The sequence below is a fragment of the Lactuca virosa genome, chromosome 3, assembly GCF_052849685.1.
Source record: "Lactuca virosa cultivar CGN04683 chromosome 3, Lactuca_virosa_CGN04683_v6, whole genome shotgun sequence".
Classification (NCBI taxonomy): Eukaryota; Viridiplantae; Streptophyta; class Magnoliopsida; order Asterales; family Asteraceae; genus Lactuca; species Lactuca virosa.
The window spans coordinates 112,687,229-112,759,317 of NC_136428.1; the positions used below are offsets into that span (position 1 = coordinate 112,687,229).

Here is a 72,089-nt window from a genome sequence, read left to right on the forward strand (position 1 = left end):
TTATGACCAATCGAAGATCCGCGATAAAACCGGCACGGTGCCGAATGACGTAAAAAGTGAGTTTTTGATAAACCACTTTTTAGCCTTAGTGGTCTAAATGAAAGTCGTAGTATTCGTTAAACCAAGAATTTTGATAAAAAGAACGCCAAAATCTGACTTCGTATCAGGAGCTGATGAAATCTCTCTCAGGAACATAGGGGCAATCGTTTCATTGGCTGCTGGCATCAAATTCAACTTCTCGAAGTTCATTCTGGATGAATTCCTGGTAAATATCAATGCTATCAGCCGTCAGACCAGAGATGCATTCTTTCTATATCCGAGATTTATTCAGGTGTTCATCGACAACCAATTCTCGGAGATGATCAAAGATGGTGACAAGCTGGATATAAAGTCACTAGGCCCACACACTATTGGTCTAATCAAGCAGAATCGAAAGGGCAAAGTCGTCTTCCAGGGCTTACATCCTCTCGTGAAATTCGGAAAATTTGCTGAAATCAATGAATCTTCCGAATCTCATGGGACGTCAGACAAGATGTCATCTGATCCCACTTCCTCCGAGAGAGTTGTTTCTGAAGATGTCATCACAGTTTCAGCTCATGATGAAGAAGAAACTCCAGCTGCTAATGCTCAAGTAGTTGAGGAACACGAATTGACATATGTTCAGGTCCAAGGCGATTATAATGAGGGGTCTGGAACGGAGACTGATTTGTACGAAGACCTCAACCTCATAGGATTCGATAACGATGAAATTCCTCTAAACTTTGGTAGTAATGAAGATTTCATGTCCGGCGTAAACCTCAACACATTGCTTGACAATGTCGATGAAGTTGCTCATCCAGCAACAGAGACAAGGGAAAAAGAAGACGTTCTCGAAGCTACTCCTCCTCTCACCAATCCATCGGCGGAAATAGCAACTCCTATGGTGACAGTATCAGGGATTCCTCCCCTTGATGTTGTTTTACCTTCTTCTGAGCCTTTGGAAAGTGATCACCCAGCCACACAAGTCTCTCCTCCTCCAATTAAAAGACGAAGACTCGACCTTAGACAGGGAATTCCTGATTCTAGTGTACTTTAAAGTTTTACAGCTCAACCAACAACTCCAGTTATTGTCTCATCTGAACCTATCAGTGAAGGTCCTAGTACCTTCTTTGAAACTAGTGGCTCTTCCTTCCCAACGGATTTCTCTCCTCCCAGGCCAGACCATGATGCTGCCTCGGTTAAGCTAGCCAGGCTTTTGGCCGTAGAACAATTTTCAACGCCTCCCCCACGTGGCAAAGGAATTTCTATTGGGGGTGGCAGCTCAGGAGAAGAGAATCCTTCGCTTCTTGGACTTCAGAAACAGATCGATGCTCTAAATCAGAAAAATGTTGATTTAGATCAGAGAAATATTGAGCTTGATATCAAGGTCGCAGACCTTCAGACTGAAAATACAAAGCTCAATATTCAAGTGGCCGAACTCATCGAAGACAAAGCTCTGAAGTCGAAACAGATTACGGATCTTCAGACACATTTTGGCTTACTGACCGCCAGCAACTACGATTTAAAGAAGAAGCTGGAAGATAAATTTGGAGATGAATTCAAGTCATCCGTTGACGAGCCAAAGATCTATCTTCCCGACCAAGATGCTCCCATAGCTCCACAATCTACCAGAACCACCACCGTTGTTAACCGTTTTGAAAAAGAACCGGCTCAAGCTCCGAGTATAATGAAATTGAAACGCGCTAAGTTGGCCCAGTCAGCTGAAAAGGGTCAACTTTTATTCAAAAGGAGCTCAGAACATAATGCCCCCTGGGATCAACAAAAGATCACCGTTACGGATCTGGGTGAACATCGTTTCAGAGACGTTTACGGTGATAGGTCAGGAATCATCTCGTGGGGATTCCATGACACGATGAATATGTTTATGGTGAGGAGAAAGAGCGGCAACACTGAGTTATACAAGGATGCTCACGATTTTAATTCCTTTACAAGAATTGATCTTACGGAGCTGTTTAAAGCTCCCTTCTCAAATCCATCAAACAATCTCAGGGCGGGTCAGTTCAAATCATTTTTGGAAGATCAAGTAGCTAAGGGCTTCCCTTCGATGAAGACTGTTGAGTCTATAATCAAGGTTTACTCTAACGTCATTGATGTTGGATTAATGTCTAAGTCCATAACTATATTTGGTATGTACTTGACCCGACCCGGCATGGTCCATTTGGGTTGCACTTCACCGGCACAATTTATATGGATAGTCTTTTGAGAATAGTATATTTATGATTTATATTAATATATTATAAGTTCTAATATATTAATATGGAATCATATTATTTAATTAGTATTGATCAAGAATTAATTTAGAATTAATTAAGTGATCAAAAAGAACTAATTAAATATGGACTCTTATATATATGGAATGGGCCAAGTTCATTTAGGTTGGGCTAAGCTTTCATGGATGGTCCATGGAGCTTTTAACCCATGGATCCTATGTAAATGAAAGGTCATGGGTATTAGGGTTTACATGGAAGTAACCCTAATCCTCCATAATATATAAAGGGGTCCTTGGCTCACAAAATTAGCACAAGTGTGTGAAAATAAGAGTGGGCCGATTTTAGTGTGCATACATATTCTCTCAAGTTCTTCCAAGGTGTTTTGGTGATTTGTGATTCCATTTGAGGCTTCCACACTATTGGGGCTAAACTCTTAAAGCTTGAAGACATCAAGCTACATCAAAAGGTATGTCATCTAACTAGAACTTTGTAGTATAGGTGCTTCATAATATGCTAGTTAGGATGAAACCTTGGAATAGTTAATATTTGCATGTATAATAGAGAAAACATAGATCCAAGGTTTATAGGGTTGCATGTACACCATAGGAGTGTTAGAATGCTCAAAACCCAACAATTGATCCCAAAACTAGTGAGCCTCTTCGGTCATTGATGTGGCCCGCTACCGCTCAAGTTAAGCAAATTCCCGTTCTTCAAAATTATCCAGATGGGTCTCTCACATCCATACTATATTGGGTGTATGATGAATCCACTGCTGTTGCTGTCATCAAGCTTAAAAACGATTGTATTCGCTTGTATGACAAAAGGGATTTGCTTCAATTTGGTAAGTGGGATATACATCAGCTCTCCATTCATCAGATCGTGGTGGCTGAAGAACTTTTTGAGTCCGCTGCAAAAGAATACACTTCGATGGTGGCTGAAATTATCGAGAAGGAAATGTGGAACGGAGCTATGGGAAAATCCGATGTACTGGTGGTCGACAAGAGCTGAGTCCAAGCTAGCACCAAACCAAGGGGGAGATTGAAGGGTCCAGTAAATGGTTTGGTCTAGGCTTTCATTGTATTTTGTTCAGTGTGAGTCTGTAATACAGTTTATGAGTTGTTTAAGTGTTTTTGGTCAGAAAGTGTGTTTACGACCGTAAACCCAGTTTACGGTCGTAAACCCTGTTTGCGGTCCTTGTATAGTATATATAGTGGAGGTGTAGGTCATTGAGTGGTTGTTGATGCCATTACGTTTACAGAGTGTTCCATCGAGTTGTACCTGACGTTTTTCGGAATATAAACGTGTGCAAGCTCGATTTCTTTACTTCTTCTTCTTCTATTGTGATTGTTTGTTGCTTGATTACTGGTAAAGATCATTTTCAGGACCTTAGATCAGGTGATCGCGGGAAGGCAAAGACGTGATCGTACAACTCCTCATATTTATGTTTATGTTTCTGGGATACTCTGATATTATACATTTTGAAAACAAGTTTTTGTAATGATTAATTGTTTTGAAATTTTTTAAAAGTTTAAATTTGTCATGATTTTTATGGGTGTTACAAGTTGGTATCAGAGCCCTGGGTTGAGTGAATTGGATAAATACTTGTGTGAATCCAGTCTCAAACTAGGATCTGAGAGTTTTTACAAAATGTTTTTGGAAAAAGAAATTATAATAAAAAAAAGTTGGATTAAGGGCATGGGCTCGATCTCTTGTCATGTTCTTGTTTGATTGTTGGCTTGGGATCGGGAACGTGGACCTTGACTTAACTTCGATTTTTAAAAGGAGGATGCAAAGTGTACGATCAGCCGGAGCCAGTAAGTTGACCCTAAAATACCATACGGTTATGTGATATTGTGATATTTCTAGAACACCATGCTAGTACTAGGCTAGGGATCTTCAGAAATTGCATGATATGATTGCCTGATTGTATGATGCCTGATAGCCTAGGGTGTTCCTTATATGAAATTGACATCATTACTGTAGTTGCTTAGTGTATGCATCACGGCCGTACATAATTAAGATCTTATAGCCTGAGAATGTTTGGTTTGGCCTTATTTCACGTTCTTGTTTAATGAAGGGCTTAGGGTAGGATCAGGTATTTGAAAGTCTATATGGTCCAGCATTATGTATGGTTAGCATACACGAGTGCTGCAGGGTTGGTGAAAGTTTCATGGGTGGGTCGTGAGAGGCCGGGAGGCCAATTATGAGATAGTTTAGCATTCCTCTAGGAGTGAGGATTGAGCGCTCGCCATGTTATGTATATACTTAGGGCGTTGTGGTGATACTTGAGACAAATATGGGTAGGTGTGGAAGGTAGTATGGGCCCGTACTACTGAAAGCACATGACCCATACGCGTACCAAGGAAGTCACAACCCCTGGGGTTTAGTTGGGAGTTGGTTCCCTATCATCATATGGGTTAGCAGAGATCTTTCTGGTGTATTATTAGAATGGTGGTTACGAGACGTTTGAGACCATATTCGGATCAGGACCGGGAGCTGGCAGCCAGGATAGGCCAGTAATGTTAGAGAATCGTGTCAGTGTGATCATCCGGGAGGTGGTGATCGGGATTGTCTGGGGACAGTTGCCGGAGATGTTTGGTTCTATTAAGACACCCATGGTTGAGTATTTCAACGAGCACTATGCAGCCCTTGCTGAGACGGTTGCCACGGTAGCTACAACAGTTGTAACGACGACAGGGGGAGGATTTGGTCGAGCTTTCCAGTACCGAGACTTGTTACTAGGACACATTCTGATGAGAAGAGGGTTGCAGTTACTTGAGATCAGGGAGATTGTAAGGGTGCAAAGTCACTCTTGGATGTCATGAGGGCTTACTCCTTTGTGTGTGCATAATGAGTTGTCTTTCCTTTATAAGGAAGTGAGTGACACTCATTTTATCTAATGAATATTTTGAGAGATTAGTTTAGAGAGAGAAAATTTGCAAAACCCATTTTGTACTCTTTCTATGAAACTAATGAGAGCTTAAAAGAATTATTTACTTCTTGTGTTCATGTTCTTGATTTTACTTGATGATTCACTAAATCATTCTTAATTCCGCACATGCCATCATAAGCAACACCACTACAATTGGTATCAGAGCGGGTGTTCTTGATTGGATCAAGAATTGATCCATGGTTGCAATCTTGATTTGGTGAATCTTTTTGATCTTTGATCTTTGTGTTTTAGAGAGTTTATGAATTCTAGAAATCGAATTCATCTTTGATTCTATTCATAATTCGATTTTCTTCACTAGAATTTAAGTGATTTTTACTTTCTCTCTCTAGAAAACCCATTCAAAATCACTTTCTCTCTCTAGAAATCTTCAAGTTTTTGTGATCATGGTGAATTTGCCTTACAATTCTTGGATTGTGATCGTTGAAGATATCAAATACAAAGTCAATAAAGATCAATATTATGGGTTGGTGTTAAACAAGTTGATATATTGGGGAATTATGGTTTCTTATGGAGGATTGAAGGATGATCATGGAAGCTTGATATTTCAACCACTTTGTGAGATCAAATGGTTGGCTGATATTACATGGTCCATATCAACACGTAGTAGTGATAAGAATGGAGAAGAAAAATATTTGTTCACAAAGAAATATGCTTCTCTTATTGAAGACCCAAATGATCTTCGTGCTCTTAAGTTTGTTGAAGTTCAAGACAATGGAGTTCAATGTGATGTTCTTGATGTTCTTGAAGTTCATGATAAGAAGATTCAAGTTGATTCTGATGATGAAAAAGTTTTTTGCTCGATTGGAGTTCAAACCGATGATATTTTGTGTTCATGTGATTCGTTTGAAGGAATTATTCCTTATCGAAAGCTGGTGATCCAAGAAATTCACAAGTATCAAACTCCAAAAGATTTGATTCAAACTCAAGAAGTTATGGAAAGTGGGTTTGTTCATGAAATCAAGTCTTCAAGATGCAAAAAGATGAGAAAGAAAAAGAAGAAGAAGATTAAAAGGAAGAACAAGCGGGTTTATTCACAAAAATCGTCAAATGTTGTTGTGAATCCGAAATCCGTGAAGCAAATTTGGGTTCCAAAGCAACAATCTCCAAATGTTGCATTGAATTTAAAGTCAAAACCCAAGAGTGTTGGTGGTTCTTTTGAAGATGTTCTTGGTTTGATAAAGAACACGAAGAACGAGTTGTACATCACGCTTAGGGGTGGTACAATGTTCAAATTGGAGATTTTCTCGTTCCAACTAAAGAACCAAGATCTTCCAAATTTGATTCGTTCATTGAAAACGGAACTCGATTCGTCAAAAAGGTATCTCAAATTCTCAAATGGATTCCAAAACGTCCATGATTTTGATTCATATTTTGCGTTTTTGCCCCATTTCGAAAAAGGACTGTTTTTTGCTGAGAAGTTGAAGAAAATGCATTTCTGGTCCCTGCAATTTGTGCGAATTTACGCTTTATGCCCAATTTCGCAAATGGGATAGAGTTTCGCATATTAGGATGGTTTTGGCGCAATGGGTCCCTGCAAGTTTCAGAAAGTGACAATTTCTACCCGGTTTTTGAAAAATATTGCAACTTTCACCCAAAAAGTCAAAAAATTTCATAAAATTGGAAATTTTTTGTGGCTTTTTCGTGATTGTTTTTCCGTGCAAGATTTTTGGAGTTTCATTTTTGGCACACATCAAGAGGGAGTTTTGTAAAGTTCATTCCTCGAGCGCTTCTCACCCTTAATGGGTTTTATAATCATTTTTTTATTATAAAAAGGGGGAGAATGATGGGTATTCGAAGCGGATCTTTCATTTGCAGATTTGAAGACCGGTGTTTACTTCGAGGGGGAGTTTGGTCTTGATCGCGCGTGCTCGTTGGAGACTGAAGCCGGACATCTAATCCTAACTTTGAGGGGGAGAATGTAAGGGTGCAAAGTCACTCTTGGATGTCATGAGGGCTTACTCCTTTGTGTGTGCATAATGAGATGTCTTTCCTTTATAAGGAAGTGAGTGACACTCATTTTATCTAATGAACATTTTGAGAGATTAGTTTAGAGAGAGAATTTGCAAAACCCATTTTGTACTCTTTCTATGAAACTAATGAGAGCTTAAAAGAATTATTTAGATCTTGTGTTCATGTTCTTGATTTTACTTGATGATTCACTAAATCATTCTTAATTCCGCATATGCCATCATAATCAAACCACTACAGAGATGTTCCGTACACGTTACATTCCGCGGGTTGAGCGGGAGAGGCTAGCACATGAGTTTCTGGATTTGAGGCTTCAGGGGTTTTACTCGAGGTCGGGATGCGATTTGTGGGACTCAGGAAGGGAGTGATGATTATGATCAGCTCGAGTTTTGCAGCTGGGAATAGAAGGATTGATTGTACAATCTATTGCACTTTCGGGATTAGGGACTATGTCTTGGGAGTTGTTGTAGCCCGGTTTAGGGCAGAGGTTGCTTCAGATACTGCAGTTCAGATGAGTACGATTGAGCTAGTGAGTGAGTCAGGGTGCGAGATCCTGAATGATATGATTTCTAGAGCCCAAGAGCGAGAGATTTGTTTGGATCACTTTGGGAAGAAGGGTATTATGTGGTAGGCCTACGGAAAGGGCCCCACAGGATGGGTATTCAGCATTGTCAGGATTCAGCGATTGCAGTGATCGTTATTGACTGGCGGATGAAAGCACCAAGCGAAATAGCTTGTTGCTGACGTATTAGTTGGAGCATCTATTTTTTGGTCTTCAAGATCCGAGTGTAGGATCATTCAAGCATCAGGGACTTTTGGTTAAGTTATGTTTGGGTATCACACCAGTGGGTGGTGGTTAGTGTTCTAAGTGGGGGAGAGTTGGGAATTTTCAGGTTGAGCGTCAGCCATTGAAGATTTTATCTATTGTTGTTCAGATTATGGTTTCCAGAATGGTCAGACAGGCGTTAATTGGTGAACCTCTCAAGGAGCGGGAATTCTCCGAAGGAATTCAAGAGGCGACAGTTGAGAAGCTAGGAGTGTGTCACCAATTCCCCTTATGCAGTGTGTTTGTGTTTCCTAAGTCTTGAGGTATGTTTCCCCTCGATAATGGAATAGATTTTTGATTCGTATCGGACTCGGACTTTGGTAACCTTGGGAATAATTGTGGAAGTTTTCTCGGACTAGTTTTGTATTAGTAGAATCGGGCCAGTCTCAATCCAATATGGGATTTGTGCCGAGTGAATGTGGAGTTAGGGATTCCCAAATATGTACATGGTAGTGATTCTTCGTGTGTATCGGTGGGTATTCAAGGCAGCAATAGGGTTGGTTCGGCTTACGTTCATGATCAGGTCTGGGTTATAGTCTGCAAATTGGATCTAGAGTTCGATTATCATCCTATTCTAGGGTCACATGCGACCATGGCTTTGTAGGATTTTGCTTGGGTAGCAACTTGTTCTATAGGTGAATTGTGCATGGTGGAATTTCAGCATCCTGGCGCTGGTGGGTGTTGTGAAGGACGTTGGTTAGGCCTTCTCTTTTGGACAATGTTGATAGTTTATCAGGAGCATTCCAGTCATGAGCTGAGGGCCAGGTAGGGCATACCAGACTCATGCTGTGGGCTCAGAGGTAATCCAGACCTATGCTGAGGACCTTGTAGGGGTATTCCAGTCATGGGCTGTGGGCCTAGCGATCTTAGTAGTTCATTTCTTCGGTGGGTGCGCTTTCAGAAAGGACACATTGTTGAGGTTCGGGCGAGCCGTAATCAGCTGCGAGGAATCAAAAGATTTTGTGCGAAATACAAGGGTAGGTCCTTGAACCTCAAGTTATGAGTTTAGACCCTTGTTTCGTATATCGTGGTATTCTGATCTAGGGTATTCCATCCCGAAGATGACCGTACCCTATGATTGACTGGACCTGAAGTGTTTGGTATTCTAACCCGAGGGTTGATTGGTCCAAACATGTGCGTGACACGAGGGTATTCCATCCTAGGGATGACCGGACCCGTCGTAGGCATGCCTAGTATTCCAGCCCAAGGCTGATTGGGCCAGGTGTGAGTGTTTATGATTTGTTAGCTGGTTGTTTATGTGAGTTGTTTCGGAAGCTGAAGGACGCATTATCCTGTCAGCACAAAAAGGGGTTCGCTTCAGGAAGGGGAAAAGTTGAATCCTCGATTCTTCGAGTCATCAGGATTATTGCCAGGATTGGCAAAGTGGCAGATAGATTAAGTCTTTTGGAGGAACTTAGCCGGATTATAGCAATTCCCATCATTCGCAAGTTACGAAAGTGAGTGTAGGATGGGAATGTTGTGGTATCATTGGGTGATACTCAAGTTGATGCATGCCGAAAGCAAGTAGAAAGGCCGAGGGTCGTCTTAAAAGGGAAGGTAAAAGTCTGGTGCAGAAAAGGGGTACCTTGGAAAAGGTACGGTAGCAGTGTGTGATTTGTGATTTTGTTTTCTAGTAGGAACCCCAGTTATCAGAAGTTGAGTAGCCAGTTGGGAGTTAAGTGCAATGAATCTGGCAATGAATCAGTGTGGGCGGCCCGTCAGGGAGCCAGACCATCTCGAGACTTCAGACTTCAGATTGAGTAAATGTGACTATATCGCAAGAATTTGTTTATCTTCAGGTTTCAGAACCGTACGAGGGTTGGTTACGGTTGCCTTGGAAAAGCTAGGGTTATGATCGTAGTTGTGACCGTGTTGCTCAAGTTGTTTGGCGTGTAAGGAATGATGAGAAACGATTTCGAGGACGAAATCAAATTTAAGTGGGGGAGAGTTGTAACATCCCGTTTAAAATAGAATAATTGAATAATAAACCCGGAACCTCGAGAAGTAATTTTATTATTATTTTATATTATTATAGCTCAAAATCAAATAATAATTACCGGGATGTTAGTTTCGGGGGTTAAAGAATAAATATCGGACTTAGTATGAAAGGGTTTTGGATGGCTGGGGCTAAAAGGGTAAATTTTGTACCTAGGTTGAAGAGAATTTGTCAAGCAGGGGCTGCTTAGTAAATGGTGTAAATGGTAAAATATGGATCTGCTTTGAAAGAAAATGGTAAAATATGGATCTGCTTTGAAAGAAAAAGGAAAAGGAGGGGCTATTCATGTTATTATGGGATTAAGTTTGAGACCCGGGTATATAACCCATGCTATCCCATGTCGCACCTTGCAACCCTAACCGTAGCCATATGAGACAGCCGCCACCCTCCTTCTTCTTCACTTCCGATAGCCGCCACCCTATTGGAGCCCTCCTCAGCCGTTGTTGGCATCGCCTAGTCTGACAGTCGTCGTTCCGCCTGCTGCCTCGTCAGCGAACGCCACACCACCACCCATTTCATATACGTTTTCCGACCGACGAAACTGTCCATTATTGCTGCTACAACTCGCGTCGCTGCCTTCTATCTCCATCCTTCGCTTTCTACGTTTCAGCCACGACCACCGCCACTATTCCATCCACTGTCGACGAAGACAAAAAGGCCGCTGCATGTCGTTGTTCAGTCGTGGGGATCGATTCTGACAACCGTGGAGACCATGGTGGTTCGTGGTTGTGATGAGGTTGCGTGTGTAGTTTCTGTCCAGTGGGTGTCATGAATAACCACTGTTAGGTGCATTTTGTGCACCTTTTTGCACAGCCTTTAGCCCTTTGTATGTATATTTTTAGCTTAATTGTTCTTTCCTTTTTCTTGCATTTCATCATATTTCATGTTAGTCTCTAGAACAACCTTATTTGCACATTTTCATGTCTTTTTCAGGTAAACCGGAGGTTGGAACGCGCTTTGGGAAGTGTCGGGAAGCAGTGGTGAAGATTTCGGGATGATCGGGCGAAGAACGAAAAATTTGGAAAAATCAAGTTTGGATTCGGAGTCAGAGGGGAACACGGGCCATGTCAGATTTACTTTATGTTCAACACGGGCCGTGTTGACCAAAAATGAAAGCTGTTGACCAAGCTGAACACGGGCCGTGCCCTTTTTGCCTTATGCTGAACACGGGCCATGTTCGGCCCAAGAAAACTAACTTTTGGCAGTTTTTCTATTTTTCATATTACGGAAAATTGGGTCATTTTGGGGGACACACAACATATCAGAGCACCATTGGAGAGGAGACTTCGAAGGTTTTTGCAAGGGTTTGTCCGTTAATCATTTGGAAACATTAATTCTTGTTTTTGTAAGTTGTAATTACACTTAATCTCATCTTTTAGACTTGTGATCTTGTTCTAGCCATGTGTGGCTAGAACCCTAACTTCTCCAATTTCATGTTTTGACTTTTTGGTTGTGAATCAAATCATATGACCTGATGTTTGTGTTTAATTTCTATCTAGTGAAATTGATTTTACTTCAATCGAATGTTTGATTCTAATAATAATTCTTATTGGCCATTTGAATTGGGGTTAGGTCATTCAAGTTATTCATTTTGCAAAATCTGTAATTGTTTTGTGAATTGAACTAAGTAACAAGCATTAAATTGATTTCGTATGAATGAATTTAGTGTAAATCTTTTCACACATTCTTAGGCTCCCGATCTTGTGAGGAGTATTGGGAGTTGTTGGGAACATTCACAATAAGCTTAATGCAATCTTTTAATCTACTTCTAAAAGCTTGTTTAGATTAGGTTAATAAGGTTAGGATTAATCAAATAGCTTGTTTTGATTGATTAATGTGGTGAATGGAAAGTGTTAGAGCGTGTTAACACTTTCAAGTACCAACTTAGATAGAATGAAACAAATGTCTTGTCATCTTTGATTCACATTGCTGGATTGTCATACATGGAGTTGGAGTCCTTACAAAATCTGAACTTAATTCATTAGTTTAGTTGTTTACTCGTGTTCTAAATTCGTTTACTACATCATTACACTCAAACCCCCCCTTATTTAATCTTTTATGAACAAATACCTTACGCAAAGAGGTATATACTAATTATCCCGTGTCTCTGTGGATCGACCCTACTTGCCTTGTACTATTTTTCTAGTGCAATAGAGTAGTGTACTTGGAGTCATTTGTACCCCTTTATTTGTTAGGTTTGACACCCCTAACAAATTGGCGCCGTTGTCGGGGATACGGTGTTACTAATTGTTTATGCCTAGATCTTTCCGTACAGGTACACCATTGCCAATTGACTCGGAGATAGAGAACACTGCAAAGAATCTGAGGAAGCAAGCCAAGCTTCGTAAGAAGCAACCGGGTTCCGGGACTTCTTCGTCATCTACCCCTCCGGTCATCAACATTTGGGAGGGCATACCCCTCTCAAGTGTATCAGCCTCAGAAACAGAAAGCCCATCACTCTCACCACAACCATCCTCACCCATAAATACCACTCCACCTTCTTCGCCTGTTCATAATATCCTAAACACTTCACCTACAGAAACGTCACCCATTTCTCAAGCCATGGCAGACATCCCTGGAGGAAATCCACCTCCAAACCCACCACCCGTACTAATGATTCCAAAGTTGTGGTAGATTTTCTCAAGGTACAGATTTTCTCACGATTTGGCACACCAAAGGCGCTCATAAGTGACCGTGGGACCCATTTCTGCAATAGGATGCTCGAGGCTGTTTTGAAGAAGTATGGGGTGACACACAAAGTCTCAACAACTTATCATCCCCAAACCAATGGACAAGCCGAGATCTCAAACAGGCAAATCAAAAACATCTTGGAGAAAACGGTCAACCCAAACCGCAAAGATTGGAGCATAAGGCTAGATGATGCCTTATGGGTATACCGTACTGCCTTTAAAACTCCCATTGGTATGTCCCCATATAGGCTGGTGTTTGGAAAAGCATGCCATCTTCCGGTTGAGCTTGAACATAAAGCTTTTTGGCTATAAAGAAATTCAATATGAATGAAGATGAAGTGGGAAACAAAAGGAAGCTAGACATTCAAGAGTTAGAGGAGATTTGGAATGATACGTACGAAAGCAACATGATTTACAAAGAGAAGACAAAAGCGTACCATGACAAAATGATCTCTAGGAAGACTTTTGTGCAAGGACAAAAGGTGCTTCTTTACCACTCAAGGTTCAAGTTAATTCCAGGGAAGTTATGATCAAGATGGGTTGGTCCTTTCGTGGTCAAAAGGGTGTTTGACCATGGTGCGGTGGAAATCACGAGCAAGCAAACCGGTAAAACATTCAAGGTTAATGGTCATAGATTGAAGCCGTTTTATGAAGGATTCGAGGTGAAGAATGAGGAGCTTGATGTGTTGGAGAACCCCACGTACCAAGATTGAAGCATATTCGGGGGCAAAGTCGAGCCAACGACTTAAAACAAGGGCAGCTAACCGGGAGGCAACCCGGGGGTATTTCTGTCTTTTATTTAAAAACAATTTCCATTTCTTTGAGTTTTTGGTTTTCAATGTTCCAAATGCATTTAAACATGATTTAAAATCACCAAACGGACCTTGGGAAGCAAAAAAAAAAAAAAAAAAGAAGAAGAAGTGGCAATCAGAAGCTAACACGGCCCGTGTAACTTTTGCCTTACAATGAACACGGGTCGTGTTCAATCAATTGTAGGTAATCTCGCAATCAGAGAGGTACACGGCCCGTGTTCCTCTTTCCTTACAATGAACACGGGTCGTGTTCATCGATGGCAAGAAAGCTCGCAGTCAGAGAGGTACATGGCCCGTGTCATTTTTCCTTTATGACCAACACGGGCCGTGTTCAGCCAAATCTCGTACATTTTATGCCCAACACGGGTCGTGTGAATTTACTCTTATGCCCAACACGGGCCGTGTTCTCGCAGCAGAACCTGTGGGTTTTAATGCTAAAAATCGGGATTTTGCCTCATTCTTCCACACATTGATTCCCAAACACTCTCTCTCCCTCTCCCAAGAAAACCCCAAGGTCCGATTTTCATCAAAAATCCTTTGATTCTTCACGATTTGGGTTTAAATCTTCAAAGAGGTTTGATTTTCATCTTCCCCACTTCATCTCCTACATCTAATACACCATCTTCTTACACTTTCATGGTGGATTTGGGGGTTTTTGACAAACCCTAGGTCCGAAATTTTCTAAGAATTTTGGTGTTTTTGTGCTTGAATCTTCATGTAGGCAAGCTTGGGGAGGTTGAAGAAGGTGTTTGTCATCAACAACAACGCATTTCCACTAACGATTCGGTAAAATCTTTCCAACTCTCCACTTGTGGATTTTGTGTTTGTATGGTCAAATTGCATTCATTTTGGTCGTATTGGACTTGACAATCACTTAGAAACCACCAAGAACCGAATTTCCCGCGAAATTTTGGTGGTCAAATTCGTGTTGACTGGACCCGTAAACAGTTGACTTTTTGACCCGTTGACCATTTGACTTTTTGACTTTAACCCAAATTTTGTATATGGAAGGTGAGAATTCTAAACGACCTCGGCACACCAAATCGTCAGTTCGACATCGTAGGTCCCCAACACTGCCGCCCAGGTCCCCGTCACCCCCACCTTCATCTCCACCCAATCCGGCACATTGTGGCGTGGTTTGTCGTGGCCCAATTCAAGTCGCCAAACTTGAGGCCTTTCTCCAACGCGCGCACACCACCCAACAATTCGCGCATGTGCCCTCCCTCCGTGAGTTGCACATATACAACCAAGTCCACACACTGTTCCAGAACATTGGATGGCATGGGTTGTTAAAGGTCCACGAACTCAGCTATAAAGTTCCAACTGCCGAGTTCTTATCTTCAGTCGATTTGGACCACGGTGTCCTAAGCTTCCGGCTTATGAACCAAGACCATGCCTTGTCCTTAGACCAAATCAATGCCATAGTTGGGGCCCCCACAGAAAACAACTTTGGCCCCAATGACCCAATCCCAGGATACAGTGATCTTACGTGGTGGACCGACTTGACGCGTCAGCTTCCCTATGTCTCAACTTCTGCTAAGGCCTCATCTCTCATCCACCCTGTGATGAAAGTGGCCCACAGGATCGTTGCTTCACTTGTCGTCCCTAGAGAAGAAAGAAGCACCATTAGCGCCCTTGAGCTCAAAATACTCTATGCGATGGCCCACCCGGACGATAATCTCATTCCTCACTATGGCTCATTCCTTTGTAACAAACTCACCCGCCTCAGCACATCACGGTCCGACAAAATATCTTGTGGTGGCATTGTCAGTTTATTGGCAAAAAATGCTCCAGTTCGGGCCCCATACCCCGGAACTCACCAACCCCTGCCCGGTGAGACCTACCTGACCACGGGAGTTCTAGAATCTATCAGAATGTTCCGGGAGGAGGACGGGAACCATAATTGGACCGTGGGTCAAAACCACGATCCAAGGCTCCTCATCACCCCAGAGAACAAAGACATCCTTGCCCTCAGGCGTCCTAATAATTTCACCGACTGGCAAATCAAGCCATATCTCTTCCCCGTAACCTTCACGGAAGAGGAAGAGGAGGAAGATGAGGAGAGTGACGGGGCGGCACCAATTCCAATCGATCCATGCCCGCCTCGACACTTACCATCAAGATGTCACGAACCTAACCCACAGTTTTTCCGCCTTCACCACTCAATACGCTCGAGACCAAGAGCGTCAGCGCAAACATGAGGAGGACTTTTGGGCTTGGACCCGAAATCCCAACTACTATCCTCCTCCTCCTCCGCAATAGGTTGTTTCGCCCTCTCCAAGCATCGAGGACGATGCTTATATTTAAGCTTGGGGAGGGGTAGAGTTGTACATTAGGTGCATTTTCATCATGTTGCATTTTCACGTTCACATCCATACTCATGCATGTTTGTGTTAAAAAAAAAAAAAAAAAAACTCCTTTCTTATTTTCATTTCCTTGCATTCTGCATTTATAAAACCCAAAAATATTTTTTCTTTCCATCATTTTCATGCATTGTTAAAAAAAATGTACGAAATGATGACACTCTTTACATACAATAGCTCCATGAAGTGGGAAAACGAGAAATCAAAATGAAAAAAAAATACCGAAGCAACCGGATAGTTACCGGAAGTGTAGAATCAGCTGTCATAACTAGGGGACCCAAACACCGTAATTCGAGACCCTAGCCTTATATAATAAAAAGAAATTATATTGAAACGTTTTTGGGCGGTAATAACAGCTTTAGGATGATTTGCTTCTGAATGTTTAAAAAGAATCTTTATCGGCAACTCTGGACCCACAGAACACGGACCTATTTGTTGACACGCGTCACCCTCGCGGTGATAGAGAGCTTAAGTATCAGATCCACACAGTCAAGAAAGAAGGAAGGGTATAACTGTCATATCTAGTACCCAAATCAGAATTTCAAGTGCCAAAACGAAGAAATCTCAAGAAATTCCAAAAATGAAGATTGAAGAATCCAAATTCAAAACGAAGTACAAATCAAAGTTCAATCAAATCAAAAGCCAATTCAAAGTCAAATCTGGCGAATGAAGAACTGTGTGATATGATACTTGTGGCTCTCGAAAAAGTGAAAGCATAGGAGCTGGGCCCCTTTGGGTGGGCTCACTGTTTCAGCGAAAGCTGATTCGCCGTGACGGGTTCTTAAGGATGCGTCGATTCTGATTCTTGGCCATCTAGTCTTAAGGACATGAGATCCGGACTATGTTATTTTCGCCCATAAAGCTTAGTAAGGTATAAAGTTTTAATAAAACTAGGGTTGGCTTATTGGGTTACACCGTTTCGGGTCTTCCTCACTTTGGGAGTCTGCGATATGTGGAAGGAAGCAGGATGGTTGCCTAGGTATTAATGATTGGAGCAATATTGATGTAAAGTTTGATCGTACTTATATAGATTATTTACTTGTGCCTTAAATTTCTTTTTGATACATTTTGTTTCTTTAGTGCTTCTGTACATAATTTTTCTTTTCCTTTTTCATTGTTTGCATTGCATGCATTCATCCCTAGTCCTTAGAACCTTCTCGTCCCCTTTTGTTCTAAGTTTCTTTCTGTCATCTAGAAATCGTCCTGTTTTGTCTGTTTCTTGTTCTTTCTTGAGGACAAGAAAGGTCTAAGCTTGGAGAGATTTGTTAGGTGCATTTTGTGCACCTTTTTGCACAACCTTTAGCCCTTTGTATGTATATTTTTAGCTTAATTGTTCTTTCCTTTTTCTTGCATTTCATCATATTTCTTGTTAGTCTCTAGAACAACCTTATTTGCACATTTTCATGTCTTTTTCAGGTAAACCGGAGGTTGGAACGCGCTTTGGGAAGTGTCGGGAAGCATTGGTGAAGATTTCGGGATGATCGGGCGAAGAACGAAAAAGTTGGAAAAATCAAGTTTGGATTCGGAGTCAGAGGGGAACACGGGCCGTGTCAGATTTACTCTATGTTCAACAAGGGCCGTGTTGACCAAAAATGAAAGCTGTTGACCAAGCTGAACACGGGCCGTGCCCTTTTTGCCTTACGCTGAACACGGGCCGTGTTCGGCCCAAGAAAACTAACTTTTGGCAGTTTTTCTATTTTTCATATTACGGAAAATTGGGTCATTTTGGGGGACACACAACATATCAGAGCACCATTGGAGAGGAGAATTCGAAGGTTTTTGCAAGGGTTTGTCCGTTAATCATTTGGAAACATTAATTCTCATTTTTGTAAGTTGTAATTACACTTAATCTCATCTTTTAGACTTGTGATCTTGTTCTATCCATGTGTGGCTAGAACCCTAACTTCTCCAATTTCATGTTTTGACTTTTTGGTTGTGAATCAAATCATATGACCTGATGTTTGTGTTTAATTTCTATCTAGTGAAATTGATTTTACTTCAATCGAATGTTTGATTCTAATAATAATTCTTATTGGCCATTTGAATTGGGGTTAGGTCATTCAAGTTATTCATTTTGCAAAATCCGTAATTGTTTTGTGAATTGAACTAAGTAACAAGCATTAAATTGATTTCTTATGAATGAATTTAGTGTAAATCTTTTCACACATTCTTACGCTCCCGAGCTTGTGAGGAGTATTGGGAGTTGTTGGGAACATTCACAATAAGCTTAATGCAATCTTTTAATCTACTTTTAAGAGCTTGTTTAGATTAGGTTAATAAGGTTAGGATTAATCAAATAGCTTGTTTTGATTGATTAATGTGGTGAATGGAAAGTGTTAGAGCTTGTTAACACTTTCAAGTACCAACTTAGATAGAATGAAACAAATGTCTTGTCATCTTTGATTCACATTGCTGGATTGTCATACATGGAGTTGGAGCCCTTACAAAATCTGAACTTAATTCATTAGTTTAGTTGTTTACTCGTGTTCTAAATTGGTTTACTACATCATTACACTCAAACCCCCCCTTATTTAATCTTTTGTGAACAAATACCTTACGCAAAGAGGTATATACTAATTATCCCGTGTCTCTGTGGATCGACCCTACTTGCCTTGTACTATTTTTCTAGTGCAATAGAGTAGTGTACTTGGAGTCATTTGTACCCCTTTATTTGTTAGGTTTGACACCCCTAACAACCACCATCGCAGCCGGCCATGGTGGCTGCCGCCAATGACGAGATTTTAACGTAATGACCACCGCTATGTTGTTGTTGCCGCTGGACCTCCATACACCACCGTGAGGTGGGTGGTCATGTTCATTCCCAAGCAATAGACGTGTTTGTGTGCGTGTTTCAGTTGTAGGTGTGTGGTCTGTTTGGCTGGAAAACCAAGAACAACCATCACCACCACCGTGAGGTGGTGGTTGCCACCATGTGCCACCACAAGGGTGGTTGTGTGTGTGTTAGCTTAGTGTGTTAATTGGGATTTTGTGTTGGATGAGGTAATCGGGAAAGGAATAATGAAAACAAAACTCATAACCACCACCGTAAGGTGGTGGCTGCCGCCTCCTGCCGCCACCAGCCGCCGTGTTGGGTGGCGGTGTGCCTAGTTTGCATTTTGACTCGTTTGGGATGCTTAGATAGAATGGGCCTGACGAAACCCTAGTAGGCCCAATGAAACCCTAATGGGCTAGTATTGGGTTGGAAACCCTAATGTCATGAAACCCTAATTTTGGGGATTGATCGGGACCCGCACTTGAATTAATTACTAAACTGAAAATGTTAATTAATAATCAATTGCAAATTAACCAAAGGCAATATTGGACTTAATGGATTAAGCCCTTAATGGGTTAAGTAGGAACACTTAACCCTAATCGTCATTTCATGTGAAAACCCTAATTTCACTTGGGCCTTGGTTTTGGCCTTGCTGATTGGACTATTGATGGGCTATGCAAGAACAAGTAAATGAACGAAAATAATTGGATGAGTTTTAGGATAAGGCCCATGTGAAGGACTTGGGCCAAATTTGGAAAATTGGGCCATAGGTGGGCCATAACTGGGCCTTGATGATTATGTGATATTGGGCCATGGGAACACCAAGAGTTTGGACTAGAATAAATGGATGGGCCTCAAAGAAAGACCATGTAGAGGTCTGGGCCCAATTTGGAAAATTGGGACATATGTTGGGCCTTGGCCCATTACTTGAGTACCATATGTTGGGCCTTGGCCCATTACTTGAGTACCATATGTTGGGCTTTGGACCATTATTTGACTGTTGGGCCTTTGGAGTGTGAGTTGGACCTTGGGCTTAGAACCCAATTATTGACTGGGTATTGTTTGATGTTGGCAGTTCGGGAATATGTCAACCAGCAGCTGGAGTTTCATCCGCTGGATTTCAGCAGTGCCAGGTGAGTTACCTCACTATACTAAGGGGTCTAAGGCACCAAGGCTGGCCCATTGGATATGATATCCTAGTAGTTGGTAGTATGTTGAGTATGAGTTAGTGTTGCATGCTAGTTGCTATGCCAGTAGGGTAGATCTGTAGGACTACCTGTATTATTATGTGATTACTTGTATGCGCATTAATTGTATTATATTTTGACATATTATGTGGGTTGGGTTGAGGTTGTACTGCTCCGTGCGGTAGCCAACAAACCCTAGAGTATTCCAGATATGAGCTCAGGGCCAGGCGGGCCATACCAGATTCATACTGAGGACTCAGGAACATTCCAGATACGAGTTGGGTGGGGCATGCCAGACTCGTACTGTGGGATCGGGAGCATTCCAGTTACGAGCTGAGGGCCAGGTGGGGCATACCAGACTCGTACTGGGCTCGGTGGCAATCCAGATGTGAGCTGTGGGCCCGGAAGGCAATCCAGACTCACACTGTCGGCCCATGGGTAATCCAGTCTGTAAAGCTGTGGACCCAGTACATGCTGTTATTTGTATATGTGTTATGTGCAGTGTATCAGTATTTTTGGGGAACTCACTAAGCATCGGGCTTACAGTTTCGGTTTATTGTTTCAGGTACATCAAGTGATCGCGGGAAGGCAAAGGCGTGATCGTACAGCTCCTCATATTTATGTTTATGTTTATGGAATACTCTGATATTATACATTTTGAAAACAAGTTTTTTAATGATTAATGGTTTTGAAATGTTTTTAAAAGTTTAAATTTGACATGATTTTTATGGGTGTTACACCCGTCAAGACCGGTTCGTATGTATGTGTGTGTGTGTGTGTGTGTGTGTGTGTATATATATATATATATATATATATATATACTGCCATACGTTTTAAACTCTAGTTATCTCAAAAGTTTTATAATAAAACCTTTAAAAAAGTTGCCAACCCTAGTTCTAGCTTTCCACATGAAAGTTCTTTTGTTGAATTTATCAGTTATAAGAAAACGGAGGCCACTTGCCACACATCATCCTATATTGTTTGAGGGATAAATGAATTTGAAGAAAAGAGGCTATACAAAAAAAGATAACTAACAAGTTGTAGACATGTTTGCCTCCGATTTTATATCTGTTTTGTGATCATGTATACGGGAGAGTACTCATTATAAATTATGAGGTTTTTAAATAGATAATTATTAAAAATTTCATCACTTTTGGCTTGAAATAGTTTGAAATTTTTTGGAAGCGGGTGTTCGGAACCGGAACCGGTTCCGGCGGATTCGGAGCGGTTCCAAAATTTTAGGAACCGATGTAGCCGGTTCCGGTTCCGGTTCCACTGAATTTAGCTGGATACCCGCTTATGTTCATCCTTAATTTTATCATCCATAGAATTTAAACTTGGATTGATGGACATCTTTTCAATGTAGTATACCTTTGTTGGTTCACAGTAATTTAAATCTAATTTGTTACTTATTATATTAACATGGCTTTATCTCAAGCAATGGGGGTTGAATTTGTGTTTGTTTTATGACCAAATGGTTTTTGAATCTTTACATGCTTAACAAGTCAAATACTATAAGTTTAAATAGGTAAGAATATACAATGAATCACCAAACATTTCAATTACAATTGCCGTAACATCCCGTATATTTCTCCCAATTGAACACCAAAGTAATGATGCTATTCACCGAATACTGCTGAGACAACCGAACTTTATTGAAGACTTGAGCATTCCTAGCTTTCCACCCGCACCATAAGAAACCATAAATGATGGCAACATTTTTTTTTTGTTTTTTAGGACATCTCCCCCATTGGGCAGCAAACTCCACGAGACCACTGATCGAATCGAATTGTTGGATCGGAATGTTGCACCAGTTAAAGATCAAGGCTAAAGCACTATTAGAGAAAGGACACGGGAGAAGGGAGTGATCAGAGTTGTCCAAGCCACCATCACAATTATGACAATAAATATTCGAAATATTAACCTTTCTTTTAGCAAGGGCCACAACTGTAGGGATCCTAAACAAGCTCTCCAAACAAAACAAATAACATTAAGTGAGGCCACGCGAATCCAAACAGTGGGGTTTTGAATAGGGCGAGAGACCTTTAGGTTGACAAGGAGTCTTAAATTTTGGATATGAAAAATCCCATCATTCGACAATCTAAATTTCCACGTGTCTAAACCATTCGGAGTTTGCATTGACGATACAATCTCATTGAAACTAAAGGGCTCAACTTGTTCACTCGGATCAAGCTTACCCCTTTTCCAAGCCCAAGAGGGTTACTGATTTCTTCTTATCAAGCTAAAAAAGAGACTGGAATTTAGAAGCCAACGAACCATGGCTCGTCCAATTGTCATGCCAGAACAACGTGTTGGAACCAAATCCAATGCAAGACTCGAATAAGGAAGAAAAATGTATACCTAAAGCTTCCAACTCCGAACCAATTTTGATGATATCTAACCAAGTACCAGACAATGGATAACCTCCAGTGGTTTCCTATCGAGATTATGAATTCCCCCTATACGCAACTCCATAAACCATTTGGGCGAACCTTGATGCGCCAAAGCCATTTGACTAACAGAACATGTTCATAGCATAAAGAAATCCAACTACCAACCCTCCATTATCTTTGAATCTGAGAATAACATCCCACACGACCCAACGTATTTTCTTTTTTCACCGGTGCCCCCACATAAAATTCCTTCTAATTTTTTCAAGCCTTTCAATAACTGACAAGGGAGCTTTAAATAAGGAGAAATAATATAACGAAGACTGCTAAAGACTGATTTGGTTAAGGTTAGATGACCTCCATAGGACGACCTCCAAACGAGATAAATTTCCAAGAAGAAAGCCTATTGTGTACCTTTTCAACGACCAGATTCCAATTCCTCTTTAAATTTATGTTGGCGCCTACGTGAACACCTAAATATGTAAAAGGAAACGTAACGGCCTCACAACCAATGATACGAGCACAATTAGTAATTTCATCAACTGATGTCTCGATCCTATAAACTTTGGATTTGTGGAAATTGACTTTGAGACCGAAAGTCGCGAGGAAGCAACGAAGGATCCTAACTGCAATAAACTCCCTACATATTGGTCTCATAATCGATTTAGTCCCTATATATTTTTTTTATTCAATCAAGTCCCAACTACCGGTAATCGTATTCAATTTAACCCTTTGACTTGGTCAACAGGTCATTCAACTTTCAAAAATTACATTTTTGGCCCAGATTTCAAAATTTATTTCAAATTTGGTCCAAAATTTACACTTTTGGCTCATATTTTAAATTTTGTTACAAATTTGGTCAAAACTTTACTCTTTTTGCCCAAATTTTAGAATTTTATTATGAATTCATCATAACTTTAGTTTTTTTACAACTTTTTTTCTCAAAGAATTGTCTCTAATATGTTTTTTCTTTATAAAATCATATTTATACAAAATAAAATGTATTTTCACATAAAAATCTTATATTTTCTATATAAATTTTTTTTAAAAACTTTTTTTTATATGAAATATCTAGTTATAAAAATATGTATTTATTAAGTATATAAATATATGCAAATCCGTTTTTTATAAAACAAATGTATACAAAAACATATTTTACAAAAAAAATGTATACAAACACCTATTTTATCTATATTTTTTTATAAAATCGTGTTTGTTTACATTTTTTTTATAAAAACGTGTTTGAATAATGTTTTATATAATATGTGTTTATATACATTTTATAAAATGTATACAAACACGATTTTATAAAATATATACAAACATGTATTATATAAAAATTATTCAAACACGTTTTTATAAAATGTATACAAACACGATTTTATAAAATGTATACAAACACGTATTATATAAAAAAATTATTTAAATACATTTTTATAAAAAAATATAAACAAACACGATTTTATATATATATATATATATACATACATATATATATATATACATATATATATATATATATATATATATATATATATATATATATAAAGGTGATAGATGTTTGTATACATTTTTTTGTAATACGTTTTTGTATACATTTTTTTATAAAAACGGATTTGTATATATTTATATACTTAATAAATACATATTTTTATAACTAGATATTTCATATACAAAAAAACTTATTAAAAACAGTTTTTATATAGAAAATATAAGATTTTTATGTGAAATACGTTTTTTTCTATAAATATGATTTTATAAATAAAAAACATGTTAGAAACATTTTATTGAGAAAAAAGGTGTAAAAAACTAAAGTTAGGATGAATTCATAATAAATTCTAAAATTTAGGCAAAAAGGGTAAAGTTTGGACCAAATTTGTAATAAAATTTAAAATTCGGGCCAAAAGTGTAAATTTTGGATCAAATTTGTAATAAATTTTGAAATATGGGCCAAAAATGTAATTTTTGAAAGTTGGATGACTTGTTGACCGGGTCAAAGGGTTAAATTGAATACGATTACCGGTATTTGTGACTTAATTGAATAAAAAATATATATAGTGACTAAATCGATTATGAGGCCAATATGTAGAGATTTTATTGCAATTTTCTCATAGGAATTTTATCCCCATGATTTTCTTTTAAGAAAAAGAATAATGATTTTTCAGGTGAAACACTGATGAGTGATGACTGATGTACGGGTTTTACACTTTTACACTCCGCTCCCGAGTTGTAGTAAAGAAAAGAAGAGAAGAGAAAAGAAAGTAAGGAGAGAAAAGAAGAGAAAAGAAAGGAAAATAAATTTGTCTTTTGTGCTTCTGAGTTGAGGAGAAATGAAATGAAAGTTAAACATTTTGTTATTTCTTTCCAAATCGAAAGGAAAATTAAGAGGAAAAGTGATTCTTCAATTTCCTTCCACTTCCTTTCTTTAATTAAATTTGGAAGCACCAATTTTTTTACTTTCCTCACACTTCTATTTTTTTTTTTTTTTCATTAAGTTGAACTCGAGAGGTAAGTTGAAGTCGGGAGGGGTATCCAAAGTTGTTTTTAAAATTTATTTTTTTAAATAATAAAAGCCATAAATTAGCCGCCTATACACGTCTACAGTACACACACCGTCGATCTCGTCTACAACCCTCCATTTCCGACATCTGTCCCTTCCCATTCTCTCTCACTAATCGCTGTGCATCCGTACTTCACAAGTAAACCTTTAAGCAAACAAACACCCTCACTTGCTAATCATGGACTTTCTTGCAATTTCCATGGCGATTCTCTTGGCTATGGCTGGTTATTCAAGTAAGATTTTCATTCTTGCTTCTTCTCATATGGGTTCTTGCTTTTTCACCTTTTCTTAACTTGGATTCACTTAGATTTCCTTCCCGAGCGTTCGTTTTAACAACACTTTTAATGTCTGTATTTTTTGGGTTTTCTGCAAGATAAATCAGTCGTAGATTGTCGTTATGTTAACGGGATTTCTCTTGTTTTTCTTTCCGTTTGTCAAATGACTACTTCAAGGTTTCTCTGTTTTTCTTCCTTCCTTCAAATGGGTTTCTGAGTTCTCTTTTTCTCTCTCGATTGGATTCCTGTTTGATTTTCATTTTAAGCCCTAATTTGATCCATTTCCTGTCTATTTCTACTTTACAAAAACAGATGCAGCTTATTGTGTATGCAACACTGCACTGAGTAACGACGTTCTTCAAAAGAACATTGATTATGCTTGTGGACATGGCGCCGACTGTGCTCAAATCTCTCAAAATGGGGCTTGTTTTAACCCTAATACAGTCAAGGATCATTGCAATTTCGCTGTTAATAGTTATTATCAAAAGAAAGGTCAAGTTCTAGGGAGCTGTGATTTCTCAGGCACTGCTACTGTTAGCCAAACACCCCCTTCTGGTGAGTCTCCACTCTCCATTGAATTTACCATCTTACCCTCTGAACATTTCTGTATTCTCATTTGTGCCGTGTTTCTTGATGATTTACAGGTGCAAATTCTGTTTGTTATTCTGGGAACCCTAGGTATGATATCTTTCCATCTTAATTGGATCTTGTTTTCGTGATTAAATGTTACACATCATGTAAAGATCTGCCTTTTTATATCTTTTATACTGTTTTGAACTAATTAAGTAAACAAAGGTAAACCCTTTTTTTTGCAATGGCCAAATTCATAGCTAGGCTTTAATCACTTGTACCTTATGCGTTCAGGTTAAAATCTTTTTGACAATTAGGGTTTGGTAGATCCAGAATCATACCCTAATAGAAATAACTGTTTGGTCAATACAGCGTTGACTTTGCGATCTAATTAGCATGTTGACATATGTTTCTTGATATGTATTGTTACTATATATGCTCAACATTAAGTGCTACTAGGGCAACTACTTATTCCCCTTTGTATCAAAAATTATAATTTTACATATTTTATGTGATAAATAAGCTATTCTTCAGTGCTTCTTCCTGTTACATTCTTAAAATTTAAACCATTGTATATAATTGTGTTCAAAGTTGATCAATTTTTCAAAGTGAATGCTTATTTGTCTTTTTTTTTCTTGAAAGAAGATGGTTTATTTGTATCGAGTATGGCCTAAAGATCGTGGTCTTGAAAGCTATTCACTATTTTCTTTTGGTTTTTAACATTGCAGTACTTCAACTCCAACACCACCAGCAACCGGAACCGGAACCCCGACCCCAGGAACCGGAACCCCGACCCCAGGAACCGGAACCGGAACCCCAACACCCGGAACCGGAACCGGAACTGGAACCCCAACACCAGGAACTGGAACTGGAACTCCAGGGTCCGGGACCGGAACCGGAGCTGGAACTACGGGGACTGGGACTGGAAGTGGGAGTGGCACAATGCCTGGAATCAATGTGAATCCACAGAGTGGACTTGGGCCAACAGGAACAACTGGGTTTGACAGCAGTGGTTGTGTGTCTATTTACCAAATTACTAACATCTTCACCTTGCCAATTATTTCGGTTGTTGGGTTGATTTGGTTCAAGTTGATTTAAAGAGGGTTAGATATGAAATATGATATGTGTGGATGAGATTTTGTGGTGTAAAGCGGGTTGTTAATTTATCGTTTGTATTAAATTATGTGGATTTCCTTTTATAGTATGACAAAGATGTTATATTTTTGCCTTTTTAATACGATAAACATGGGAAATAAATTCCGTTCACACGGGGGGATTCGGTTCTTTTGGATGGGAGACGTTTGAATTGTTGACTTATTGTGATTTGGTTATAGAAAAGAAGTTATTATATCGTTTTCCTTCTAATTCTAAATTGAAGATTTAAAAAAAAAATGCTATGCTAATATTTATATTAAAAATGTTATTATATATATATATATATATATATATATATATATATATATATATATATATATTAAACTTGGCTTGTAACATGAATAGTGAACTGGTGAACAGTTTGGCAAAAATAGCCCATAAGTTTTCATATTTTTAGTGGTTCAGATTTTTGGCACTAATGTTTGTGGTATTGGCAATTTGGTCCCTGTGTAAAGATAAGGATGGGGGGAGACGTGGGAACTAAACTTGGCTTGTAACATGAATAGTGAACTGGTGAACAGTTTGGCAAAAATAGCCCATAAGTTTTCATATTTTTAGTGGTTCAGATTTTTGGCACTAATGTTTGTGGTATTGGCAATTTGGTCCCTGTGTAAAGATAAGGATGGGGCTGATACGTGTCGTTCCCACGTCTCCCCCACCGGTTCTGCCTCGGTTCCTGTGCTTCCCACGAATTTTGTTCTGGATTCCTCCATTTCTGAACGAGTGAACGACACTTCTAAACACAACTACCTTCCGCAATCCATTTGCTTCCCTCTCATCCCACCTCCACCGTCGCCTACCTCTATTAGGGTTCGCTATCTAATCTGAATTCACACCGAAGGCACCGCAACTCATGAAACACCCGCTGGCTATTGTGGCTTTGGTGCCTAAAGAAGCTGCTGTGTTCGCCGCCCGTGCAGTCGTCGGTGCCGCCGCGAAGCGCTTCAGAGAGCTGCGTTCACCCACCGGAAAAGCGCTTCAGAGAGCTGCGTTTTACTTCAAAGAAGCGATTCAGTGTCTACTCACCGGATTTCCGTCCTTCTTCAACCGTGTACGTCTTCTCTCCATGTGCCTCTTCACTGATTTGAGATATCTCCTTCTGTGTCTTCTATTTACACGAATTGCTTACTTCCCGACCCTCAAATAAACGTGGGGTCGTCGATTTCCCCTCGCCGGTATCAGGGTTGGTCTTCGCTTGCGCTTCTAAACGAAATCCCTAAAGTCGATTTCAGTATCCACAACCATCGGCAAGTGAATCTGAGGATCGTACTATCCGATGGTAAAAAAAACTCTACGTTTTCTTTTCATTCTTGCCTTCTTCTTCAGGCAAATACATGTATACTAACAAAGAACTACATTTTTGCTGACAAGGTAAGGTTTATTTTTCTTTTGACGTTTCCGGTGGTAGCATAACAACACGTTTTCTACTCCAGGGTACCATCATAGACCCGATGAAGCACACAACGTCTCTTCGACGAAAACCAAAAGTATCCTTCACCGCCTCAGCCCCTTTTTTAACCTATTTCTCCATTGAACAGCAACAACCCCTACGAGTAGGTAGTAATCGGAACTCAAGGAGGCAGACAGTAGGTGGGGACTACAACAGGTGAAGCGGCAGCCTAACATAAATCAGGTACTTTATATACACCTAGATTTCTACGGTTTATGAATTATTCAAATTTTGTGTTTCTGCATATTCAACACCACCGAAATTGTTGCAGTATCCTTAGGTTCCTGTCAATTCAAGAACAAAAAAAAAACTAAGAATGTGTGTATGATTAGGAACGGGAGAGGTTCTGCTTCTCTTGCGACTCTGCTCCTGGTCATACGGTGCTTCTTTGCAAAGTCGACATCAGTCAATTTATAGACATGTTGATGTTATCATATTTCTATATGTGATAACGATATCAAAATGTGTTATATTTAGAAGATTACAAGTATTATTTGTTTGTGAATGAGCAATAGGTGGAGGGCAGCATAAACAGAAGATAAAAAGAGGGTTGTGGTCACCAGATGAGGATGAGAAGCTTATCAGTTATATTACTACAGATGGAAGCCATGGTTGTTGGAGTTAGGTTCCAAAACTTGCTGGTCTTTCTTTTTAATTATTAGTTTCTTTAACTTATTAATATGTATTATAGTTATATTACTAACATATTTGATTGGATTTGGATTTGAATCAGGGTTACAAAGATGTGGGAAAAGTTGTAGACTACGATGGATTGATTATCTAAGACTGGGTCTTAAACGAGGAAACTTTACTTCACAAGAAGCGATGCTCATAACTGATCTACACAGAACCTTGGGAAATAAGTAATTAACAAGATAAAATTTTTACTTATCTTTTAATTAATTGTTTTGAAGATATTGATTTCTTTTGTTATTTATTTTAAAAAAGATGGGCACAGATAGCGAAACACTTACCAGGAAGAACAGATAAGGCAATCAAAAACTTCTGGAACTCCAACAAGAAAAGGAAGCTTCTTCCTCATGCCAACTCCTCTGGTCATACTATTGCTGCTAACCTTAGAAATAACAAAATTCAGGCTCCTGGAAGCAATGAGAAAGATGAAGATGGTTTATTTAATTTTAGGGCTTCTGCTGCTTCTTCTGTATAAGTTCAACAACGGCGATGACCGGGTCACCGGAAGTGGCGGTGGTTGACCTTTTAATGGGACCAAATGGAAACATAGGTGTTGATTCCATCGGTCTTCCCAAATTGTTGATTATTTACAAATTTGTGTATTGAAATGGTTAAAAGCTTTCTATCTTACAACTTCTTTGTGTTTAATTCTTTTTTGTCACTGTTACAGAATGTTCAAGATCCTACTCTTCTAACAAAGGGTAAAAGAAAAGAAGTTGATTCCATCACCATCAACAACAAAGTCACTGGATCAGATCTTAAATGGTAAGATTTTTGTTAATCGTTTTGATTTTTTTATAAAGGCACATAATGAAACATCTGCACATGTAGTATTAGGAGCGGTCAGAAGATGATTTTCATTTTTCCTAAGAAAAGCAATTTATGTCTATAAGTAAACTTTTTCCAGCAAGTGCAATTATGATTCCTGTTGGTGGCTCATTATCTGAAATGGGTGTTGTAATATTCTGTTGAAACACAAAGATAACAAAGAAGGGTAAAACTATTAAAATTTGGTGATTTATTGTTGTTTGGCAGGATATCAAAGCTATTATGACTGGTGAAGAGGTTTGGATTTCTTCCCCTCTTAACCTTATTATCCATTTAAAATCATTTAGCCACATTTCTTGCTACAGGTATTTGGTATGCAAGTTGTTATGTATTTGGAACCTTTAACAGGTGTGTTGCTCTGACACCCATCATTTGAATTCCGAGCACGACAATTTTCCCAGAGGCCATTTGCAGCTTTCATGTTGGTCATACTACACAATTAGAAACCGATGCAAGGTTAGGTTCAGTAATTTGTAGTGTAAGAGATAGGTTGTGCCAGTTTGTGAATTTAGGATGACCTGCAGTTTACTTAAAAGATCAACACATTAATGGTTGAGCAAGGTAACATATTAATAGTTTTTTCAAATTTATCAATAATTAAATTATAAAAGAATCTGATTTTGGACAAATAATAGAAATTAAAAAACTATTCAATTAATTCATAGTTTTTTATAAATCATACGAATGAAATTTGAAAATTTAAAGTTTATTTATTTATTTATTACATTAGTTGAATAATTGTAGTTTATGACCTCCTCATTTTATTGAATGTACATTTTTGGTAACTTACATAGAAATTCATGAAAAAGGAGGATGTTTTTACTTTGCCAAAAAAGGACACAATGTAGAGGAAAAGAGACCTGCTCATTCCATTATAGGTGTCTTTTCAATGGGACCTACATGTAAGATTATGCACATCATGGGGGCCACATTGACAAATTTTATAATCGTGAAAGAAATTTGATTTTAACAGTTTTGGACCAAACTGCCCCTCCATACTATTTTTATAGTTAAAAAATTTGATTTTAACAGTTTTGGGCCAAAATGCCCCTGCATACTGTTTTTATAGTTAATTTTTATTTTCAACAGTTTTGGTTTTCTCTTACATGGTTGTTTCTTTTTCACTTAGCCTGGACCGAATGAAATAATCGGTTAAGACACTAATTACCCATAACTGAAAAAACTTTTGTGTATAATTAAATAATTGATAACATTAATACATTTATATTCATATATTGTTTTTCAGGAAGAAGAGGCAGCTTTGCTAGAATCACTGTTGGTGGTCATTTGGTAAAAAGGTTAAAAAGGTCGTCACTTTATTACATGTGACATACGATTTTGGTAATCGTCTTGTGATTATACTTTATATAATTACACATTAATGACATTTGTAAGAGAATTGAAGCACACAAATGAAATCAAAGGTTAACATTTTTTAATAAAAAAACATAAAATGCAAAAAATAGCAACTTACTTTCAATAATTATTTATTATAGCATTCTAATTCCATCTCTATAATTGGCTACAGTTTTTATGACATAATCGCTCATAAAGAAAAGAAAGCTGAAAGCATAATGTTGTAAGAAATAGAATGCTTACAAGTAAATGAATGTATTTCGTTATTTGAATGAAACAACAATCTCAACAAGTAACATTATTTGTTTCTTTTGAAACTAAAATTTTCATCATTTATATTTGTAATTCCAACAAGAACATGAGTGGCAATTATTATGGAATTGAGTGTTGCTTCTATTCCAGTATAGATCTGGAAACAGCTACCGTGTTTCTAAAACCTTTGTTTTTTATGATTCATGGCTACCTGACATGTTTTCAAATTAATGAATAGAATGAAAAGGTTTTGTTGTTCATGGAAACCATGATATATTGTTCCTTTTGATCTATGAGACTGATCGTTTGTGAATGTTATTTGTTAATCATGTTTGTGAATGTTATTTGTTAACTTATAGCAAGATATCAGCTACAATACAATTTTCATTGCTAGGATGTACATTCATTTTTTAATCACATATTACAACATATTCAACTATTATGCGTTTGTAAATAGGTGAATTGAAGTGAATAGCAACATACTTTACTATGTCCACAATTTAGGCAATGTACTATATTTCACAAAAAAGCGACGCTTTCTACCGTCTTCCGTTGGTTTTATTTAACATTAGTGCCGAATTGCGGGGGTTCCCATCTAGTTGGGATTATAAATGTATGATTTTTTTTCATTATTTATTAACAAATACAGTAGTATGTAAAGTTTATTATTATAATTCATATCAAAATTTAAAATTGTCAACAGCCTTCGGTGTTGATTTTTTCTAACAATCAAGTTCTGCCGAATATTTAAGAATGTATGTTGAATTTTATCACTTCTAATATTGACTGTTTGATTATTAACAATGCAAACATGTAACTTATAATGAACTCGATTCATTATTTTGTCATACGATAATGTTGCGTTTATTATTAATGTTCAATCATCTTGGAGTTGAAAGAAAGATTGAGCAATGATGAATTGGAGGATATTAGTATTGTTCAAGACTTATCTTTTGGTTGCAGAGAAACCATTAAGATCAGCCCCAAAACAACTTAGAAATATTTTATCTTGCATATGCATGATTTGGTATATGTATGGTTTGTTGTTTGTTCTTTGTGGTCTTTTAAGTTAGTTTAGTTGTTCGTTTGAAATAGAGATGAAACCATCAAGATCATCCCTCAAACAATAATACTAGAGAACAAATTGTTACATTACAAAAAAAAAAAAATAATAATAATAATAATAAAATCGTATAATACATTTTCATGAAATGCTTTCGCTTGGGTATCAATAGGGAGATCAAAATCATTTATACAACTGGTGTATTAGTGCTGAAGTTCCGATCATTAAAAATACATGGACTAATTATGGCATTTTGGTTGAATGTTTGGATTTTATTTGTATAGATGATTCAATTAAAAAAAATAATAAAAATAAATAAATAAATAAAACGAAGTCAATGAAGATTCTCAGTAATCTTCCTTTTGAGCATCATGTTCGTAGACGTTATATCGCATGGTCCCTAGTGATTACAAAGACATTTTGTAATGGTTTAACGGTTAACCTTAGGCCTGTTGAAAATACTCGATTATCCGACTCGATCCGTTTTGAATTCGGGTAGATTGGGTTGGATAAATCGGGTATCGGGTTTGAAAATTCGGGTAATCAAGTAACCTGATATCTAAATAGGTCGTATATTGGGTAGGTTTAAAAATATTCGGGTATACCTGAATACCCGATTTTTTAAAAAAAATTAATCAATACACTAGCTATTAATAACTATTAAAGTTGTATCATTATTTTACATAATTATTGTTCCTTATAGTTTAAACCAAATATTATATGACTTCATTATTTGAACGGTATATAGTAAATACAAAAGAAATTGTTGAAAGTGAAATGGAGTTTTGAACAGAATGTTACAACAAATATAATGAAAATGAACGAGACGTTAGATTCTCCTTCATTTTTTTGTGCACTACGATATATTTCTTTTTTTCAACTATGTATATGTTTCTTTTTTGTCAACAAGTCTAGGTTTCTTCTTTGTAAACTGAAATATAGCTATATAATTTGTCCCTGCAATTTAGATAACATGTTAAGTTTTTTATTTATAACTTTTATGATCTCACCTTTTGCATTAAATCATGTAACATGTTTGGTTAATCCAAATTTGATCAAACACTGATCATGTACTTCATAACCTGTTTTTTTTTTATCAAAATTTGAAATGGAATACAAAAATCACATAATGTATTATAACGACTTCTATTGTTATCGTATATGTATTTGTTAATTGTATTGAATATTTTGCTATCCAATTTTTTATTAAAGCAACTAAAATGCAAAAAAGAATTAAAAAAATCAATAAGTGGCACTTAAGTAATTTTCGGTTATACCCGAAAAAACTCAACCCGACCTAAAACCCGAATACCCGAAGCCCGAGAACCCGAATTACAATATAGGTCGGTATCAGGTATTATTATTTTAAGGAAATACCCAAAAATTTTACCCGAATATATATATATATATATATATATATATATATATATATATATATATATATATATATATATATATATATATATATATATATATATATAATGAAACAAAAAAACCCTAAAAATTATAAAAATGCATAAAAAAATACCAAGACATCACTAAACTTTTTTTTGAATTTTTTTTATCAAAAAATGGCAGCATTTTTTACAATTTCGCTGAAAAAAAAATCAATTTCTTTTTGTACAAAAAAAAAATTTTCAAAATTTTTTTTCAGCGATTTTGACCTAAAAGTTGCGACTTTTTGAAAAAAAAAATTCAAAAAAAGTTTTGTGATCTCTAAGTATTTTTTTTATGCATTTTAATGATTTTTAGGGTTTTTTTAGGGTTTTTTGTTTTCCATAGAACCTAAACCTATATATATATATATATATATATCTGAAACTACTTGTTAATTTGTTCCGCACTATTGGTATCAGAGCCGTGTTGTATTTTTGATAGTTATGTATGATATTTCTGTTTGTTATTTAATTAAATTTTGTTTGAAGAATTTTAAGAAAATTATGAGTTTTGTTAAGAATGATACAGAGACCAGACCAGTGATTGGTTGGATTAGCGTAAGACGTGCAAGTATGGTAAGTCGCGGAGCCGGACCACAATCATCGTTGGGCCGATGCCCTCTCTGTTCATCCTAAATAGAACAAGTAAGTTTTCTTATAAAATTTTTAAACTAAAATTAATTAAATATGAGTAGATTTTCACGCATATTATCTAAAAAATATGATACTGGTAAAAATATCATGAATAAAGAACAAGATTAAGATAATAATCATATAAACTCGATTGAAGAAACTATTGATAATATAGAACAAAATTTAAATGATTGGACTATACCTAAAACAAATATAAATACAATTTATAGAATAGGGACTTTTGATTATTTTCAAAGTTACTCAATTAAAATGACTGAACAAACCCTATCCATTGGTCAAGACCAACAAAATATAAATTTGTTATCATCAAGATCTATTTTTGAACATAGACAAAAATATAAATTTCTTCATTTAGGTCTTGTTCAAATTGCTATCAAACCTCTTTTTAGAATTGGTGTTGATGCTCCTGTTCTCTTAATATTAAGAGATAAAAGACATACAGATTTTCAAAATTCTATTTTAGCTATGGCAGAAACAAATATCGCAAATGGACCAATTTATTTTAATTGTTATCCAAATTTTTCTGTAGGATTATTTGACAAAAATATTTTAGACACTTTGGTTTTAACTATTGAAACAAAGAATTTAGAATTTAAAAATAACTCTAAACCTTTAGCAATCATTTATCGTGTTTGTTATAAAACCATGACAACTACTTTAGAACCAAAAACCCGTTTGTCAAGTCCAAGAAATGAAACAATTATTTACGAAGCAAATACTAATCATACAAAAGTTCATATGCCTAAACGACTTAAATGGTCGGAAATTACTCAATCGTGTAATTGGAATTTACAAAATGTTATTGAACCAAAATCTTTAGATTCTTCAAAACAAATTTCAAATATAATTGAGCATAATGATGGCTCAGTTGATATAAATTTTTCTTCTATAAATTTTCCATCATCTAGATTTTCTACTAATTCTATTCCTGAAATTGGTACTTCTAAATCTTCGTTTTCAAAATCAAAGTCTTTAAATTTAAAAACTGTTGACTATTCTAGTTCTATTCCTAAACCTCTTTATCAAGAAGATCAAACTAGTGATACAAGTTTACCAAGTCCTACTAAATCTGATTTTATTAATGAACTTCAAAATTATAGACAACAATCATGAGTAATAAAGTTCAAATAAATTGTAATTCTTTAAACATAAATAGAGTTACTGCTATTAAAAGATTAAGAAATTCAATAAAAATATTTAAAAAACTCTTACAAGAAAAGGTATTAGAATTAAAAAATATAAATTTAATAATTAATGATAAGGAACTATTAAAATTAGAGCAAGAAATAAATAACATAAAAGCAGTATTAAAAACCTTTAATATACATCTTGATAATTATTTAACAAATTTATCTAAATATACGTGTTAATGAGTTCTAAAAGACAGATTAGTTGTTGTAATAATAATACTTTTTGGAATAATTTATTAAAGACTAGATGACAAATTATTGCAAGCGTTTCTAAAGAAATAAATAGAATTAAACAACTTAAAGAAGACGAAGAAATTAAATTATCTAATATTGAAAAGGACACATATAATTATAATATTCAAAAGGAAATAATATATTGTTTATCAAAAATGATTAAAAATAAATATATTGTTATTAGTGCTCAACTTAGTATTATTAAAAATATATCTTTCAGATTAAATCAATCAACTTGTTAAAATGAATAATAATATAGATATTTCTAAAATACCTTCATATGTTAATTTTGATTATTTAAAAGAAGAAGAATATTATAAAGATTATAATAATACAAAAAGAATTTGGCATGAAGAAAACTTTTCATATTATATAAGATTTTTACATTTTGGACTTTGGGAAGATTATGTTTTATCAAATCAAATTCACTCTCCGTTTTTTCAATGGTTCGAATTGATTTATGTTCCTAAACATAATATAGATTATCCTTTTAAAATGCAAACTGTTTTTCCTGTTTCTTCAAAAACATACAAGGATGTTATTACTAATCAAGAAATTATTTCTGAATATCCGCCAAAAAAGGAAATCATTATTGATAATAATTTTATTGCAACTCTTTTAGTTAAAGTTCCAAGTCAGATAACAAATGAAAAATGTTTTCAAAATATTATTTATCAAAATAATTATTCGAATGAAACTCTTTTAACTATTTCAGATCAACTAAATAGGATTGAAGAAAATACTATAAATTTACAGTTATCAAAAGAAAATAAAATTGAAACAAAAAAATTTTATAATAATATAGCAAGCTCTAGTAATGTCAGCTTTATTCCTCATCAAATAAATGGAAATTTTAATCTTGGAAATAAAGATTTAATTGATGAATTAGAAAAAAGACTTACTAATTTTCGTATTTCAAAAAAAGTATCTATAAATATGTTAAAAACAAATAATGACTCTTTTGACGAATCTGACGAAAGTAATAATGAAAGTGAATTAAATTTAGATAATCTTACTCAACAATTCATAAATGATAATGATGATATAAATCAGCTTACAAATGATTTTTCAAGATTAAATAAGATTAATTCTTTTGGTAATAATCCAAAACCAACTATTAAAAATTACTGGAATAGACCTTCTCTTCCTGATGTTCAAATTGAAGAAAGAGCTTTTCAATATGATCGTTCAGCTTACGATGGTACCTCTGTTTACGAATGGAATATCGATGGTAACTCTGAACATCAAATTCTTAATATTGTTCAAGAAATGACCATGGCAGCTAATGCTTACAAGTCTCACAATAATACTCAACTTCAAATTGTTAATATTATTATTTCCGGGTTTACTGGTACTCTTAAAGGTTGGTGGGATTTCTATATTACACCAGAAGAAAAGAATTTTATTATGACTGCCAAGAAAACCGTTATAAAACAAGAAAATAATTTACCTATTCAAACTCAAGAGGATGATATGGTTAATACTTTAATTTTTGCTATAATCAAAAATTTTGTAGGAGATCCTACTACTTTTCAAGAAAGAACTTCTGAAATTCTAATGAACTTACATTGTAGAAAATTAACTGATTTCAGATGGTACAAAGATAATTATCTCGTTAAAGTTTTTTCAAGACCTGATTGTAAAGAATTTTATTGGAAAGAACGTTTTATTGCTGGACTTCCAAAACTTTTTGCCGAAAGAATTAGACAAAAATTAAGAGAAAATTTTAATAATACAATTCCTTATCAAAACCTAACTTATGGAGATTTAATTAATTATATTAATAAAGAAGGATTAGCTATTTGTGCTGACCTTAGATTTAAAGAAAAACTTAAAAAGGATAGAATTAATAGTAAAAATGAATTAGGAAATTTTTGTCAACAATATGGTTATCAACCATTAACAGGTCCGTCTACTTCAAAAACCAAAAAATATAATAAAAAATCTTCAAAATATTTCAAGAAAAAGAAATATAATAAATCGGAAAATTATAAGAATTATAAGAAAAATAAATTTTCAACATCAAAAAACCCTTATAAACAATCTAATAAAAAATCTAAAAGAAAATCAAAAGACATTATTATTTGCCATAAATGTGGTCGTAATGGTCATAATGCTAATAATTGTTATGTAAAAACAAAAATTAATGAATTAAATATTTCGGAAGAATTAAAAGAACAAATTAGAAAAATTATGTTAAATTCTGATTCCGATTCCGATTCTAGTTTTTCCGATTTTCAAGAAAATGATTTAAACATTTTAGAGCAAAATAGTTCAAGTTCGGAAGATTCTGATACATGCGAATGTGTTGGAAAATGTAATTGTAATTATTCAATTAATGTCCTTACAAACAATGACAAAGATCTTTTAAAAAATTTAGATTCCATTAAAGATAAAAATATCCAAGAATTGTTGATAAAACAAATGCTTAATAAGAATGAAAATTCTGTTTCAGATAATACAAAATTTTTTAATTTAAAAGACATATATGAAAAATTTTCTGAAACAAAACCCATTTCCATGCAAGAACTTCAAGAAGAATTAAAATCAGTTAAACAAGACATAAAAGAAATTAAAGGCAAAATTATAACTCTTGAAAAGGGAAAAAATATTATTAATTCACAAAATAATGATAATAAAGATGAAAAGGTTATCGAAAGAATTATAAATGATCAAATTTCTCAAAAATGGAATACTCAAATAACTTTAGTAAAGGATAATTTTAAAATGGATATTACTGCTCTAATTGATAGTGGTGCTGATATGAACTGTATACAAGAAGGTATATTTCCCACTCAATTTTATGAAAAAACTTCTTCTAGGCTTACTGGAGCTGAAGGAACCAGTTTAAAAATAAATTATAAAGTTTCCGATGTTCATATTTGTAACAATCAAGATTATTGTTATAAAACTCATTTAATTTTAGTAAAAAATCTTACTTCTCCTTTAATTTTAGGAACACCTTTTATTACTAAATTATATCCTTTTATGGTTCAAGATGATGGAATTATTACTAAAGTTTTTGGAAAAGAAATTATGTTTAAATTTTGTGAACCTCCGTCTTATTCAACTATTAATATTCTTAATTATAAAACAAAACAAGCAAATTACCTTATCAATGAAATTAATGATTTTCGTATACATAATCAATTACAAGATAAGTATATTCAAGACAAAATTATAGCTTTAAAACAAAAATTTGAAAATAATGTTTGCTCAAATATTCCAAACGCCTTTTGGAACAGAAAACAACATATTGTCAAATTACCTTATATTAAAACTTTCAGTGAAAAAGATATTCCTTCAAAATCAAGAGCTATTCATATGAATAATGAATTAGAAGCTCATTGTAGAAGAGAAATTCAAGATTTATTGGACAAAAAATTAATTAGACCTTCTAAATCTCCTTGGTCTTGTTCAGCTTTCTATGTTATGAATGCTGCTGAATTAGAAAGAGGATCACCAAGATTAGTTATCAATTATAAACCTTTAAATAAAGTTTTAGATTGGATTAGATATCCTATTCCTAATAAAAGAGATTTATTGAAAAAACTTTATGATTCAAAAATATTTTCAAAATTCGATATGAAATCTGGTTTTTGGCAAATTCAAATTCATGAAGAAGATAAATACAAAACAGGTTTTAATGTTCCTTTTGGACATTATGAGTGGAACGTTATGCCCTTTGGTTTAAAGAATGCTCCTTCTGAATTTCAAAACGTTATGAATGATATTATCATTCCTATAAATAGTTTTTCAATTGTTTATATTGATGATGTTCTTATTTTTTCAAAATCTATTGACCAACATTTCAAACATTTAAATCAGTTTTATGATTTAATTTATAAAAATGGCTTAGCTGTTTCAGCTAAGAAAATGCATTTATTTCAAAATGAAATTAGATTTTTAGGACATAACATTGTTAATAATACTATTAAACCTATTATAAGAAGTTTAGAATTTTCTAATAAATTTCCTGATGAAATTATAGATAAAAAACAACTTCAACGGTTTCTAGGATGTTTAAATTATATTCATGATTTTTTCAAAGATTTAGGAACTCTTTGCAAACCTCTTTATAATAGATTAAAAAACAATCCAGAACCTTGGACTCAAGAACATACTAATATTGTTAAACTTATAAAACAAAAAATTCCTTCTTTACCTTGTTTAAATTTACCACATCCTCATGCTAATATCATAGTCGAAACTGATGCTAGTGAAATTGGATTTGGAGGTATTTTAAAACAAAAATTATCAAATTCTTCTGAAGAACAATTGGTTCGTTTTTATTCAGGTGCTTGGAATAATACTCAAAAGAATTATTCAACTGTTAAAAAGGAGATTTTAAGTATTGTTTTATGTATTACTAAATTTGAAGATGATTTATTTATGAAATTTTTTTTATTAAGAATTGATTGTCAATCTGCAAAATCAATTTTAGAAAAAGATGTTAAAAATATTATTTCTAAACAAATTTTTGCTAGATGGCAAGCATTGTTGGGCAATTTTGATTTCGATATTGAATTTATAAGAGGAGAAAGCAATTCATTACCAGATTTTCTTTCTCGTGAATTTTTGCAGGGAAAATGAGTTCATCGTCTTCCTCCAAGATTGAAGACAAGAAACCAGTTAATCAAAAGCTTGTTCCTTTCTCAAGTCAAAATCGTTTTTCCCCATTAACTCCAATTGCAAAAAATTCTCAACTTTATTCAAACATGCTACAATCAAAACTAGCTACTCCAAACATTTCTCCAGTTCAATCAATTAGCCCTTTTTCAAAACCTATTCCTTCTGAAACACAAATTTCAACAAATCCTAAACCTACAAATAAAGCCCCTTATGTTCTCAATCCAAATCTCTTGAAAATCCAAATACTTGAAGATTCTCAAATTCTTAAGCTTAATCAAGGTTTTCATGTTCTTACTGAACACCTCTTTGGTCGAGGAAAAACCTTTCATGAAAACTCTTACAAATCTCGAGAATATTATCAAACCATTCTACAAGAATCTGGATCTGTTCAGATTGATCACCGTTCTAATAATAAGGAAGGATCTATTGATTTTAGCAAAGCCCGAATTCTTAAAATCATTTCTCCAGAAAATTGGTCATCCAATCTTTCCTTAGAAAAACCCCTTTATCAATTCCCTGCTTATCCAAGATATTCATATTATGATTACCAAGAAGCTTGGACTAAAGCATTTTTTCTTCGAAACTATTCTCATTCATGGTTCATTTTCTTTGATAAAAATTTCAACTGTGAATACCCCAGATGGTTTGTCAATTGGTATCGTTATATGGGACTTGTTCCTATTTGTTTACCCACTGAAATTCTCAAAGGATTTTCTAAATTCAAAGAACTATTTATTCAACAAATCCCAGAATTTGAATATTTGTTACAGTTCACCATGTTATTCAAAGTTCCATGGATCATGTCCTGGACATTCTCTTATCAAGAAGCAACAGACTTAAATCCCCCTTGGCTCAATAGACAATTTCGTCTAAAATGGTGGGATAAAGTCACAATTTCTCAAGCAAACGAGCAGGCTGTTTTCAATCATTATCAATCAATGTATAATCAAAAGCCAGAAATTGAAGCGAATCTTATCAAGAGTCTATCTTCTCCAGATGCTAATCTTATTAGCAAAATTCGTGCCGCTGCAAATTCTTCCCCTGAAGATCTACAACAATTACTTCAAGAAATTCGCAATTCTCCAACTAATTCAGAAAATTCTCCCACATCTGTCAAAAATAATTTTCAAGATGCTCAAGATCCTTTTGATGATCCATTTGCAGATTAATTAAATTTTATTTTGGTGTTATACCTTCAATGTAAGGTATTCTTTCATTTCGTATTTTGCAAAAGTGTTTGTTATTCAAGGGGGGGTAGTACGTGTTATCAAATTGACGTGTTATCAAATTGTGTTAGTATTTATTCAACTGTTATCAAATTTATACACTGTGTGAGTACATCAATTATCAAAAATATTATCAAATCTTCTGCAGAGATAAGATGCTAAATTATTACAAGAAAACAAACAACTTTTACAAAGATGAAAGAAGATGCTCCATTATCGCAAAAGAAGATTTTCCATTATCAAAAAATGACAAAATATGATGCCAATTTGTCAAAAGATTTAGAGTTTTGTCTGCCACATCTACTCTCCGACAAATGCAAGTTGATTCAATAATTCTCAAGATTGATCCGGTAATCCTTCGGTTTCCCGTTTCAAGATATTTCAAGACTCCAAGACTCCTATATATTGAGGAGATATGTTTTAATTAGAATCATCTCTGGGTTCTCTAAAAATTTCTCTCATTTAATTTCTCTCAAATGTTTAGTTCATGTCTAAGAAAAGTGTTCTCCTATCTACTTCTAGATGTTCAAAATCTTTAGATTTTCAAATCATACTTGCTCCAGACGGATACTCTGATTGTAATTTAAAAGAAGGTAATATATAAAGAATTTTATTCAGTTGTTGTATTATCTCTATGGCAATCTCATTTCGAGTTATTCTAACTATTAATTCTACAAAATTTGAAATTTTTGTTAAAATAATACTCGCATTTAATAATAATCAAGTTAATCAAATTCATGCTTGAAATATTTAAATAACTTTTGTTCTTTTATTATTCATCATGTCTGATTCAAAGATACAAGCTAATCGTCATTATTATTGTAATCAATTAAAAGCTTTACAAGTTCTAATCAATAATCATAAGTTTATAAGCAAAGATAGAAAACAGTTTTATAAAATAATGTATGATTTTTATCATCAAAAAATATCTGAAACTACTTGTTAATTTGTTCCGCACTATTGGTATCAGAGCCGTGTTGTATTTTTGATAGTTATGTATGCGTTTTCAACCTTTTTGTTGTTCTCAGTTGATCCTACTCCTATATATATATATATATATATATATATATATATATATATATATATATATATATATATATATATATATATATATATATATATATATATATATATATATATATATAGGAGTAGGATCAACTGAGAACAACAAAAAGGTTGAAAACGCGAAAACAAAGTATATTCATTTATGATTCCATGTATTCATTTGTGGAGAAATGATAAATTTTTATGCATTTAATTTCAATTGAAGAGAAAAAACATATTTCATTATGATTGTGCGTAAAAAATTATCATTTCTCCACAAATGAATAAATGGAATCACAAATGAATATACCTGTTCTCGCGTTCTCAACCTTTTAGTTGTTCTCGTTTGATCATTTCTTTATATATATATATATATATATATATATATATATATATATATATATATATATATATATATATATATATATATATATATATATATATATATATATATATATGATGAGGTTCAATAGAGAACCATAATTAACCAAGGAACCAATCTTTTTTTCAACTTTTAGAACTTATTTTTTATCAAAAAAAAAAAAAACTAAAAATACAGAAATTCATAACTTTTTATCCTTTTTCCAATGATATCAAATTCGATTTTTTTTACGTCAAATTCACAATGTGAATCTTTGAAAATTCACAATGTGAATCCGGATTCACAGGTGAATCCGAAAAATATTTTTCACATTCACAATGTTAATATATGAATTTAGATATTTTTAGATTTTTTTTTCGATAAAGAATAAGCTCTACAAATTGAAAAAAAGATTTGGTTCCTTGAAGAACCAATAATTATGGTTCTCTATTAAACTTTTCCCTATATATATATATATATATATATATATATATATATATATATATATATATATATATATATATATATAATCACCATAAATTTTGATATTTGACAACTGAGATACTCTTAAATATATAATAAACCAAATATTTGATAAAAGATGGTAAATGTTTGAAATTTGAAAAATAAAATTAGAGTATATATATATATATATATATATATATATATATATATATATATATATATATATATATATATATATATATATATATATATATATATAGGGAGATGATCAAATGAGAATACCTAAAAGGTTGAGAACGCGAGAACAGTTCTGGACCAATTATTTTATAAGGGTATATTAGTAACTTTATATAAATATTAATTAATGATTTCCTAAAATCTAGGGATAATGATTTTAATTACCTAACAAAATTAATATTTCCTTTTAGTTAATGAAATATATATAAATATTTTTTTTTATGATTTTTCCCAAAAATTATTTATGACCGTTTCAAAAAAATCACCTAAAAAAAATAATATTTCCTTTTATTTTAAATCTGAAAAGAAAATCTTAAAAAAAATATTATTTTCTACTATTTCACGTTTTTGTTTTTCAAAAAAAAATGAATAGAAATCCAATCCCAAATCAATACACTTCCAATCATAAATGAAAACACATCAAATTACAAATAATTCAATGCATTTTTCATAAATTGAAAATAAAAAAAAGTGTAAAAATTATCATTTTTTCATAAAATGAATATATCTAATCATAAATAAATACACCCATTCACATGAATACACTAATATTCATAAATAAATACAATCATTCACACATGAATACATTGCAATTCACAAATGAATACACTGTTATTTATAAATTAATACACATTCTATCATAAATGAATACACATGCTATTCATAAATGAATACAACTATTCACACATAAGGTCACTGGTTAGCAATCCATTGGTACACCTCCCTGTCGCTTTTTGGTTTGCAAAATCTCTCCCATAAGGTGGGAAATTGCCCTTGAAAGGGGTCAGAATGTAGTTGTTGTTTCCAGGATCAGAAGTGGAGTCTCCGAACACCAAAATAGCAGAAACCTTGTGGTTTTGAGTAGACGTTTTCACGATAAGATCTTGTGATTCATAAAACTTAATTCCATAGCTAGATTCACGTATGAATAGAAAGAAAGACGAGTAAAGAAATGTAGTTGATTAAACTTCATTGATTTACAGTCAAAATAAAAAGAAAAGAGAAGAGAATCATTACCGATCGAAGCAACTGCCCCATCGAGATCCCTTCCATCATTCCAGTCGAAAATGCTCTTCTCACAGACATTTTATCGAGCACCTTATGTGCACAGTTCATCGCCTTTTTAAAAAAAAAACACACACAGATGTTAGATCCATCTCTCCTGCGCTCAATCATCCAATTCAGTGAATAGTGAATAGAGAAGAAACATTTTGAGATGGAGAAATGGAACACAAACTATTTCCGACAACCAGGTCCGCCGTCGGCTCCTTGCGCTGCCCTAATACCACCGTATCGCCACCCCTGGTACATCCTCCTCCTTCTCGATCTCTCTTTCAGTCACACCCATTCTTTCCCGCATCTTCTAATTCTGTCTACTAACCCACTGCATTTAATTTCTCTCAGGATCTGTCGTGCTCACCCCCACGATCGGCACACATTGAAAATGCGTGTGTGTGTCTCGTTGATTCCCGATCGACCAAACCCACTATAGCCTGATCATGTTTAATTTGATGAACTAATTTCTGCTCCTTCTGTTGCTTCCATCCTTCTCCTTTCTTTAATTGAACCGAGAACCGGTGGTCTTTTTTTCCCCTCCTCTTCGCGATCAATTTGCCACCACCGAACCCTCCTTCTTTCCCTTTCTTCTTCTTCATTCACTGCCAAGAATAACCACCATTGAGACTGATGTACAGATGAGGGAGGCTTGCCCTAGGTATAGAGAGAAAGATGAAGTCAAAAATTGGGGGAGTGAATGATGAAGTCGTAGGTTTATACAGAGAGAGATTGAGAGATTTTAGGAGTTGTTTAAAATAAGGGAATGATTAATTACCATGATACCCTTTTCTTATTTTTAATTCAAATTAATTGAATTTAAACATTTTAATAATAACAAAATTTCTAATTAATTATAGCCTTAGATCTAAGATAATAGATGGATGAGATCTGCTCTCGCGTTCTCAACCTTTTAGGTGTTCTCATTTGATCCTACTCCTATATATATATATATATATATATATATATATATATATATATATATATATATATATATATATATATATATATATATATATATATATATATATATATATATATATATATATATCATTTAATCACCATAAATTTAATATTTGACAACTGTGATACTCTTAAATCCTCTTTAATAAATGAATGTTTTTTTGCCACATGTCATCTTCTCCATCATTTTGACACTTGTCATTTTGTGAGAATTTTAGAAATTTTATTTTCCACTTGTTATTTTTTAAGGATTTCAATTTTCTTAAAATAAAATTCCATAAAATTTTAATGAGTTATATAAGGAAATAAAATCATCCTATTAATTTGGTAATAAATTCTCATAAATATTTCAAACGATTTAGTTTCTTTTGCAAATTTTCAAAAGATTACATTATGTTATGTAAAGTATTACATTATAAAATATTTCATATTTATATATTGATATTAAAATTTTATTTTTAATAAACCCGTGTAATACACGGGTCTGACACCTAGTATATAATAAACCAAATATTTGATAAAAGATGGTAAATGTCTGAAATTTGAAAAATAAAATTAGAGAGTAAATTAAATATTATTAAATGAAAAAGGCTAAATGTACTGTACATAACATGAAGACTAAATAAACACTCAATAAATAATGAGCTGGTAATAGAAAAGCAGAATCATGTGTTCTAACTTCTAAATTCTAATAGTACTAACATCTTCAATCGTTAGTTCAGTAGGACCCTAGAGCATGAATTCACAATGCAAATAGTTCAGGATCGTCAATACAATCCAATACAAAATCTGATTTTTCAATAGTCAGATTTAGTATAAACTTTATTTTTACTTAAGAGCATATCATAGTTGTATAAACTTTATTCAATAAAAAACCATGATTGCTATCTATCAACCTCTTCAAAAGCTTTTTTTTTTTTTTTTCTTTTATATTTTATTAGTTTTTAGTATTTTAGAAAATAAAATCTAAAATAGTGAACATCGGCTCTATTAAGTGCTTAATTTTCAAAACTAAATAGAAGTTCATGATAATAACCTTTAGAAAAACAAACTAAATTAGTTTTTTTCTTTTCCACAAAATCTCATATCTACCTAATTCATCTATCTACCTAATTCAAGATGAATGGATAAAGTTGTAACACTTTATAAGGCATTATGTTATCTGGATTTTGTGTTGAATAAACAAACGTTTGAGGCTCGATTTGAAGCTAAACAAACAATTATTAAGCTATGCATGAAATTTTTCTAATGGCAATAACGAATTTCTTATGGTTTAGGAGACTAAATATTTAAATATTTGACAATAAAATAAATACTAAATAGTTGAGATTGGATCTAAGATCATAAGACCCCAATACAGATATTGTTTTAAGATTGTCCTAGTGTAGTTGTGATTGTTTTTCATTTATTGAGTATTAAGGTTGTAAGATTTTAAGATCAAGATCTCCAAATGACTAGCAACATAAAGTTCAAACAATCAACCACAAATTTAAAGATCTAATGAATAATTAAAACACAGGAAACCTATGTTTCTTATTTACAAAATCCCAAATCTCTACAAGATAAACAAATCCTAACACACACACACTTGAGAAAGTTTCAACTTATATAAATCTATTCAAACTGAGGAACCAATACCTTCTTCTCTTCCTTCTTCAAAAACACTGGAACATTTTTCGTCTCAATGAAATCTTTAATCAAATTTGCCACATCATCCGGTTTCTCAACATGTGGGAGATGACCACATTTTGGAATTTGGCGAATTATAGCATTTGGAAGCTCACAATGTAATTGCTGCATTATATTACTTATAATATTTAATAATCACCAATATTCAACAACAGGGATAAATTTTAATTACATAAAAAAAAAGAGATACTAACCACTGCGAGTTTGCTGTCAATGATTTGATCATCTTCACCCCATATTATTAGTGTTTTATTCAGAACCTGGTGATTAATAATAATAATAATATATTATCGGATTCATAAAGAACATAAATAATCAAATGTAAAGAATTGTTTACATGAAGAAATAAAATGAACCTGATTGATTTGGGAAGTGACATTGTAGCCCCCACTGTTCATGAAGTCAACTGTAGCGTCTTCCCACCAAGGTAATAGACAATGTAAGCGTCCAATCTGGAAGAGTAACGAAGAAGGCGTGAAATTGAGGGACTAAAATTGGAAAGTGTTGAAAGTGGAAGGGGAGAAAAAGAACTTACACGAGTCCAATCTAAGCATGTGTTGAATGGAAGAGAATTGAAAGTCAAACTAGTTGCATAAAGTCGCAATGGGAGGCTCTTTAACACAGAGACCTGGTGTTTGTTTTTCACACAGAGAAAAGTTGTATCTAAAAGTCAAAAATCGGTTTAGGTGGTCAAAAAGTCAAAATTAATGGAATTATTAAACATACTCACACCAGCATAAGCTACAAATTTGGGTAACCTAGAGAGGCTCCCAGTGCCTTCAGCATAAACACTTGCATCAAGCAAAATCAGCTTATCAACCTGTAAAAACATCAAAATAAACCCTTTAACACAAATGCCTCTAAATAATACAATAATACAAAAATCGTATTCAAGAAAGGTGTTGCTTTTATATCATTCATGCTTACAGCTTCTGGATGGTTGACAGCAAAGTCAATTGCAACTGCTGCTCCAAGACTCGGCCCCACTAGCAACATAGGCTTCCCAATGTAGGATTTCCAAAACTAAATAAAAAACAAAACAAAACACAATCACATTTTCATTGCTTCATAATTCATATACCATGTAAATGGGGCCCACAAGAACTTGACTAGTAAAAGATGATTGGGAATTTTTTAATTTACTACACAAGTTTACCTGATAGAGGTGATCCCGCTTGGATTCTACATTACATAGTGGAAGCTTGTCTGATAAAGTGTAAAAAAAGATAACAAGAAACAAAATTAAACTACAAGTTTGCTTTTTAATCCAATATATGAAGAGGGAAAAAGATAAAAAGATAAATAAAAAAAAAAAAAAAAAAAAACCCAAATTAGAGAAGCCCCATCCCAGAATATCAACTGCCCATGTCTCAAAGCCAGCCTGCTCAAGAAGTGGCAGTGTGTATCTCCATTCTAAACAAGAACTGAAGAATAAGGGGTAAATTGGTAAATTCAATCATGAAAGTAACATATCTGAAATCAATGGTTGTGTACCTGTCAAACCCATGAAGTAGAACAAGGGGATTGGTTGTGTCCTTTATCTTTGGCTTAACACAACTACTCATAACACAAGTATTTGAGATGCTAAGCTGCAAATCAACAGCAAACACAGTATGAAATTAAGCATCCATCAGATTTGAAAATATATTTGACATCAACCATGATATAAGACAATTATTACTTTATATGTTTGATTAGACAAGAAAACTGAACTAGAAATGGAGTACAGTGATGCCTTTTTGGCACACTTTTTTTCTGAAGTACCAAATGTAAGAGAAGGAAAATTACAAAATGCAAAAAGCTCAATCAACAGAAAGAAGTGAGTACCAGAACCAGAAATGTCTTTTTGGGTTCAAAATCAACGTATCAATTATTACTCCCTAAAGTGAAAAGTAAGTTTGACATTTTCCTGTATTTAGTAATTCTTCCAAAGCATAATTTACAGGAAAAAGAACTAAAAATATCGAAGCACCGATGTCAATTGTCAACCTAAAAATCAAAACGAATTCGAAACAAAAAAATCGATAGATAAGGAGTGTTCACCTCCACAGGCAGTCTCTCAATCCTTGAAGCTAATCTTCGAGCAAACGGGTCCTTAATCTTCTCCATTTCTTTGGGCAGAAACGGAGGGAAAACCTCCGCCCATACTCCGACAACCGGCGGTGTGCGGCAATTAGGGGTTTTTACTATCCCCATTGGTGAGAAGGAAGCGGAAATGGTGGTGGCGATGAACATGATTTAGTGAACGCCAGTGACCAGTCGATAGGCGGAAGGAGGAGATTGAGAGCGTTCAAGAGGATGGTGGGGTTGTATGGTACTTGTAGAAGGTAGTTTAATTGTCTATGGGAGTACAGACGTCAAAGATTTTAGACCTTCTGGTCCACCATGTTCTATCTCGGGAGGAGTATCCTGCCACTGCCACGCCTCACGCACAAGTTATTCATTACTCGTTCAGCCGTTTGTGCTTCTTCTCCATTTTTAGCTTGTTGAAGTAGCAAACAATAGCATATGGTAGAGGTGGGGGTGGTTTATTTATTTATTTATTTTATTTATTTATTATTATTTTTGTAAGTGATAAGTCTTTTGAATTTGTTTATGACTTAGGAGGGTAATTAGGTTTCTAGTTTGTCGGTATTAGGTCACTAATGTTTTTTTGTGAATTTTAGACCAATATGGTTGTTATTACCGTTTAGAAAATAGTCATTTTTACCGGTTTCTTCCTGTTTAACCGGTAAAAAGGACTATTTCTAAACGGTAATAACAACCATATTGGTCTAATACGCACAAAAAAACCTTAGTGACCTAATACGGACAAACTGGAAACCTAATTACCCTCCTAAGTCATTAACCCTAATTTTAAAGACATTAAGAATATATGACCATCAACAGTAAACTAGTTCGTTTAGAACTCGCGTCATCCCATATCGACCGGAAGAAGAACCTGCTACTCCTCTATATGGCGAAGCTCTTCATCTATAGTCGTCCCTTTGGGGACATCCGATAAAATTGGAACGATACAGAGAAGATTAGCATGACCCCTGCGCAAGGATGACACGCACAAATCGAGAAATGGTCCATTTTTTTAAACCCTTCTTCGTCTTCTCTGAAACCCTAATTCCCTTTTCAAATGCTAATAGAGTTCAATTGCAATTCTTACGTTTCAGTAGATGAACTACTGAAGTCATGATCAGACAACATGTGGATTCCATGGTCAGATTGATCTTCTTGTTGATGTCTTCAACCATTTGTGGCAAGTAAGGGTGATCTTTCTTTCTATAAAGTCTCCTTTAAGTTTTTTACTTTTCCCGTCATTAAGTTTCATTATAAACTTCCGTTTATGTGTTGTATATAGTCTGTATCTGTTTGTTTATGTGCTGATTTTTTATTCATTTTGCAACTTCAGTTTCTTAATTCATGTTGTGGTTTTGCTGTTTATAAAATAATTGATAATAGGCATCCTTTGCAAGTCCCTGTTGGTTTTACATTTCCATTCGTTATCAAATGTAGACATTGATGGGAGATATCAAAGTGAGATTGTTTTTGTACATATGGATGTGTTCATGTAAACATTTAAATGACAAAAAAGAAGTTATTGATAAAATGTTGCATATTTATGTAATGAAGATCATCAATCATATGAGTTTTTGGACTTGGAAATTCTGGAAGGTTTGTGTGATAAGTTTAAATGGAAGCAACTATTTTCAGTCAAACAAGCCAGTCACATTGATTAGTAAGCATGTTTTCTAAATAATTAGGGTTAATGACTTAGGAGGGTAATTAGGTTTCCAGTTTGTCCGTATTAGGTCACTAAGGTTTTTTTGTGCGTATTAGACCAATATGGTTGTTATTACCGTTTAGAAATAGACCTTTTTACCGGTTAAACAGGAAGAAACCGGTAAAAAGGACTATTTCTAAACGGTAATAACAACCATATTGGTCTAATACGCACAAAAAAAACCTTAGTGACCTAATACGGACAAACTGGAAACCTAATTACCCTCCTAAGTCATTATCCCCTTACATTAATCATATATTCATTCACTTAGGAACAGTTTTTGTTGCCTTTTAAGTATTTGACACACTTCTTTGCCTGCTTGCACATTTTCGTCCCTTCACTCTGTTTTTCATCTTCTCAACTCCAAATGAGTCATAAGTGTTGCCCATGTCTTCCCTCCCTTTCTCGTCCACATGTCCTCTATGTGTCGGTATTCTTTTTTCTTTTTTTTTTCTCCAAATTTTTAGGGTTTTTGTGTTGTTGTTTTGTTTAACCGTCTTGTCGTCTCTTCAATTTGTATCACAGTTTTCTCTTCTACAGAAGGATTTCATTGTTTTTTGTCGCAGTTAGGTCACACTTTTGGTATGGTCATTTTGATTTCTGTTATTATTTTTTTTTTGTCTGTGATGATTCGCAATCAACGCAAGAGAGGTTCCACCTCTGCTTCAACATAGCCCCGTCGTACACGGAGGAATTTATTGTTGGTTGATATATCTGTGTTACCCGTTTATAATGATTGCGGATTGCTCATGCGTTCATAGTTTTGTGGGGCACTCTTTTGGTTTCATGAGAGGGTCCTTTGTTTATCTAGGGCTAATAATGCTTGTTATATTAGGTGATGTGGGTCGGGCTTTATTGTGCTTCTTTACCCTTTGGCTCCACTTCAATTACTATTCAACTTTTTTGAGGATGATCGCTTTATACGTAATGTCAAAGCATACAATTCGATGTTTTCTATGACATTATTTGGTGAAAAGGTTGATGACTCCATCAACAAAGGTTGTGTGTCGTATGTTTTCAAGGTATCTGGTCAAATTTCCCATTAGATTGGGTTTTTCTGTTCGGAACCTGGTCAGCAACCCCGTTTTTTTGCAGTTGTACATGTGTGACACAGACAATGAACTTTCTAATATGCTTACTTCTTTCTGTGGTGAGGGTGATGTTGTTTTATGTAACGTCCCAAAAATCATGACCAAAAATTTTGTTTTTAAATCATTAATAAACCATAATTATCAATAACATTTAACTAAAACACAAATCATTGTATCAATTCAGAGTATCATTTCAAAACACTTGTTCATTTTATCAGAGTAAAACATCCCAGGCTAAAACATCCTGGTGCGTGTGATGCAGACATCCCGAGCTCTTCCCTCCGCTACCGGAAGTACCTGAAACCAAAACTGAAAACCGTAAGCACGAAGCTTAGTGAGTTCCCCAATCTACCACATACCATACACATAATCACATACTGGGCCGCCACCCGCTGCATCGGGACTTGCCCGACATCGGACTCGCTCCGGCATCGGGCCCCGCCCGACATCAGGCCCCGCCCGACATCAGGCCCCGCCTGGCATCGTGCCCCGCTCGACATACATATTTGTTTCTCTTAGGCCCTGCCTGTCTCTGGGCCCCGCCCGCTAAGTACATACCATGACATACTAGCACATAAAGAAGCATACTCTAATGTATTCCTGTCCTAAGGCCTCGCCTAACTTGGGCCTCGCCCCTGTCCTGCTACTGATGAGTCGTGAAACCCCGTCCACACTCCTGCTGATAGTGAGATACGGGCCCCCGCCCACACTCACTTCCCTCCTCTCACGGGCCTCGCCCGTACTCTGCTAAACGATGAGGTATGGAACCCCGTCCACACTCGGCTAGTGATGAGATACGGGACCTCGCCCACACTCACCTCCCTACCAGGCACATACATGTATCACAAGGACAACAAGTATAATCTTCTATGCAACATATAACATTCCTCAGGCTTACCCCGACATGAGACCCTAGTCTGGAACATACTACCGATACATGCAAGAATCACAAAGACCTCTAGCATACTAACATACCTCGGGTCTCACCCTGTATCGGATCGTAATCCGGAACATATATCATAAAAATACCTAGGGCTAACCCCCGGGTCTTCCTACTATACACAAACATAATGGGTCGGCATGGTGGCCGTAGACCCATGCACACAGTGAGGAGACTCACCTCGCACTGCTGAAATCCCACAGATAAACCTCTGGCTGCTAACTGGCAATTCCCCGAACCGCTGCTCCTTCGGCTCCTCGAGCTATCAGTACCAAAATAACACTTAGCCCAAAAACCAATAATCCTCCTTAGGATAAAATGACCATTTTACCCCTAGTCCAACTTGGTCCATATCTAAGGCCCAAAACCAAAGGCCCAACATTAGGTAGGCTTCCCAAGCCCATTACTGGCCCACTAATGGCCCAATTTGCTAAATTGGTCCCAACCCCTCTAATGGGCCTTACCCTAAAGCTCAAACATATTCTTAGCCCAAAATATATGACTTCTGATGGCCCACTAAGGACCAAAGAAAATGAGTCCAATGTATGGCCCAAACCGAGGCCCAAAACACGCAAAGCCCACATCTGATGAGTACACGGGGCGTACTGTAACGCCCGTAGATCCGGGCTAGTCAATTTAGAGATAATAGGGGTCGAAAACGACTTTTCGACAAAAGAGTATTTAGAATAAATAATCTTAACCAAGTTGTATAATATGTCTCACGGGTTCCGTAGATATAAAGAACGCCGAAATCCGAGTTATAACGAAGAAGTTATGACCCGTCGAAGTTTCGCGACGGAACCGGCTCGGCACCGCGAAGCGTAAATAGTTAATTTACGATAGAGCAACTTTTAGCCTTAGCGATCTAAACAAAAGTCGTAGAAAACATTAAACCGAGAGCGTCCATAAAAAGAACGCCCAAATCTGACTTCGTATGAGGAAGTTATGATTTTTCTAAGATTTGGCATAGCAGTGCACGGCCCGAAACTCGAATTTTAGTTCGAGCGGTTTTTGGCTTACACGACCTAAATGAGAGTTGAAGATCTCATTAATAGGAACTCAATGACAAAAAGACAGATGAAAACGGAGTCCGTATGTAAAAGTTATGAATTTTACGCGGACATTTAACAGTGTAATCACCTCCTACTGTTAAATTTAAGATCGGTCTCTACATTTAACAGTGTAATCACCTCGTATGCGAAAGTTATGGACGAAGCTTAGTCTCTACTTTTCGAGCGCGGCGAATTCGATACAGTTTTGTAAATCCGAGATAGAATGAGAATTAGTCAACGAGGTCTAAATGAAAGTTGTAGTACTCGTAAATACCAACGCGTGGATATAAATAACGTCAAAAACGGAGCTCGTATGCGAAAGTTATGGACGAAGCTTAGTCTCTACTTTTCGAGCGCCGCGAATTCGATACAGTTTTTGTAAATCTGAGATAGAAGGAGAATTAGCCGACGGGGTCTAAATGAAAGTTGTAGTACTCGTAAATACCAATGCGTGGATATAAAGAACATAGAAAACGGAGCTCGTACGCGAAAGATACGGACGAAGCTTGGAGGCTACTTTACTATAAAATTCCTATAAATAAAAGATGAACTCTTCATAATTTCTTCACACCATAAGCCTTTCTTTCTCTCTCTAACTTCTCTCTAACCTCCCTAAACCCCTCCCAAGTCTAGGGAACCTCCTAACACGAGAAGAAAGCCCCAGAGCGCCCGACGGCTCCGAGAAGAAAAGCTTTCGGCTCGGAAACGCTGCTCCAGCGAAGCCCGGTTTTTAATAAAAACCCGCTGTTTTGTCGAGGGAAATTGTTTTGAGATAACAAAGCGCTGTCTGAGTTCGGAATAACCACCTAATCAAGTGAGTGCATAGTTACTTTCATCTTACACATAGATATGAAGTATTTTATATAAACTACATGCTATGTGTGCATATTATCTGAATACTTGCTGTCTATGCTGGATGAACGTTTTTATACAGGTTTTAAACGATTTAAACTGTATATGTATTTTATATCTACAAATATGTTGGGTATGGCATGGGTAGATGAATGATGAGAGATAAAAGATGATGTGAGTAAACATTGGCAACTATAGACTTAGTGCCAATTGGACAAACACTGGTAGCTATGGACTTAGTGCCTGTTAGGAATTGGTAGCTATGGACTTAGTACCTATTAGATAAACACCGGTAGCTATGGATTTAATACCTATGAATAAACTATAGCAGCTATGGAATTAGTGCTTTACGAACGAGCATTGGCAGCTATGGATTTAGTGCCAGTCCTATAACCCTGGAAGCAAGAGACTATGGAATGAACGAATGCAGGATAAATGACTCTTAGGGTAGATCTTTAAGAGTAAAGAAGATAATGGGGATGGGGAATTAGGTTGATTGTTTGATTGTTTAAACATAATTATTATATTATTGTGGGTTGAAAACCCTATGTACTCACCAGGTTTCCCAACCTGACCCACTCGGTTTATTTATATCACAAGTGTCGATATGAAGTTACATTACACTGAGAGATTAAGGAGATGTAAATCACTAGTGATAATGAATGTAAGTTATGTTTATGCTTATGTTTCTGTATTGACAATGACATCCCGAATGTTTTAAAAACGAATAAAAATATATTTCTTCGGAAATGCTTTGATAACTTATTTATCATGTTTTACTGGGAACAAATTCCGCAACATTTTTGTTAAAAGTACTCTGATTTTTATAAAGCATAAACAAAATCGGTCTTTTCTGGCCGTGAAAATAGGGATGTCACAGTTGGTATCAGAGCATTAGTTTAAGCGAACTAGGAATATGGAGTTATTTCTAGACTTAAACTTAGGATGCTAAGCGATGATTGTGAGGAGTGTTTCTAATAAAATTTAGGTAATACACCTGAATAGACACAAGCACTAGCTTATTTAGGGAAAATGCCTAACATGCTATTATGTGCTAAATGATTTGTGATGCTTTATGCTATCGTTTGATCGGATCTATGGTCTGTTGCCGACCGGATCTGGAAACCTTATGTGTTTAGGATTCTAAACGTACGATTATGATATTATAACTAGCATATAAACGTTTCGGAGTGATAAGGACGGTTTAAACGTCTATCCTAAATAAGGATCTAAATTCACCGTATTCGGTGTATAGATCAAGATGGCAAGAACCCGCAGTGGAGCTGGGAATGCGAATGGGAACAGGAATCAACCCCCAGTGATTCAGCAAATACCTGTTGTAGTAGAAGTTGCACCCGAGCCAATCACCTTGGATGGAGTACAAGCCATGATTCGAGCTATGTTAGCTGAACAAAGGGAAGAAATGAGGCAAATGATGAAAGAGAATAGGGACGAAGCCACCGTGCCCATTGTGCAACAAGAGACGATTCCCGAGCAATCGGAGGAAGGTAACTATAGCCGCCATGTGAGTCAAGTTGGGACTCAAGGAGAACGAAGGAATGACCCGGAGAGGGGAAACGACAAGGATGGGCGGATGTATAAGAATTTCTTGGGTGCCAAGCCACCAAGCCTTTCTGGAAGCCCGAAGCCGGTTGAGATTATGGACTGGATCTCCGAAATGGAGATGGTGTTTGAAAGTTGTGACTGTAGCGACAGGCAGAAAACCGTCTTTGCAGTCAGACAATTAAAGTCTGGAGTACTAAGCTGGTGGAAGCTACTAGCTAACACAATGGCCAAGGGAGAAGCAAGCAAGATGTCTTGGGAAGATTTCCTGGTGCAACTGAAAATGCAGTACTGCTCTGAGCAGGATCTTCTGGAGATCAACAATGAGTTCCAGAATCTGAAGAAGGGAAGGATGAGTGTCACCGAGTATGCTGCAAGTTTTACGGAAAAGATGAAGCTTGTCCCCTACCTAGTTCCAACAGAACTTTCCAAGGTCAACAAGTTTGCCAATGGATTACCAGAGGACTTTGGTCCAATGGTCAAACAAGCAACCACTTTGAAAGCCGCCATCTGGGCAGCCAAGAATGTTGAGACCCAAATAAGGGAAAAGGGTCTGGAGAAAGCTGAAGTTGGCGAGAAAAGGAAGCTTGAAGGATCCTCAAGACCCGATAATAAGGGAAAGTTCTCAAAGTCTAACCTAGATGACCAAAGGTATGGAGCCAAGTGGTGTGAAAAGTGCAAGAAGAAACACTTTGGAAGATGCAACGAAGAGGTAACCTGTTACAAATGTGGAAGGATCGGCCACTATTCCAAGGATTGTACACAAAATGATAAGGTATGCTTCGGATGTGGAGGCAAGGGGCACATGTCTAGAAATTGCCCAAAGAAAAACGAAGCAGCAAGGCCAAAAGCACCATCAAGGCCAAGGGAATTCCACATGATCCTCGACGAAGCAGAAAACAACGCGAGGAATCAAGGATGAGGACTTCATATATGAAGATTGAGTTATGCAGTAGCCATAGTATCGTATGATGTAACATGTTAGAGGCATAGTATAGGGTGAACTCGAACACCTATGTAATAGTTTCAAGAAATAATAAAGCCTTCGTTTTGTTATCTGGTGTGTTAAACTATTATGTGATTTTTGTATGGTGACTTGGGAACTGCGAGACAATACTTGGGACGAGTATGAGTAGGTGTGAAAGGTAGTAGATGCATATACTACCGGAAGCACAGGACTCACACTTGGATCAGGGAAAGTCACAAGGTTACCAAGAAACTAGTAATTGATTTCATTATTATTCAAGTATGTCGTTACCATTGTTTCGGTAATGATTAAGAAGATGATTGTTATTCCGACCCTAGTGGTCATATCGAATTGAGTCCGACTACGATGAGTATGATACATGGTTCAGAGAACCAAGTTTGATGTAACATCCGACTTAAGGCAGAAGATTGAAATGGAAGATAATCAAAGCGATTGTGATCGTTGTTAAAGTAAGAAACTTGTAACTAAAAGGTGATTATATCGCATTAGAACATGAAAGAAGGTATATTCAATTATGGAATTTAACTCTAAAAGACCTGAGTGTAAACGTTGCATCACACGATGAGAGGTCATTAGAACATGACCCATCGGTCTATTATGATAATCGAAGGAAGAAACTTATCTCAAGTTTGTTAAAGAAGGAGTCTCCAATAAAGATCGAGATCGTGACGTGAATATCATGATTGGAAGTCTAACATGAGATAGAGAGCGGGTCCAAGATCGGGCACCGCCTGCAGTCAGGAAGTCTTAGAGTTAGATACTCGTTCGAAGAAACATCAAAATTACGGTTATTACTTAGGATGAAGAGATAACGTATGGAGTCATCATGTGAGCCCTGTTTCTTTGATGATACCGGGACGTAATCATCCTAAGGGGGAGATAATTGTAACTCCCGTAGATCCGGGCTAGTCAATTTAGAGATAATAGGGGTCGAAAACGACTTTTCGACAAAATATTATTTAGAATAAATAATCTTAACCAAGTTGTATAATATGTCTCAAGGGTTCTGTAGATATAAAGAACGCCAAAATCCGAGTTATAACGAACAAGTTATGACCCGTCGAAGTTTCGCGACGGAACCGGCTCGGCACCGGGAAGCGTAAATAGTGAATTTACGATAGAGCGACTTTTAGCCTTACCGATCTAAACAAAAGTCGTAGAAAACGTTAAACCGAGAGCGTCCATAAAAAGAACGCCCAAATCTGACTTCGTATGAGGAAGTTATGATTTTTCTAAGATTTGGCATAGCAGTGCACGGCCCGAAACTCGAATTTTAGTTCGAGCGGTTTTTGGCTTACGCGACCTAAATGAGAGTTGAAGATCTCATTAATAGGAACTCAATGACAAAAAGACAGATGAAAACGGAGTCCGTATGTAAAAGTTATGAATTTTACGCGGACATTTAACAGTGTAATCACCTCCTACTGTTAAATTTAAGCTCGGTCGAGAATTAGCCAACGGAGTAAAAAGGAAAGTTGTAGATTTTATTTTTACCTACGCATGGATATAAATAACGTAAAAAACGGAACTCGTATGCGAAAGTTATGGACGAAGCTTAGTCTCTACTTTTCGAGCGCGGTGAATTCGATACAGTTTTGTAAATCCGAGATAGAATGAGAATTAGCCAACGAGGTCTAAATGAAAGTTGTAGTACTCGTAAATACCAACGTGTGGATATAAATAATGTCAAAAATGGAGCTCGTGTGCGAAAGTTATGGACGAAGCTTAGTCTCTACTTTTCGAGCGTCGCGAATTCGATACAGTTTTTGTAAATCTGAGATAGAAGGAGAATTAGCCGACGGGGTCTAAATGAAAGTTGTAGTACTCGTAAATACCAATGTGTGGATATAAAGAACGTAGAAAACGGAGCTCGTGCGCGAAAGATACGGACGAAGCTTGGAGGCTACTTTACTATAAAATTCCTATAAATAAAAGATGAACTCTTCATAATTTCTTCACACCATAAGCCTTTCTTTCTCTCTCTAACTTCTCTATAACCTCCCTAAACCCCTCCCAAGTCTAGGGAACCTCCCTAGCACGAGAAGAAAGCCCCGGAGCGCCCGACGGCTCCGAGAAGAAAAGCTTTCGGCTCGGAAACGCTGCTCCAGCGAAGCCCAGTTTTTAATAAAAACCCGCTGTTTTGTCGAGGAAAATTGTTTTGAGATAACGAAGCGCTGTCTGAGTTCGGAATCACCACCTAATCAAGTGAGTGCATAGTTACTTTCATCTTACACATAGATATGAATTATTTTATATAAACTACATGCTATGTGTGCATATTATCTGAATATTTGCTGTCTATGCTGGATGAACGTTTTTATACAGGTTTTAAACGATTTAAACTGTATATGTTTTTTATATCTACAAATATGTTGGGTATGGCATGGGTAGATGAATGATGAGAGATAAAAGATGATGTGAGTAAACATTGGCAGCTATAGACTTAGTGCCTATTGGACAAACACTGGTAGCTATGGACTTAGTGCCTGTTAGGAATTGGTAGATATGGACTTAGTACCTATTAGATAAACACCGGTAGCTATGGATTTAGTACCGATGAATAAACTATAGCAGCTATGGAATTAGTGCTTTACGAACGAGCATTGGCAGCTATGGATTTAGTGCCAGTCCTATAACCCTGGAAGCAAGAGACTACGGAATGAACGAATGCAGGATATATGACTCTTAGGGTAGATCCTTAAGAGTAAAGAAGATAATGGGGATGGGGAATTGGGTTGATTGTTTGATTGTTTAAACATAATTATTATATTATTGTGGGTTGAAAACCCTATGTACTCACCAGGTTTCCCTACCTGACCCACTCGGTTTATTTATATCACAGGTGTCGATATGAAGTTACATTACACTGAGAGATTAAGGAGATGTAAATCACAATTGATAATGAATGTAAGTTCTGTTTATGCTTATGTTTCTGTATTGACAATGACATCCCGAATGTTTTAAAAACGAATAAAAATACATTTCTTCGGAAATGCTTTGATAACTTATTTATCATGTTTTACTGGGAACAAATTCCGCAACATTTTTGTTAAAAGAAGTACTCTGATTTTTATAAAGCATAAACAAAATCGGTCTTTTCTGGCCGTGAAAATGGGGATGTCACACGTACTCCTCTGTACACTAAGGTTACAGGCTGTATGGCTTGTACGCTGCGCATATGTGCTTGTACGCCCAACGTACTGCTCTTTTAAGCCACTTCCACCATTAAGCACTTAATACTCTATTCCAAAGGCTATAATTACAGATCTAAGTTTTCTTCAACGTCTTAATCCATAAAGTCACTGACTTGGTGACTTTATATGACCCACATGAACCCAAACTCAAAGTATAACAATCTACTTCCATGAAAATGGCCATAAATCTTGCATGAATCCATTAAGACCGTCAAGATGGCAACTTTCTGCCTTAGGGACTCATTTAGAACTGAGAGTGGCAACTCTAAGTCTAGGAATCGGATTTGAACCATAAAGCTCTATACTTGGGACCCAAAATGGTCCAAAACCTCACTACACTAGATCTAAGCATACATGAGGAAAGTTTATGGCTTTATACCTCAAGGTGATCTAAAATGGAACCACAATCTTGGATCTACTGCTTCTTCTTTGATCCACCACCTTGCTATGCTCTTCTCTTGCTTGGAAAATGGATTCACAGCACCAAAATGCTCTCTAATGGCCTCCTAAGCTCCAAGAACACTCAATGAAGGGTTAGGGTTTCGTGGTGGCTGTCTAAGGATGAGAGGGATGCTGATATCTAGGGCATTATGTTCTTTATATAGTGCTTAGCCCCCAAAATTAGGGTTTAGGATCTTTGAGCGTACGTTGGGCGTACTGCTCGAACCTCTTGCGTTTCACTTATCCAATCACTATGCCGGGCGTACCCCAGCTTATGTTGGGTGTACTCACCTAGTTGATACCTTGCATGTATGGGCTGAAATGCAAGCTTTTCCATTCAGGGACCGATTTTGCCAACAACTTCATAGTACTATAACTTCTTCATTCTAAGTCCGTTTTCGACGAACTTTATATCCACGAAAAGGTGGCGGGAAACCCTACGCTCTTAGTCATGCTCCAAGCCTAAAACCTTACGAATAAACCCGACACCCATAAAAGACCGAATCTTCCCTACCCTTTGGCCTCCGAGACCACAACCGAGTACTTTCAAAACTGGGTGTTACATTTTATCTACAGATGTTGTCGATTCATTAACTCATATGTTAAAGACACATAATGAGTATGTGCGTACCTTTAGGACTGCCAAAGAAGTGGTTGAATCTATGAATTTGGACTCCTATGGTGTGCGAATCTTTTCTAGATCTGGTCCAAGACGAACTATTGTAGGGGATTTATTAAAAGCGTTGAATTCAAATATGGTAAAGTAGCTCATGGGTGGGGAACGATCCCTTTGATGGGTTTCGTAATGGCTCTATTTGCGTTATTTTTATCTATTATTTTGGAAATTTATAATTCTTCCGTTTTATTGGATGGAGTTTTAATGAACTAGATCTATAAGTATCCCCAAGTCCTAGCTTTTCAATAACAAATGAATCATTTAGAGCTCGGATTTCTAGTTCATTATATTTTGGTAGTTCAACCGTGGAATTTCTTTGTTTTTGTATTTCTGGAATATGAGTGTGTGACTTGTTATAATTGATCATATTGATATTACAGAGAATGGGTCTGTCATCTTGATCGAGATGGTTCTACTTCGTCGGATATTTATGTAACATCCAAAAATATGGTCCCAAAAATTTTCGATTTAATATTATATAAAATAGTAGTTTTCCATATCATCCGAACATTTGAAATAAACCAGTGTATCAATTGTCATAAATAAGAGTACAACATTAAACAAAATCCCAATGGTGTGTGCGATGCAGTCATCCCGAGCTCTTCCCCTTGGAACCAGAGGTACCTGAAACATAAACTGAAAACCGTAAGCACAAAGCATAGTAAGTTCCCCCAAAATACCGCATACCATACATATCAAGCAATGATGAGATACGGGCCCCGCCCACACTCCAATAATATTGAGATACGGGCCCTGCTCACACTCGGAAACGGGCCCCGCTCACACTCGGAAACGGGCCCCGCCCAGTGAGATACGGGCCCCGCCCATACTCATGTAACGGGCCCGCCCAATAGACATACACATACAAGCACATACATGCATCGCACAGACAACAAGTATAACCACATTATCAGACAAGGGTCGGCCTTGGTGCCTTAGACCCGCAGAACCTGGTGAGGAAAACTCACCTCGAATGCTTAATGATAACTGGATAAATCCCCAACCCAGAAACAACTCTACTCAACCCCTAAACAGAAACAATCCCTTAGATACCGATCAATATTTCAAAACCCCTAAAAGGTCAAACTTGGCCAAAGTCAAAGTCAACACTCCGAGCTGACTCAACTCGTCGTGTTATCCCACAACTCGCCGAGTTTCCATTAAGCACAGAATCACGATATTTCGATCCAACTCGCTGAGTTTCCCTTTAACTCGTCGAGTTCCTTCTTTTTCGACAGAATCGGGACAAACCCAACTCAACTCGCCGAGTTCCCTTAAGAAGTCGTCGAGTTCTTCGATCAGCCAACCCACTTAATGCATTAAGTTATTATTCTTCCAACCGAATCCCTAGTTACCAGATCTAGACTGATAATACGTCTAGGAGGGTAAAGTTTCCAACTACCCATTAAGAACCACCCTAAAGGCATTAAGCTCAAACCCTAATCCTAAAAGGCTTATGTCTTAATCCAAAAACCACCATATCTTCAAGATAAAGCTCATGAACACAGATCTGGACCTTAAAGGCTAAAAGGTCAAGTAAAGTCTTCAACTTTACTCACATGCATGGCCAAATGAAGCTTAAGAGGCCAAAACAAGGGCTTAGAAGATGCATGGAGCTCTTAGGGCCATAAAGTTGGCACCTTTATGCCATGAAAGCTCCTTAAGACCCTGGATCTGAAAGGGTTTGTCCATATGGGAAGTCCAACTCCCAATGACCACTTAATTTTGACAAAAACGAGCAAAAGAACACTAAGATGAAGATCTAAGCAACCACAAAGCAAGGTTGAGACTTTTTACCAGAAAGATGTCAAAAATGAAGCAATGATTCTGGATCTAGTAGCTCCCTCTTGTAACTCCAAGCTCCCCTTTCTTCCAATGTCTTAAAACACACACAACACACTAAAAAATGGCTCACAATCACTCAAAGATGTTTTAAGGTTTCGAGGTTAGGGTTTAGGACAATGGAGGTTGGAAATGAGGCCAACTTATGGGGCTAAAGTTGTTTAAATAGGGTGCAAAACCCCGAAATTAGGGTTTCATTTCTTGCAGACAACTCGTCGAGTTGAGGCCTCCCAACTCGTCGAGTTAGTCACTTAAAACACGCGGTCCATAACATTTCAACACGACGAGTTGGGGCTACCAACTTCTCGAGTTGCTCTACAAAATTGAATAATTTAGAAGTTTAAATACATACAAGGAACCAGGCGTTACAATTCTCCCTCACTTTTCGTCCTCGAAGCCCGCTGCCCCGAATAATCCCGAATAATGCTCCCTCATCTCCTCTTTCGGTTCCCATGTCCACTCCAACCCTTTGCGGCGTAGCCACTGCACCTTCACCAACTGCACAACCTTGTTCCTCAAGGTTTTCGTTTTCCGATCTAGAACTGCCACTGGTCTCTCAACATAGTTTAGGCGGTCATCCACCTGAATATCCTCCAAGGGCACAACTGCGGAATCATCCACTAAACACTTCCGCAGCCGAGAGACATGAAAGGTGATATGGATCTGACTAAGCTCGGCTGGCAGATCTATTCGATACGTAACCCGACCTACCCGAGCCAAAACCCTGAACGGACCGATATACCTGGGGCCCAGCTTGCCCCGCTTCCTGAACCAGATGACACCTTTCCAAGGTGACACCTTCAGGAGAACCATATCTCCTACCTGGAGCTCCAAATATGACCGGCGCTTATCGACATAGCTCTTTTGCCAAATCGAAGCATCACAATAGACCACAAAATCATTGACACCCTTAGGCAGGGTCAGAATCGGCACCTTGAACAATCGCTGCCTAAGAGTCTCAAAAGCTGCCTGCTGCTCAGGCCCCCAACGAAATGTCATCGACTTCTTGGTCATTCGGGTCAATGGAACAGCAATCTTGGAGAAATCCTGGATGAATCTCCGATAATAACCCGCCAAACCAAGAAAACTCCGAATCTCGGATGGAGACCTCGAAACCTCCCACTGCATCACGACATCGACCTTGGCCGGATCGACCAGTATACCCTGTTGATTGACAAGGTGCCCTAAGAACTACACCTCGCACAACAAAAACTCGCACTTGGAGAACTTTGCGAAATTCTCTCCCTCCTCAATGTTTCCACCACCTCCCTCGGGTGCTCCTCGTGATGCTCATGCGTCTTGGAATAAACCAAGATATCATCGATAAAGACTATCACAAACCGGTCCAGCATCAGTCTGCACACGCGGTTCATGAGATCCATGAACGCGGAATGAGCATTGGTAAGCCCAAATGGAATCACCACGAAATCGTAATGACCATAGCGAGTCTGAAAGGTTGTCTTCTGCACATCGTCGTCCCTGACTCACATCTGGTTATAACTCGATCGCAAATCAATCTTGGAGAACCATGATGCACCCTGAAGCTGGTCGAAAAAATCATCAATCAGCGGGAGTGGATAACAGTTCTTCGCCGTTACCTTATTCAACTCTCGGTTGGCAATACACATCCGATGGGATCCGTGCTTCTTCTTCACAAACAAAATTGGTCCCCCCAAGGCGAACTGCTCGGTCTAATGAATCCCTTGTCTAACAGCCCCTGCAGCTGTGTAGACAACTCCTGCATCTCGGGAGGAGCCAACCGATATGATGCTTTGGATATCGGAGCCGCACCTGGAATGAAATCGATCCTGAACTCCACCTGCCTCTCCGGTGGTATCCCAGGAAAATCCTCTGGGAATACATCCAGTTACTCCCGCACAATCGGCACATCGTCCATGGTCGCCTTACCTAAATCTCGGGTATCCATGACATAGGCGACAAAATCTGCACAACCCTGATGAAGGTAACGACTGGCCCTCGCTGCAGAACACACGATCGGCCCATGCTGCGGTCTCTCACCCTGAATCACCAACTCTCCCCCACTTGTGGTCCTAACGCGAACCAACTGCTGCTCATAGTCGATCACTGTCCCATTGGGGCTCAACCAATGCATGCCCACGATATCCTTGTTCCCGCGAAAAGGAATGGGAACCAAATCCACTAGATACTGCTCGTTGAACAACTGAAGAATACAATCCCGATGAACCCTCGCGACCGTAACCGTCCTATCATCGGCAATCTCCACATCAAGAGCACGATCCAGCTCCCCTGGAGCTCAAACAAATCTCTTGCTAAGCGCAAGAGATACAAAAGATCGGGTAGCCCCCGAATCGAATAATACCAAGGCATAGATACCGTTCACGAGGAACGATCCTAAAATGAAACACATAAAAATAAGCAACAATTTAATATAAATAAAGGGATAAGGAGAAGATACATATCCGTCACAACGTCGGGAGCTGCACGCGCCTCCTCTGCTGTCAGCTGGAATGCCCTGCTCTTCACCGCTGGCGCATCTGCCTGGCCCTGATGGACGTCAGTAATCCTCAATGTCGTAGGAGCGGGTGCTAACACCGGTCCTGCAACAACCAAACTCAGACATTGGGTCCTCTTGTGGCCCCTCTGATTGCACTGAAAGCAAATCAGATCGGATATCGGGGTGACGGTGGTGGTAGCAGTACAATCCCTGCTGACATGACCAGTCCAACCGCCCTTGAAGCAGCCAGAACCACCCACCCTGCACGCTCCCTCGTGCGATCTGCCGCATTTTCCACAACGGCTTCGGCCCTGATGGCCCTTCCCCCTCGTATCAACCACCTTGGGCCTCTTGCCTGAACTCTCAACACTGGTCACATACTCTGGCTTCCTCTTATTCTCTATCTCCAAGTCAATCTCCCTGAAACATCCCAAAAATACAAACCAAAAATTTCGTTTTTAATTATTAATAAAACCATAGTTATCCAAAACACATGCCATAATATCTCAAACATCATATAAATGTATATCAAAACATCAGAGTAACAACATCCCAGGATGAACAAATGGTGTGTGCACTGCAATCATCCCGAGCCCTTCCCCTTGCTACCGGAAGTACCTAAAACCAAAACTAAAGACTGTAAGCACGAAGCTTAGTGAGTCTCCCCAGACTACCACATACCATACACATAACATGCAACTAGGAGATACGGGCCCCGCCCACACTCATGGAGATACGGGCCCCGCCCACACTCTGCTAACTGGGAGATACGGGCCCCGTCCACACTCAGCTACTACGAGATACGGGCGCCGCCCACACTCGGCTACTATGAGATACGGGCCCCGCCCACACTCAGTTGCTATGAGATACGACTCACGCCTACACTCAACTACTAAACATACATACAAGTATCACACAGACAACAAGTATAACTAATTCTATCAATTAGACACATATCCATAACCAAACTAGGCTATGAGATACGGGCCCCGCCCACACTCAGATAACTGGGAGATACGGGCCTCGCCCACACACCGCTACTAACATAATCATATTGCGGGCCGAACTTGGTGCCGTAGACCCGTTCCTACTGAAGGAAACTCACCTCACAAGGTAGACTGCTGAAAACTCGAATGAGGAATCTCTGACTGCTGCTCCGGCGACTCCCCGGCTATCAATTTCATAATAACACTTAATCAAAATCTGATCATCCTTCTTAGGGTAAAATGACTATTTTACCCCTGGTCAAATTCAACGTTTGGGTCAAAGTCAACCTTCTGGTTGCACTAACTCTCCGAGTTGCTCCATCAACTCGCCGAGTCCAAGATCCTGAAATCGTGATCTAACTCGTCGAGTCTCCTACTGACTCATCAAGTTTCCAGGCTATTCACAGTCGCGATCTACCAATTTAACTCGCCGAGTCCCTTCACCGAATCGTCGAGTTCTGCCTTAATCTGAAACGGGACATACCAAATCAACTCGTCGAGTTCCCCTATCTGACTGAGCCATCTCAATGGATTAAGCTCCTACCCTTTAGATCCAAGCTCCAAATTTCATCCACCCACTGGGAATACACTTTTAAGGGTAAAGTTTCCAACTTTACCCACTCTTAGTCCTTCTTAATTGGTTTAGCTCAAACCCTAACTTCTCTAGAACATAGATCTTGGTCTACAAGCCATAACACTCTGGAACCAAGGCACACTATACTAGATCTAGGCTCTGAACATCAGTTGGACACGTAAAGTTCCTAGCTTTCCTTCCATGCATGGCCTATTAGGGCTAAAAAGGCCATATTAATGATTATAAGCTTGCATGGGGCTTCCATGGTCATAAAGTTTGCACCTTTATGCCATGGAACCCCTTCTAGATTCTAGATCTGAGATATAAGTCACTTGGGATGTCCAAATCCCAAGGACCAAGGTTCTTGAACCAAAACCCTCATAAAATGGAAGTATATAGATCTAAGAAAGGAATGATCAAGTTAGAGACTTGATTACCAGAAAATGTAGCAAATGGAGTGTAGCTTCTGGATCTACTCCTTCCCTCTTGAGCCTTCTATCTTCTTCTTCTTCCACAAGCTTCAAAAGTGCACAAAGATCACACAAAATGGCTCACACACTCAAGGAAGGCTCTAGGGTTTCGTGGATTAGGGTTTGGGACCAGGAAGATGTAAATGAGGCCAAGGGGCGGGGATTAAGATGCTTAAATAGGGTGCAAAAGCCAGAAATTAGGGTTTCACTCTGCCAGGCCTACTCGCCGAGTCCAGAGCTCTTGACTCGTCGAGTAGGTGGCTCAATCCCGCGTCCATGACTAACTTCTACTCGACGATTCCGGGGCTTCCAACTCGTCGAGTAGCCTTTCAAACAAAAATAATATGTAAATAAATGCGTACCAGAGTTCGGGCATTACAATTCTCCCCCACTTGTCTTAGAATTCATCCTCGTAGTCTGTTGCATCTAAAAACAACTCCGGGTAGCGCTCCCTCATATCCTCCTCGGCCCCCCATGTCCACTCTGAACCCTTGCGGTGCTGCCACTACACCTTTACCAACTGAACAACCTTATTCCTCAAGGTTTTCGTCTTGCAATCCGGAATCGCCACCGGTCTCTCGATGTAGTTCAGGCTGACGTCAACCTGAATATCCTCCAATGGGAACAATCGCTAAATCATCTACTAAGAACTTCCACAACTGGGAAACATGGAAAGTGTTGTGGATTTGATTGAGTTCTGCCAGTAGATCCAACCGATAAGCCACCTTGCCCACCCGGGATATTACCCTGAAATGACCAATATACCTGGGGCCCATCTTTCCCCGTTTCCGGAATCGGATGACACCTTTCCATGGTGACACCTTTAGGAGGACCATATCGCCCACCTGAAATTCTAAAACTGAACGTCGTTTGTCGGTGTAGCTCTTCTGCCGACTCTGAGCTGTCTAGAGCCTGCTCCGGACCTGCTGGATCCGCTCTATAGTCTTGAGTACTACCTCAGTACTCCCCATGACTCTCTGACCGAACTTACCCCAACAGATTGGGGTCCTACACTTCCTCCCGTAGAGCATCTCGAAGGGAGGCCGGTCTATGCTAGTATGGTAACTGTTGTTATACGAAAATTCCGCTAACGGAAGATACGTATCCCAACTGCCACCGAAATCCAAAACACATGCGCGTAGCATGTCCTTGAGATTTTGTATCATCCTCTCGCTCTATCCGTCTGTCTGAGGGTGGAAAGTGATGCTGAAGTGGAGACGAGTACCCATCTCCTCGTGGAACCGCTTCCAAAATATGGAAGTGAAATGGACATCTCGGTCTGACACCACCGAGACAGGCACTCCATGTCGTGCCACTATCTCACACAAGCATATCTCGGCCAACTTCTTGGCCGATATGCTCTCCTGGGTCGGGATAAAATGAGCACTCTTGCTCAATCGATCCACGATGACCCAAATTGAATCTACACCACGTGCGGTCCTGGGAAGCTTGGTAATGAAATCCATGGTGATATCCTCCCATTTCCATACGGGAATGTCTAACAGCTGCATCTTTCCGTGTGGTCTCTGGTGCTCAGCCTTGACCTTCCTGCGGGTCAAACACCGAACCACGTACCAAGTAATATCCCGCTTCATGGAGGGCCACCCGTAATCAGGGCGAAGATCCCGATACATCTTTGTCGCCCCAGGATGGATGGAGAACGTTGACTTATGGGCATCATCCATCAAAACCTGCCGTACTCCATCCCAGTACGGAACCCAGACCCTCCCATGCAGGGTCAACAACCCTCGGCTGTCATGATCAAACGAGGCCACCCGGCCTACAATCCGCTTTCACTTCTGGAGCTCTTCCTTCAGGCCCTCAACTTGCACCTCTCTAATCTGCTCTAGTAGTGGGGTAATCACTGTCATCCTCAAGCATATATCTCTATAGGAGCCGCCAATGCCTTGCGGCTCAGGGCGTCGGCCACCACATTGGCCTTGCCCGGGTGGTAAAGGATCTCAAAGTCATAATCCTTCACCACATCTAACCACCGACGCTGCCTCATGTTCAGATTCTGGTGATCCATAAGGTACCTCAAACTCTTGTGGTCTGTGTAAATGGTACAACGGACTCCGTAGAGGTAATGCCGCCAAATCTTGAAGGCGAAAACCATAACCCTCAACTCTAAATCATGCGTCGGATAGTTAATCTCGTGAGGCTTTAGCTGCCTCGACGCGTAGGCTATCACTTGACCCCTCTGTATCAAAACTGCACCCATGCCCATAATCGACGCATCACAATAAACTATGAAGTCATCAACTCCCTCGGGCAGAGTCAAAATCGGTGCCTCGCATAACCGTTGTCTATGAGTCTTGTAGGCTGCCTGCTGTTCAGGCCCCCAGCGGAATGTCACCGACTTCTTGGTTAGTCGGGTCAAAGGAACGGCGATCTTGGAGAAATACTGGATGAATCTCCGGTGATAACCCGCTAGACCAAGAAAACTCTGAATCTCAGTTGGAGACCTCGGAACCTCCCACTGCATCACAACCTCTATCTTGGCCGGATTGACCAGAATACCCTTCTGGTTGACGAGATACCCAAGAAACTACACCTCGCGCAACCAGAACTCACACTTGGAGAACTTTGCAAAAAGTCTCTCCCTCCTCAGTGTCTCCAGCACCTCCCTCAGGTGCTCCTAATGATGCTCCTGAGTCTTGGAATAGACCACGATGTCATTGATGAAGACTATCACAGACCGATCCAGCATCGGTCTGCACACGCGATTCATGAGGTCCATGAACGCGGCTGGAGCATTGGTGAGCCCAAATGGAATAACCACGAACTCATAGTGACCATAGCGAGTCCTAAAAGACGTCTTCTGTACATCCTCCTCTCTGACTCGCATCTGGTGATAACCCGATCGCAGATCAATCTTGGAGAACCAAGATGCACCCTGTAGCTGGTCAAACAAATCATCGATCCTCGGGAGGGGATAACGGTTCTTCACCATTACCTTATTCAGGTCCCGGTAGTCTATGCACATCCGATGCGAACCATCCTTCTTCTTCACAAAAAGGATCGGTGCTCCCCATGGCGAACTACTCGGCCTAATAGATCCATTGTCTAGTAGCTCTTGCAGTTGCATAGACAACTCCCGCATCTCGGGAGGAGCCAACCGATATGGTGCCTTGGCTATCGGAGCCGCACCAGGAACAAAGTCGATCCTGAACTCAACCTGTCTCTCCAAGGGTATCCCAGGAAAATCCTCCTGGAATACATCCGAGTACTCTCACACGACCGACACATCATCCAATGTCTCCTTACCCTTATCTCGGGTATCCATCACATAAGTGACATAACCTGCACAACCCTGCTGAAGGTAACGCCTCGCCCTCGCTGCTGAACATAAAATCGGTCCGTGCTGTGGCCTCTTGCCCTGAATCACTAACCCTCCCCCACTGGGAGTCTGAATCTGTTGGGTTTTGATCATTCTAACACTCCTATGGTGTACATGCAACCCTTGATGCTTTGGATCTATGTTTTCTCTAATATACATGCAAACTTTGTTTTTTCCAAAGCATCATCTTAACTAGCATACAATGGAGTATCTATACTACAAAATTCTAGTTAGAT

At 37.4% G+C, this 72,089-nt stretch overlaps 2 protein-coding genes, 1 long non-coding RNA gene and 1 other non-coding gene across 15 annotated transcripts; 3 read left to right on the plus strand and 1 right to left on the minus strand.

The window, feature by feature from the left end:
* The first annotated feature begins 24,843 nt into the window (after window positions 1-24,843).
* On the plus strand, window positions 24,844-26,903 carry LOC145166398 (uncharacterized). Its single transcript, XM_079085367.1, has 4 exons — window positions 24,844-25,000; window positions 25,355-25,597; window positions 25,687-25,720; window positions 26,341-26,903. The coding sequence occupies exons 1-4, from the start codon at window positions 24,946-24,948 to the stop codon at window positions 26,708-26,710; spliced, it is 702 nt and encodes a 233-aa protein (XP_078941493.1). The 5' UTR covers window positions 24,844-24,945; the 3' UTR covers window positions 26,711-26,903.
* A 513-nt stretch (window positions 26,904-27,416) lies between these two features.
* On the plus strand, window positions 27,417-31,543 carry LOC145166399 (uncharacterized). Of its 11 annotated transcripts, none has more exons than XR_013740516.1 (9): window positions 27,418-27,818; window positions 27,950-28,046; window positions 28,139-28,400; window positions 28,733-28,837; window positions 28,951-29,080; window positions 29,166-29,460; window positions 29,581-29,675; window positions 29,946-30,194; window positions 30,985-31,543. It is a non-coding gene; the product is annotated as an uncharacterized LOC145166399 (long non-coding RNA). The 11 variants fall into 11 exon arrangements; XR_013740517.1 differs by having other exon boundaries at window positions 28,144-28,400; XR_013740518.1 differs by having other exon boundaries at window positions 27,419-28,046; window positions 29,946-29,975; window positions 30,044-30,194.
* Window positions 31,544-47,372: 15,829 nt separating this feature from the next.
* LOC145166400 (alpha/beta hydrolase domain-containing protein VTE7-like) lies at window positions 47,373-50,089 on the minus strand. Of its 2 annotated transcripts, none has more exons than XM_079085369.1 (10): window positions 49,637-50,089; window positions 49,088-49,182; window positions 48,920-49,017; window positions 48,750-48,775; window positions 48,521-48,616; window positions 48,324-48,413; window positions 48,129-48,221; window positions 47,950-48,045; window positions 47,788-47,853; window positions 47,373-47,698 (listed from the first exon to the last, which is right to left on the minus strand). In XM_079085369.1, exons 1-10 carry the CDS (start codon window positions 49,826-49,828, stop codon window positions 47,519-47,521), a joined length of 1,032 nt encoding a protein of 343 aa, XP_078941495.1. In that variant the 5' UTR covers window positions 49,829-50,089; the 3' UTR covers window positions 47,373-47,518. The 2 variants fall into 2 exon arrangements, with proteins under 2 accessions (XP_078941495.1, XP_078941494.1); XM_079085368.1 differs by having other exon boundaries at window positions 48,750-48,799.
* A 485-nt stretch (window positions 50,090-50,574) lies between these two features.
* LOC145168170 (U6 spliceosomal RNA) lies at window positions 50,575-50,677 on the plus strand. Its single transcript, XR_013741742.1, has one exon. It is a non-coding gene; the product is annotated as a U6 spliceosomal RNA (small nuclear RNA).
* Window positions 50,678-72,089: the final 21,412 nt, after the last annotated feature.

Coding starts and splice junctions, on each gene's coding strand:
- LOC145166400 (XM_079085368.1), bottom strand. CDS start 49,828: ATGTTCATCGCCACCACCATTTCCGCTTCCTTCTCACCAATGGGGATA. Junction 48,046..48,128: donor CATGCTTAGATTGGACTCGT/GTAAGTTCTTTT, acceptor TTACTCTTCCAG/ATTGGACGCTTACATTGTCT. Junction 47,854..47,949: donor TCACTTCCCAAATCAATCAG/GTTCATTTTATT, acceptor ATTAATCACCAG/GTTCTGAATAAAACACTAAT.
- LOC145166398 (XM_079085367.1), top strand. CDS start 24,946: ATGGACTTTCTTGCAATTTCCATGGCGATTCTCTTGGCTATGGCTGGT. Junction 25,598..25,686: donor TAGCCAAACACCCCCTTCTG/GTGAGTCTCCAC, acceptor GATGATTTACAG/GTGCAAATTCTGTTTGTTAT. Junction 25,721..26,340: donor TGTTATTCTGGGAACCCTAG/GTATGATATCTT, acceptor TTAACATTGCAG/TACTTCAACTCCAACACCAC.